The 72,089-nt window shown below is 48.8% G+C and overlaps 1 protein-coding gene and 1 long non-coding RNA gene across 2 annotated transcripts; both read left to right on the top strand.

Annotated features, from left to right (window-relative positions):
- The first annotated feature begins 240 nt into the window (after positions 1-240).
- LOC144729525 (uncharacterized) lies at positions 241-33,476 on the top strand. Its single transcript, XR_013587718.1, has 3 exons — positions 241-619; positions 31,617-31,687; positions 32,853-33,476. It is a non-coding gene; the product is annotated as an uncharacterized LOC144729525 (long non-coding RNA).
- A 22,885-nt stretch (positions 33,477-56,361) lies between these two features.
- LOC144729584 (thrombomodulin-like) lies at positions 56,362-67,892 on the top strand. The gene is made up of 2 exons (XM_078609938.1): positions 56,362-56,432; positions 65,372-67,892. The coding sequence occupies exon 2, from the start codon at positions 65,552-65,554 to the stop codon at positions 67,742-67,744; it is 2,193 nt and encodes a 730-aa protein (XP_078466064.1). The 5' UTR covers positions 56,362-56,432; positions 65,372-65,551; the 3' UTR covers positions 67,745-67,892.
- Positions 67,893-72,089: the final 4,197 nt, after the last annotated feature.

A 72,089-nucleotide genomic window follows, 5' to 3' on the forward strand; every position in this document is an offset into this window, starting at 1 on the left:
TGATAGCTACAGACTTAGCGCAGCCTGGAAGCGTATTATTAAGTAATACACAGTACATATTACAATTCCTCATAGAGGAATCACCTACTAATTAACTGATTACTAATCTATGATATAATTACAATACCCCCCTCACCTCCGCCTCTGATCTCTAAACCTGATGGGGTTCAATGATGACGTCGTCCTGCACTATTTAAGACCGGGAGCAGGTGGATGGCTTCACTATTCTGGCAAATCGCCCCAAGATGCTGTTGTGGATTCACTCTTCAAACACACCGGTGGGCTGAAGAAGTAACTAATCGGCGTTTTGTTAACGTGACACATGTTTTACTGATTGGCCCTGTCGGATGGTGGAGGGTTGTGACACAAAAGCCTTTATTATGAATCACACATCACATCGGCACGGCTCGGCATATGCAGTGGGAAAACAACCTACGCCTCCTGACCCGCACCAGGCTGGATTGGCATGCCTCCAACGCAGCTCAGCTCTGTAGAAAGGGTGCCAATTGTTGACTGCCCATTATAATCCTGCTGTTCTGGAACCCGCTATCATCGCCGTCCCAAGCGACCCTGTTTGTTACCAAGGGATCTTTGCTGATCTTCTGCTCTTTTTACAAAGGTATTTTTTTTTCAAACATTCTGCTTACATTTTAAGGTTTCGTTGTCCAAATATTACGATGTTCTCCAAAGTCGGAAATAATTTAGCATGCTGGTTTTACACGCCAAGTTCAGTCAGCTCTGGTGCCCGTTGCATGCCCCAGGATGGGGAAGAGAAGCGGTAATACTGTGCTAGGTGCTAGCTGTTGAACCTTGTGCTGCATTACGGCTTCCGCTAATGTTGCGGTGGTGCAGGCGTTACTAATAGGGGTTTTCCCGGTTCTTTCGGTAAAGTCACGTAGAAGGGAAGTAATAAAATAATAAAAATAAAACATAATAAAATTATTCTCACGACGTTTCGGCCACAACGTCGTGAGAATAATTTTATTAAGTTTTATTTTTTTATTATTTTATTACTTCCTTTCTACGTGACTTTACCGAAAGAACCAAGAAGATGAATCCCTGCAGTCACGAAAGCTTTAAATCGAAATTTAACCGCCTCTACGGGGAGGGTTTCCACATAACTTTGAGATCCTTTAACAAGCTCCGGGATAAGAAGGCTCATAAATATGCTAAATTCCTCTTGATATGCAAATTCCTTTGTCAAGGCGCCCAGCTTATATATATGCTCCAAGCTCGTGTGCTGTTTCATTCAGACTCTGTCGCCTCGACGGACCTGGTTTTCACCTGAGGACGGCTGCTTGCGTTGTGGCCGAAACGTCGTGAGAATAATTTTATTATGTTTTATTTTTATTATTTTATTACTTCCCTTCTACGTGATTTTACCGAAAGAACCAAGAAGAGGGTTTTTCCCCTTTTTTCTGGCAACAAAACTGACACCTTTTGCAAGGAATCATGCTTACATTAACCACAATACTTGCAGTCAAATGCAAACAAAAAACAATACTCTGATAATTTATGCATTGTCTTTGAAACTGATTGGTCCACAACAGAGACAGCTTTCTTTGGAGCCTAGTCTCATATGGTGTTCGACCAGATGACGCCAAAAGGCGCAAAAGGTGTCAGTTTTGTTGCCAGAAAAAAGGGGAAAAACCCTATTAGTATATTTTGGTACTGGCAAAGGAGGTCCCATTATGGTGCAGGCGTTGTTTACCCCAATGTACACATCTGCAAAGGTGCCAATTTGTGGCCAAGTTCGTTCTCAGTTGGAGGCAACCTTTGGGGGGGGGTTCACAAACACGGTCTCTGCTTATTTTCATTCCCTTTTTATAAAAAAAATTTGCTCTTGAGTGGCTTTGTTATAGATCAGAATTTTATTTTATTACCAACATTTGAATTTTGTCCGAATGGGAACTGAAATCTGCCGCAGGAATTCACAGCTGGTGTTTTTTTTTATTTCTTTCAAAAAGCATGGCCATTGTTAGAGAAGGTGGCCTTGCTACTTGAGTATTTATAGCTGTGCTCTTACTCCAAATGGCATAAATCCTGCCGCTTTTTGATTGAAAATCTATGAATAACTGTGCAAGGACATTTCCTTTGTCCCATGTACAGTCTCCAAAAAGGAACGCGAATGTTCTTGTAGGAATAAATAAATAAAAATTACTTAATACTTTAATGACAAAAGTGACAGCGTCTTGGTACGAGGGCAATTTTCGCGTGCAGTGTGCATCTTGTCTTTCTGACCCCATGATTTCAAATGATGTATAATTACAGTGCGCGAGTCTTTTATCCGTGTAGTAATATCTACCGTGTCAATCAAGCTTCTGTGGTGCAATGGTTCACCCACTGGACTTAATCATCTCGAGGTTGCGGTTTTCATTGTTTTGTCTCCTGCTGCGGTAGATGGCATAATGGTGCAACTTTAGTTTTGAGCTCCCCGGCTCTGCCCACCCAGCCGTACAAGTGGCCACACCACATCTTCTTGGTTATTTCGGTAAAGTCACGAAAAAACCAAGAAGATGAATCCCTGCAGTCACGAAAGCTTTAAATCGAAATTTGGCCACACCACAGTTTGAATGGCGGGTCGAGTGCCGTGAGTCAAAGTGTGGGTACGCCCACCTCTTTCGAGATAGCTAGCCAGCATTGAAGAGTAGGCCAAAGTACCCTGGAGAAGGGCTTCCTTGACCTCCGCCTAGTGCAGTGTTTCTCAAACTCCTTAGGCCCGCAAACCACTCGGCCGATGCAAACATTTCCACGGACCACAGAGCCCCCAAACCCTAGTGACAACACATTCATTTATATCTCTCTAAATACCACCACTCGTACAAAGTGAGTCATATTACCGGAATGTAAAAACATCCTTGTTAACGCAGCTTTAAGGTTTTGATTTCATTACGAGGGGGGGCTTTTAGATCTTAGCTTTAGGGTAGTTCAATCAGGGTAGTTTACCTAAATTCATTGAAAATAAAATATCGTAAAGTGAAATATTAATGAATGTCGTCATTCTTCGTCCGGATCGAGTGGCGTTTGCATCACAGCCGCGCGGACCGCTGACGGTGGCGTGGGGACCGCGCCCTGAGAGCCACTGCTCTGCTGGATGCCTTCTGCCAGCAGTGTCATTAGCAAGATATTGCTGGCCGGCACTTTGGCTTAAAAAAAACTTTTTTAAACCAACAGGAACCTTATGACTAAAATTTGATTCCGGGACATGGCTACCATGAGTGGTAAGGAAGTTTCGATTTAAAGCTTTCGTGACTGCAGGGATTCATCTTCTTGGTTATTTCGGTAAAGTCACGTAGAAGGGAAATAATAACATAATAAAAATAAAACATAATAAAATACAATTCTCACGACGTGTCATTCAGACGCTGTCTTTCCGTACAGACCTGTTCTTCACCTGAGGACGGCTGCTTGCGTTGTGGCCGAAGCGTCGTGAGAATTGTATTTTATTATGTTTTATTTTTATTATTTTATTATTTCCCTTCTACGTGATTTTACCGAAAGAACCAAGAAGATGGTAAGGAAGTATTTTTTTGTTATCAGATCCCAGCCTTACCGCCACACCCTAGGCATTTCCCCAACCCGCACGAACCAGTGGAGTGAAGTATGATCAATGCACCCCCCAGACCGTCATGGCTACGAAATGAACTTGAGTAGAGTTGGGACTCTAGAGGAAACCTAGGGGTAGAACACAAGTTGTACTTTCTATTCCGTTGCCAATTAAGCAGCAGAGGTTTGAGTCCACTATCCACGTCGCCCAAGGCAGTACATGAAGCAGCAGCGCCTTCAGAAGTTGTATTTCTGCTCAAGTAGAGATACATGATGAGCAGCACATTAATCAAGTGTGTGTATTATCGATTTTTTTCCTTTTTCTTGAGCTATCCAACAGCATTAACGTCACTTGATTTTTGACATTTCTGCCTCTCCATCCTGCCGTAACTTTTAATCACTGACGGTGCCACACGACTATACTCCACTGTGATCACTACACCGAACTCCCACAAGTCAAAAGCCATTTCACGAAGACTACGCAATCGTAAATGACAGCGAAATTCCCTGCCGAGTCGATTCGTCAAATCTGCTCCGGACAATTAGCGATGTTTTCAACGCAGACTCGTGCTTTGGAAAGTTTGTGTGAAATTCTGCGCACTAATTCATTTCAGCCGGACCAGTCGGGAACGCCCTGTCCATCACGTCTCGTGCTGCCCTCCTGATAATGCGGTGGTGTATATGTGCAGTGGTTTGGCTGAGACCCATCCGTCAGCAGTGACGTGAAGCAGGGAATTGCAGGGCTGCGCCTTCATCCGTTGTAACTTTTTTTTTTAATCCATGCCCATTGTGGTCTCGACTCACCGTCATGACCCCAGCGACGGAGGTTGAGCTGCGACTTCGTGACCCGGTGCGAGCCGCTTCCTGCGTTGTATCACACCATTGCGAGAGGTGCCCAGCAATTCCGACATCCGCACGCGCTGCCAGACTCGTGCTCGCAGCTGCTCCCAACCCGTTTGGGGGGAGGGGAGGGGAGGGGCGGGGGCCGTCGTGACCTTGCGGCGGCGGCGGTGGCGGTGGTGCGCGCAGCCGGGGTCAGCGAGGAAGGCCGCTGACAAGCCTCTCGTGCGGGGTCCGCGCGGCACCGCCTGAGACCCCCTCTCGCATTCGGGGGGAGTTCTCGTGTCGTTGGAGCGAGCGGGCGCGTCGTTCTGGCGTTGTCGAACTGGGCTCCGGTAAAATGGTTGGACGTGGTTCGCCTACAAATTTGCTCGCTCAAATATGCAGCTCCGACGTTGAGTCGGCCAATCAATACACCGCGTAAAAGTTAAAAGGTGCGGGACCTGCGATGGCTTTTTCACGCCGATGCTGTAGCGAGCTCGAGAGAGTCCCCCTCTAATTGATATTTATAGAGTGCCTCAAATTGCAATTAATTGGAAAAGCAACAAAGGCTGCCGAGCCTGGAGCACGTGGCGTTGGGGGATATTTATCTTTGTGCTTCGGGGACACACGCGGGTGCCCCCGGCGCTGGGACGGATCCTTGAGCTCAGCTCTCTGTTGGAACAGCTGCCGAGCATTGTTGTTTTCCCCCTTGACATTTTTCGATTGTTGCCTCTCGTGTTTTGAAGGTACGGCCGCATCGGTTTGATTTGACCAGAAGGTCCCGTTGCGTGGTTTAAATACGCGCCATAAGCTGTCTGAAAATATTCACTTAGTATAATTGAGCTTGAGATTAAGTATGCCTACCTGTGCAGAGAGGTGAAAGTTTTAGGCGATGTGTTTCGCAATTTTTATTTTATCTCTTAATCTTATGGCAAACACGAAGACAAAATGTGTAGGGACACACATTACATTTTTTTAAAAATATTTTGTTTATTGTAAGTATTTATTCACGTACTTTGTGTAAACACGTCGTTTCTTCTCTGTCTTACTGACCTTTGAGGGAGGGGGGGGGGGGGAGATCCAACTATTAAAGTGCAATTTGCCAATTTCCTTGGCCATTAATTTGCGAGCCACTCATTCGTGACCCACTCATTTGTGAGGCACTGATCTGAGATTGAGGTTGCGATGTCGGAAACCCCTATTATTTAACGCCCAAATAATAAGTGCACAAACTATTGTTTTGTCAATACCGTATTACGGAATCACGACGCTTATGAATAAATATGGATGTACCCAATCAAATGTAAGGACTATATCCCATTCATTTAAAAATATTTAATCTCGTTCAGATTGTTTATCACTTGCAAGAGAGATCCAATATCTTAATAAGAGGATGTCAGGATGTTTTTTAACTTTTAAATATTTTAAATATTTCCCTTCATGAGTTTTCATGTCAACTCGAAGGCAAATGACCCCAGTAAAAAATATCTTCGCTTTTTGTTCGTTGCTCAGCCATTTAAAGTGAAAAAGAAAAACCCGTTGAAAAGGCGTTGGTGGTTTATCGCGAATACAAATAAAATAACGTGCAAACATTTTTTACTTAATTGCACTTATTTTCAAGTCGCAATTTTCCCTCGAATGCTTTGAGGATGAAAGCAATCTGTGAAAATCGCATGCCTTTCCTGGATCTCTGTTGACTTTCGACATGATGAATGGCTTCTGCCCGCAGCATGCTTTGAGCGCAGCCCCCGGCACGGACCGGATTCTCGTCGCTGCTGTGCGCGCGTCCGCGCTTGGGGAACTCGGAGGCACGAAGTAGGAATCCGTTGCACGAGGAGAGACAGATTTTGAAGGTTTTTTTATGCAATTAAGTGATTGTTTTACGATTAGTTACGTCTACGTTTAGAAGTAGAAATAATATGGGTTGGATTGAGGTTAGTTTACAATCATTTTCTTTTAGATGACATATATATTTAGTAACTCAGTGATTTTTCTCTGCGGATGCTGCCCCAGGGGGGTATGGTTCGCTCACCGGAGTTGGAAGCCAGAGGTCGCCAGTTCGATCCCTCGGCGTGGCAGTTAAGGAATAGCGCATGTTTGTTAAATACACGTACATGCAGTATAAAACACACTTTTTACATGCATAGTAAAGTAATTGTATTTTTTCATTTTCTATACAGCCAGAAAATGCGACAAATCGCTAACTTTAAACACGCAGTCGTTCATAAAAGTTGAAGGCAGTAACGTACTATAGTAATAGAGCAAGTGCAGAATCACCGAACCGGAATTCTCCAATCCAATTTTAAGTAAGCATCTTCACTGAACATGGCCTCGGTGATGGTCTGACTCCTCTCCTGGTGTTTATTGTGTTAGTTTATGCTATCTCAGGGTTTTCATAATATCTATATATTAAGGCCTTGGTTAGGTTGACTGCATTGGTATAAATTAATGTTGCTCTTGTTCTTGATTTCCTGTAAAATTTACAATGTGGTTCTCTATGAACTCTGCAAACGGTTTATGTCTGTACAATAAGGAGCGGATGTGTCTGTAAATTTTTCAAATCAGTTTTGTTCCACTGTTTCCCCCTCCCACACAACCTGCACAATTTACAAACAACAATCACTGTGACGATGACCCGAGCCTTGATAGCGAGGCTGCAGGTAGGCGTTGTACATCGTCGACAGCGAACTCGTCATGACTCAGCCCTGGCTGGTACAAATACTGGAAGGGCCTTTGCTATTGATGCCCCCAGGGTCTGGAATGCTGTTGCCAATAAACTGCAACTTGAATCACTACCTGTGAGATCTTCACTCAAAACTGCTCTAGAGGAGTTGTACACCCCTAGCTGCCACTGCTATTCAGTGGCGTAAAATAAAATGTTTCGCTCCGGATGATCGCTGCAAAGTATGATCTGTGTTTTGATTTAGTGCGCTGATCTTAAAGGTGCATTGAAACATGTTGATACTCCGACTGATGCTCCTACTGTTGTGGAGTGACTCATGCAGCCAGCTATGGCTGCAGAGTTTGGTAGTACATGTTGTTGACGTCGTTTATTGTGAAAATTCGGTCACAGTTCCTATGACCACTGTTTCATTGCTTTTATGGCTTTATTTTGGTGATTTTCGATACGTTTTTTGGTTTGGCCATGTTTGTTTGTTGTAGTACAGAGTTAGACTGATGGCCTTAATCTAAGTTGTCTTGTGGTTGTTGTTGTTTGACTTGCATCCCACTGGGATTTTTGCACATTTTTGTGTACGGTGCTTTTGGGTCGCTCGGCTTCTTCCAAAGACGCACGAGTGGCTCAGCCGTGGCCTGGCTCAGCCTCGACTCATGGGAATCCTGAACGTGGCCTGGACCGTCCTCGGAGCCGGCTCAAGTCAAGCACGGCTCTGAGCCGGCTCACTGGAGCCAAAAGCATAAAGCTGTCAGGGGTTATTGTATTGATCGTACACCAATGCCGTGCACACATGCCTGTATTAACCCATGAAAGCAACGAGTTTATATCAATTTCAAGAAATGACAAAGACCCAGTGGAATGCCTCTTTTTTAAGATATGAGAGAGCATGCCCGGTGACAAAAGACATTTTCTTTGGGCCATATAAATGATCAATGGGCCACGTTACCTCTACCGCTTAAGGCCCGGCTCATCCCGTGTCGAGTCACGTGTGCTGCACTCCTGCTACTCTGTCACTCGCAGGAGGGGCAAGACGAGTGTGAGCCCCTCCGCCCTCGGGATGTGAAAGTGAAAGTGGGCAATTTGTCTCCGCGTGCTGCACATCGCCAGCAAGGAGCACTCTGCCACAAACGCTCAAGCACGGCGATGCGCCGTCGTGCCGCCCCCGGGGCCCCCCGGATACGTTCTCCGTGGCCCTGTGAATCTTTGGCTCGTGCGTTTTCTCTCCTCCGTGATTCACGTTCTATACAAATCCTGAAGAGATCCTCGGATAATGGTGGCAATCAAAGATCACTTGGTGCACGCAGATTGCAGGCTTCATATATCGGAAGAGAAAAAAAAATTAAAACTTGAGTTTATTTGCAATGTATGTATACAGCATACGTTTGTGTTGCGTGTGAGGTGAGCCCGTTCAGAGTGCGTTATAAATGGCAACAACACCATCCGCTCATAATGAGCATGATTGTTCGTTATGCGGAATTAACACGGTGGAGTGCGTGTGGTGCCACAGCGACGGGGCCGCTCGGCCGAGCCAGGGAGCCGCCCGGCTCCCACCGCCGCACTGCCCCCCATCACCCCCCCCACATAAACACGCACCCGCACCCACGTAGGGCCTCGTGGTCGGGTCACCTACCCTGAGTTTTCACCCGAGGGCCCCCTAGGGGGGTTACCCCACGGTTTCTCAGGGCCAGGGAATTGGACAGGACCCTTCCCAGGCCAAGTAACACTGCGGCGCCGTGGGCGGATTTGAGATCGCACGACCACGGCGAGCTCAGAGAGCCCCGCAGTTAGAAACGCATACAAACACAAACACGGGTCAGCAAGGCAGATAGCTGGGATCAGGACCCGGGACGACTGATTGGTCGAAAGTTCAAAGGCCGGCGGGATCGCAAAAGAGCGGGAAATCCTAGGCTCAGGATTGGTCGAGAGACCAAGGCGGTCGGGACGGGGGCTCCTAGCCTTTGATGTGAATAGTTTAAAAGAAAACGCAGGGGCAGTAGGGAACTCTCTTCTTCTGGAGTTTGGACACGGGGTCAGCGACGAAGGAGTCATCGGGCGAGCCGCTAGATTGTCTGCAGGACGATCTGAGCGCCGCAAGGTCACCAAGGACTACAGACGGTATCGTGTTGCGCGCCTTACAACACCTCAGAGCGGAGGGTAGGATCCGTAGGAGAGGGTTAGTTCGGGGTAAGGACGAGTAGGAAAGCGGTTTAGCAGAGAGCGCAGCATAGAATAGGGCTACACGGCACCAGAGTGTGGGTTAGAAGCGCCTTGCTATCCCGCACACACACACGGGTGGCTCGGTTGGTTAGCAAGGGCTAATAAAATCTCGAGCGTAGTAACAAAACCGTGTTGTTGGGTGTTTTTGGAACGTGGTATTAGCGTGCACTGCATTCGCGAGTGTGTGGTCGTTGTACGCATAAAGGCCGTGGTCTCTGTACGATTGTGCGGGTACGGAGGTGTGTGCGTTAACGCCCGGGGAGAGCACTTTTGGTGTGCTGGCGTGACTACGCAGCCGTGTGAGAGGAGAATCGTCCTTGTACGATATTTGTGTTGACGTGCACGCGCGAGTGGGGGAGGGGACGAGTCGTCGTGTCGGCGTGTGCCCCGCTTGCGTGCGCTCGTTACTTGCGTAAGCTCTCGGCGTGCGTAATCGGCGTGCCCAAGGTGCGCGATCGTAACGTGGGCGGCCAGCGCGGCGCAGAGCGGCGCAGGAGTGGGTATCGCGTGTGGAGCTGTATGCGTGTGTGCGCGCACGTTCACGACGTGTGTAACACAGGTGCGCGATCCTAACGTGAGTGGTCAGGGTTGGGTGAGTGCCGTGCAGAGCTGTGTGTGGGTGTGCGCGTGCGTGGTTATCCATGCCTGCTACGCGGACCCGCGGTGGAGGGGAATCCTCGGGTGACGGCTCCCACACCCTGGGTGAGGAGCCTAGCGGCGGTTCGCTTAGCAGCGGGGGGGCGATTGATGATGTTAGTCCGGCCGTTAGTATTATCGAGGGAGGGATCTCGGGGGCTAGCGACCCCCACAAATTGGTGTCGGAAGCGGTACGGACCCCCGCGTTACCTCACGCTAAAATAAGACTGATATTTACCGGCCGGGGGGCCCCTTCGTGGAAGGCATTCGCCCGCAATCTCTTAGGGGCCAAGGAAATTAATGGATGGACGGACGCGCAGGCAGTACGTCAACTTAATATGAATCTTGATGGGCGGGCAGCCGATTTTGTAGAAGCGTTACCCGCGAGCGCACAGACACAGCTAGAGGAGCTGATGCGCCGACTCGATCAGCGTTTTGGCACACGGGACGAGGAGGAAGCAAAATCGGCCTTAGAGGCGCGCCGTCGCCAACCTGGCGAAGATCTCCGTGATTACGCCGAGGATGTGCGCGAGTTAACAAAGATCGCACGCCCGGGGTACGCAACTGAGGTTATTGAGGAACTGGCTGCCGAGAAAATCCAGCGGTACCTGTCTCGCACGGCGTGGTGGCAGCCAGACATGAGCTGCCCACGTCTTCCCTTTAACACCCTTGTCGAGCGCGCACGTAAGTGTGAAAGAATTCACAGCGAACGCGCGCAGCTCCGGGGGCTGGGACGAGAGCGCGCCATTGCGAGCCTGCTCTCGGAAGACGAGGAGGAGGAACAGGAGCTCGCGAGGACGGTAAGGGGCCGGGAAAGAGAACCTCCAGTGTCCCGCGAGACAACCCCGGGTTGGGTAGCTGGGTTACAGACCGGCATGGGAGATATAGCCGGCCAGGTAACCCAGGTGCAATCCTCCGTTGAGACCATCCGATCCGAAATGGGGGACCTACGCGCCACGGTGGGAGGGTTATCTGGGAGGGTAGCCCGACTAGAGGCAGAGTCAGGGCAGCGGCGTGCCGGAGGGGGGATAGGAAACGGACGGGGGGGCTCCTACGGGACGGCCCCCCGTGCGTGTTACCTGTGTGACCGGCGAGGGCATCTCGTGAGAGACTGTCCGCAGATCGCCCGCGCTAGAAACGCGCCGGGGTTAAACCCCAACGCCCCCTAGAGAGTGGACCATCTGGGGGTGCATTCGAAGCGGTCCCGATGCAAAAAGACGGTAATAATGGCGAGCGAGTGATCTCCACACAGGTTCCAACAACAACGCCCACGGAAACGGTGACTCCTGGCGACTGGCTACGGGAGCTGGTGGCGGGGATCACGGGGGCCACGTCGCTCGTGGAAGGGGAGGTAAACGGAGTGCGTACCCGAATTCTGCTGGACACGGGGGCGGTGGCCTCGCTCGTGAGCGCAGCGCACTGCAGCGCGATCGGGGTCGACGTGCGTCACCTGCAGGCACCGGACCGCGCGCTGCACACGGCGAGCGGAGCCGGAATGGGGCTGCTGGGGAGAGCCACCCTAGAGGTCCGCATAGGCAGTCAGGTGTGCACCCAGGAGTTCTACGTGTCGAGTGCGTTGTGTCACGAGTGTATCGCAGGTACCGACCTCTTAGAACGGCTGGGACTCAACGTGCAACCCCGCCAGCGATGCGCCACCATGGAGAGCAACGGCGAGCGGATACCGTTCCTGGGACGAGAACCAACGCGCCCCCGCTTCGCACCTGTGGTCGCTATCCTGGCGACGGCAGTCACCATCGACCCACTCACCGAGATGCTGGTGCCGGTGGCAACATCCCCCACCGACCCCGCGCTCCGACCATCAGGAGAGGTAATGCTAACTCCTCACCCGGAGTTGGCAAAACGGTATGGGATAGTGGGATCCGCCACGTTGGTAAACGCAGATGGGGACCGATTGTTTATACGTGTGTTTAACCCACACAGTACCCCGGCAATGATACGACGACGCACCCCGGTAGCCACCGTACACCCCCTGCACGCTCGCCACTCGAACGACTCGGTGTTCGCACTCTGGGCGGAGGACCCTGGCCGCCCCGAGGACAGCCAGGATCTGGCCTGGCGGGTCGGCCCGACCCCCCGAGCCGAGATTGTTCCCCTGCAGGATGCGTTACATGTGCCTTGGGCAGCCTTACCTAAGGGGGAGGCCGATCAGCTGCGCGGGTTATTGCGGGAGTACGCCGACGTGTTCAGTGAGCACGATTCGGACGTGGGCCGGACCGACCTGGTCAAGCACCAAATTGACACAGGTGCAGCCCGACCCATCAAACTCCCCGCATACCGAGTGGGCGCGCCTGAACGGACCCAGATCAAAGAGGCAGTCACGGATATGCTACGCGATAACATAATCCAGCCCTCCGCGAGCCCTTGGTCTGCCCCGGTGGTACTGGTAACGAAAAAGGACGGATCGACTCGGTTCTGCGTTGATTACCGAAAATTGAACGCAGTCACCCTCGGCGACGCTTTTCCCATCCCACGCATCGACGACACCTTCGACAGTCTCGCAGGAGCGCGGTATTTTTCCACCCTCGATCTCGCGTCCGGGTACTGGCAGGTGGAGATGACGGAGGAGGATCGGCCAAAAACAGCATTCACCACCCCGATGGGCCTGTTTGAGTTTCGAGTGTTGCCGTTCGGACTCACTAACGCGCCCGCGACGTTCCAGCGGTTGATGGAGTTGGTGATGCGGGGCTTGCAGTGGGAACAGTGCCTGATTTACTTGGACGATGTGATAGTGTTCAGTAGATCTTTGTCTGAGCATTGGTCCAGGCTTCGAGAGGTGTTCCAGCGACTGCGAGCGGCTCATCTCAAGCTCAAGCCACGTAAGTGTTACATCGCACAACGCGAGGTGGGGTACCTCGGGCATCGCGTCAGCGAGGCAGGCGTGCACACCGATCCGGAGAAGGTACGCGCCGTAGTGGAGTGGCCACGGCCAAGGAATCTGACGGAGATCAGATCATTTTTGGGGCTCGCCACCTATTATCGTCGATTTGTAAAGGGATTCAGTGAGATTGCACGCCCTCTCACCCAACTCACCTCCCCTAAGCACCCCTACCAGTGGACGGGGGCCTGCCAGACGGCCTTCACCACTCTCAAAGATCACCTCACCCACGCCCCCACCCTCGCTTTCCCCGATTTTACCACCGATTTTATTTTGGACACCGACGCCTGCAGCAGCGGGCTGGGCGCGGTGTTGTCACAGGTACAGGATGGGACGGAACGAGTCATCGCGTACGCCAGCCGGACCTTGAGTGGGGCCGAGCTGAACTATTGCGTGACCCGCCAAGAGTTGTACGCCGTAATTTTCGCATGCAAACAGTTCCGGCCGTATTTGTACGGCAGGAGATGTCGCGTACGCACTGACCATTATGCTCTGCAGTTCCTTCTTACATTCAAGGAGCCGCGGGGGCAGATGGCCCGGTGGTTGGCGCAGTTGCAGGAGTACAACCTGCAAATCGAGTATCGGGCTGGCCGGACGCACGCAAACGCGGACGCCTTGTCGAGGCGACCCACGGTGTTCGCCGAGACGAGGGCGGAGGAGGCCTGCCCGTGTTTCACGGGGGGACGCTGCCGGCAGGCAACGGACCCCCGAGAGGCCGCGGCCACTGACCCCCCCCCAGCGAGAGAGAGTGCAGTGTGCGCCACAGAGACCCTTGCAGGTGGCACCGAGGATCCCGTCGACCGCCCGGCAAGCGCGGGACCCGCAGCTCGGGACCCGATCGGACGGATCCAGGAGGACGTCGGCTGCGCCTTCCCGGGCCTGAACGACGAGCAGCTGAGACAGACCCAGCAGCGAGATCCGGATCTGGCGGCGGTGGAGGCGGCACTGCGAGAGAAGGAGGATGCACTACCAGGGCCCTGGAGCGGTTTGTATGCCCGGTTGTGTGTGGAAAACGGGGTGGTGAGGGAACTGGCCGACGCTGGGCAGCCTGGGTGCATCTGCGTTCCCGCCCATGTGCGACCCCAACTACTACGACTGGTACACGACCACCCGCTCGGGGGCCATGATGGGGAACGGCGCACCCGGGAGACTCTGCGTCGCCAGTATCTCTGGCCTAAATTGGCACAAGATGTGGCCGCCTGGGTGCAGGGCTGCCGGGCCTGCCAGCAGTGTGGGCAAAAGCCGGCGAGGTACCAGGTACCCCTGAGGCCGTTCCGAGTCAGTCGGACGAATCAGTTGGTCGGAATCGACTTGCAGGGGCCCTTTCCACGATCCCACCGGGGCAACCGATATATTCTTGTAGCGGTGGAGTACTTCACCCGCTACCCCGTGGCGGTGGCTATCCCGGATAAAACAGCCCTCGTAGTGGCCCGGGCCTTCGTGGAAAACTACGTACTTAAGTGCGGGATCCCCGAACGAGTCATTACCGACCAGGGTAGTGAATTCGAGGCCGAACTATTCCAGGCGCTGTGCCGAGAGTTCGGGATCCAGAAGGACCGAACCACGGCATATCACCCCCAGGCAAACGGGATGGTAGAGAGGATGAACCAGACTCTGGCCGGGAAGCTTAAACGCATGGCGGCCGCGAATCAACAGGACTGGGACGAACACCTCCCCTATGCCCTGTTCGCCTACACCACCGCCGTTCACACATCTACAGGACAGACCCCGTTCCTAATGATGTTTGGTCGCGAGTCTCGCCTGCCCGCAGATCTGCTGTTCGGTGTCCCTCCGCCGCAACGGGAGGAAGGGAGCCACCCCATGGAGGACTTGCTGGAGACCCTGCGAGAGGCCAGGGGCCGAGCCTACCCGCACGGAGAGGCCGCGCACCAGCGGCAAGAGCAGGGCGCCCGACCCCGTATGGAGCCCCCCTTCTACACTGCGGGCTCCGAGGTGTGGCTGTACACTCCCCGCGTCGGTGCCGGACAGGTGGGGAAGCTGACCACCTACTGGCGAGGACCCTGGATTGTGAGACGGCAGATCTCACCATGGACGGTGCTGATTCAGGGAGGAGAGAGGGGCCGGGAGATGGTGGTCAACATCCGCCGACTGAAGCCGTGGTGAGCAGCCCCCGAGGGGGGGAGCCCCGCCGTCCAAGTACCCCGAAACCCCGGGGTCCCCCCACCCCCCGTGCCCGGGGGCCTCGCGCAGTATATGGGCCCCACGGAGCCCCGGGCTCCGAGGGGCCCCGGGCGGGGCCGGGGGCGACGAGGACGGCGACCCTTAAACCCCACCGCCTCTGAGTTTGTTCCCCAGCCCGCAGGTGCCGGAGACCGAGGGGAGCCGTTGGAATGGAGGAGGAGACCACCGCCGGAGCCCCAGGAGACGGAGCCGCCACCCCCGAGGCCAGCCACAAGGGCCGGGCGAATCCCGCGGACCCCGCGGCGATACCTCGTGGGGGCAACCCAGGCGAGGTGCTCCAGTCAACCCGGGACGGGGACTGGCACCCCGGGGGGCTATGTGGTGCCACAGCGACGGGGCCGCTCGGCCGAGCCAGGGAGCCGCCCGGCTCCCACCGCCGCACTGCCCCCCATCACCCCCCCCACATAAACACGCACCCGCACCCACGTAGGGCCTCGTGGTCGGGTCACCTACCCTGAGTTTTCACCCGAGGGCCCCCTAGGGGGGTTACCCCACGGTTTCTCAGGGCCAGGGAATTGGACAGGACCCTTCCCAGGCCAAGTAACACTGCGGCGCCGTGGGCGGATTTGAGATCGCACGACCACGGCGAGCTCAGAGAGCCCCGCAGTTAGAAACGCATACAAACACAAACACGGGTCAGCAAGGCAGATAGCTGGGATCAGGACCCGGGACGACTGATTGGTCGAAAGTTCAAAGGCCGGCGGGATCGCAAAAGAGCGGGAAATCCTAGGCTCAGGATTGGTCGAGAGACCAAGGCGGTCGGGACGGGGGCTCCTAGCCTTTGATGTGAATAGTTTAAAAGAAAACGCAGGGGCAGTAGGGAACTCTCTTCTTCTGGAGTTTGGACACGGGGTCAGCGACGAAGGAGTCATCGGGCGAGCCGCTAGATTGTCTGCAGGACGATCTGAGCGCCGCAAGGTCACCAAGGACTACAGACGGTATCGTGTTGCGCGCCTTACAACACCTCAGAGCGGAGGGTAGGATCCGTAGGAGAGGGTTAGTTCGGGGTAAGGACGAGTAGGTAAGCGGTTTAGCAGAGAGCGCAGCATAGAATAGGGCTACACGGCACCAGAGTGTGGGTTAGAAGCGCCTTGCTGTCCCGCACACACACACGGGTGGCTCGGTTGGTTAGCAAGGGCTAATAAAATCTCGAGCGTAGTAACAAAACCGTGTTGTTGGGTGTTTTTGGAACGTGGTATTAGCGTGCACTGCATTCGCGAGTGTGTGGTCGTTGTACGCATAAAGGCCGTGGTCTCTGTACGATTGTGCGGGTACGGAGGTGTGTGCGTTAACGCCCGGGGAGAGCACTTTTGGTGTGCTGGCGTGACTACGCAGCCGTGTGAGAGGAGAATCGTCCTTGTACGATATTTGTGTTGACGTGCACGCGCGAGTGGGGGAGGGGACGAGTCGTCGTGTCGGCGTGTGCCCCGCTTGCGTGCGCTCGTTACTTGCGTAAGCTCTCGGCGTGCGTAATCGGCGTGCCCAAGGTGCGCGATCGTAACGTGGGCGGCCAGCGCGGCGCAGAGCGGCGCAGGAGTGGGTATCGCGTGTGGAGCTGTATGCGTGTGTGCGCGCACGTTCACGACGTGTGTAACACAGGTGCGCGATCCTAACGTGAGTGGTCAGGGTTGGGTGAGTGCCGTGCAGAGCTGTGTGTGGGTGTGCGCGTGCGTGGTTATCCATGCCTGCTACGCGGACCCGCGGTGGAGGGGAATCCTCGGGTGACGGCTCCCACACCCTGGGTGAGGAGCCTAGCGGCGGTTCGCTTAGCAGCGGGGGGGCGATTGATGATGTTAGTCCGGCCGTTAGTATTATCGAGGGAGGGATCTCGGGGGCTAGCGACCCCCACATGCGTATGTACAGTACGTTGAACTTCTTTCGCACCGTACGTAGCCCACCGCGCTAATCGTCGTGTAACCGAGATTCCACTGTTGGGAATCGCTGGGAAATTCTACGGCTATGGCCACGGAGCTCTGCCGAAGCTCCCTCCCGATGTGGTTGTGAGAAGTGGGTTCTCGTTTGCTGTGAGATGATGGCCTCAGCCCGGTCACGAATGACTGCGCACGAAAGAAAAAACATGGCATTTAAAATGTTGGTTTGTTATTCGAGCAAAATGCTATGAGAATTAAAATGGTGAGTTCCGCGTTATGGCCTAAAGCGTGGCAAAATACGATCTCCGACTAAGAGGATATAACCTCCACTAATTGCATATTCCCAAATTTAACCAACCATCATTCCATCAGAACGGGGTGGGCTTATGGCCAAAAAACGTGTTATGAATCGGATCCATAACATTGATTTCTTCAGACAAATACCTAACCCATATTATTTGGGTCTTTCGGTAAAGTCACGTAGATAGGTTCAAAGAAAATAGCAAAAAATAAAATCGCTTGTGCTGTGATCGAAACGTCGTAGTTTTTTGTAATTTTCTTTGAACCTATCTACGTGACTTTACCGAAAGACCCAAAGAATATGAATTAATGCAGCAACGAAAGCTTGAAGTCAAGAAATACCTAACCCCTTGAGCTATATTTTAGGACTGTATTAAATCAAATCCATCGATTCAAATCAATTACTCGGCTCATGAGGGATGGTTAGCGCACTGGAATTGCAATCCGGAGTTCCCCTTTTCAATCATCCGGCGCGGACTTTTAAACAGTCGCTAAGTTTCTTCAATCCCCTCTACCTCGGTCCACCCAGTAGAATACATGGGTTCAGCACATTTAGTTGATGGGCAGGTCGCGTACGGTGGGTTAAAGTGTGGGTACTGCCACCTCTGACCAGCGTGGAAGAGTTGGGGGGGAGGTGGGAAATCTCCTCTGGGAGGGGCTCACTGCAGCGCTCTCTCGCGTAGATGCCCTGCTGCCGGTAGTCGCGTCAGCAGGACGTTGCAAGGGACACGCCTTTGACAAATATGTCGAAATTTCGATTTAAAGCTTTCGTGACTGCAGGGATTCATCTTCTTGGTTCTTTCGGTAAAGTCACGTAGAATGGAAATAATAAAATAATAAAAATAAAACATAATAAAAGACACTGTCTTTCCTACAGACCTGTTCTTCACCTGAGGACGGCTGCTTGCGTTGTGGCCGAAACGTCGTGAGAATTATTTTATTATGTTTTATTTTTATTATTTTATTATTTCCCTTCTACGTGACTTTACCGAAAGAACCAAGAAGAAAAATACGTCGAAAGTCAATCAATTACGCTTGTACTCTCCCAATAGGCTTGTCGTTAATCTGTCTGGGTAGTGTGAAATGTACGAAGTTAAAGTGGTCACAGCTTGGCGGAGTCTTATTTCATGATAATTTAACTGCAGTTGTTGTAATGCTTTAATCCGTCTTTTAGAAGTTACATAAGACAGTCCCGTATTTTGGAGCATATTTTACCAGAATAATGAGATATTCCACAGATGTGCAACTCATTGCCGCATCAATGGTTAAAGTTAAAATGATGTCGGGGAATTTCATTAAACAGGGGATTCGGCACAATTTCATCAACTCTAAGTGGGAATGATAGATAGACGCATTCGGTAATGTGACTGGGCCTGCCATATACACTCTGGCTTGCACTATACATCAAAATGCCATAACCGTGTGTCAAAACATTGAGTGTATGTTTTGGCATTATGTGCAGTGCATGCAAAGGACAGCAAAGCAATCGTAATGAATATATATAGTAAATATAGTAAAGAGTGCTCCATATCTACTGCTATGAATGTCTTCAAGACCATCACAATATTTTATACAGAATGTAAAAAAAAATGAAATCCATTTATCAAATCTGCTTAATGGTGCTATGCTATACAGTGCACTGAACCGGTACACCTACAATCCTGCAATTGAATCCCAGACTGTCACAGGACGTTGAACTCGATCTTAAGTGTAATAAAGTGATTGTCTCTGCCCGGTCGCCAATGAATACACATCAAAATGATGTCCTGCTTAACATTTGATGTTGATGGATAGGTGGCTCAGAGGTCGAATGGCCGAAGTGGCACTGCTGAGATCCGGGGTTCAGACGGACACAGCCAGGCACGACTAACATCGCATTCTCAAGTGTGGGTGAGTTGTCCCCAATGGCTGCACAAAACCCATCATTAAATGCGGTGTCAAACTTACCCTGGCCAAAGTCAAGCTCGGTTTGACTACGATTTAATGAACAATACCGTCCAGCAGGACATGTGGGAACGTGCTGGTAGTGTGCATCTTCTTATATATATAAAAGGGAAATTTGTGATTATGTGTGTCTGTTCAAAATGTTTAGAATACTTCCCGACATGCAACAAACTTGAAATTTGGCATGTGGGTAGCTTCTAGACTGTACACAATGCAAAACGTATAAACATAGACTTTTGTATATTTGGGGGGGGAGGAGAGTGGGGGGCGCAATAATGGATATATTTTGCACGACAAGTGAGTGGTGTCGTCACATCTGTGATGTCACCCGCATGCGGCAGCGTCACGCAGTGTGCCTGCTGACGTCACGCACCCCCCCCCCCCACCCTTCACGTAGGCCGTGTATAAATCCAAGACAAGAAGCCGGGTAGTAAAGCTAGCAATATATAATTGGAATTCATCTGAGAAGTAGTTACGTGATATCTACTTCTGCAGAACATGTTGTGACATGGGAGTATTGAGTTGAACTGTGAGAGTTTCAAACGGATTCATCCTCTCGTGAGATGATGCCAAGAGCACCATCGGAATAACTTCTGGTTTGTGAAAAAAAGAATCACATTTTGTGGTACCTAGTTTAGCCGAATCTTTTGTAATTTTATTGAAATATGCACAAAGGGAGCCAACTTGATCCACGTTGTGCTGCAAAGTGATTTTGTCTAATTACTCCGATTGGAACGTGATTTGAGCCCAGATTAATGATCACCAAGTGAATTTTGCTAATTCTGTTGAAATGAGAATTGAGCCTAGGTATGCAGCACTGAGTGGATTATGTAGAGACGGTTCATTAGGAAACATGTTCGTAATGTAATTCTTATCAGGCCCTCATAGTATATAAAGTTTGTACGGAATCCAAATTGCTGCCTCTAGCTCCATATCGCTGCTACATCTCTCTGTGCGCTGTGAAGAGAGGATCCATTGCCCAAAATGTCACCTTTAATATTTTTTTAAGGCAGTGTTATTGACAAATCTGAGCTTTTTGTCCCCTATACATCCTTAGATCACCTCTTGCTAGTTAGCCCGTTGCTTATAGAACAATGTCGTGTTGTCCGTCAGCATCTTCAATCTCCACCAGCTGTTTTTTGTTCTAACATTCAGCACACTTTGGAGCCAGTGTCTAGTTTATTTACCTTTTTTGTCTTTTCAAACTCAGCCTGCATCGTCTTCTGTTTTATTTAGTAGCCATCTAAGCGTCTAAATCTCATTCAGTTTAAACAGTGACCCATTAAATAAAGATGATCACTCTCAGATGAGCAGCCCTCTCTGCTCTCGCAATCACCGCCGTTCTGTATCCTTGCCGACACATTTCTTTGTTGCGATTTGTCAACTTTTTTCTCTGAGTTTTCAAGAGCGTCAAACATTTCCGAGCGTGTTTTTTGTTGTTTAAACACAAAAGGCATGTCAAAATTGTCAAACTTTCGATGCGTGGGAGTCTACATCCCCCACTCATTCACGAAGGCAGGTCTCAGTTCGACAACTACTGCGTTATATAACTTACATATCACGCAGAATTAATTAAAAAAAAACATTTCTGGAGAGTCCACTGGCGGAAACTTTACCTAATAATAACGCCACTCATGAGCACTTCGAGTCATCAATTTGCCTCGATGAATGTTTGCATATATGTTGAACTTCTTTCATACCGTACGTAGCCAACCGTGAGTAATGACTGGGGTGCCATTCGGCATCATTTCGTCGGCGCGGCCATTTCACTTTTAAACAGCCAAATTAACGTGAAACCCTACATTTATCTTTTATGTGCACAGCAAAATCCAGATCGCCGACTGTCTGCGCTTGAGAATGTTGTTAATCGTGGGTGGCAGTCTGGATTTGAAGCGAGACTCACAGTGGTGCCAGCTCAGCATTCCAACGTTACTGTCGCCTCCATGGAGCCATCCAACTATTCCCCGAATCGCGCTTTCTTGCCAATGTCCTTTCTACACGTCAAAGCCTGTAGAGTGTGGCCTGGAATCTATTGGAGTCATGATGAGCCAAGTGCATGATGGGGTTCCATACTGTGTTCCTCACCCTCTGCTCGGTGGTTACGTTTGTCCGCACACACGAAGCTGATTTTCATGAATCAACGGCTCGAGCTTAGAGACCTGTAATCAGAGGGGGATTGTGGGTTACAGCGTCAATTTTGGCCGCAGATCATCCCATCCGTCACAAAACAGAAAGACATTAACCATTCATATTATTGGTGTCGTTTGCATCACTTCCATATATGCCCTTTTGTTCACCCGCAAATATGTGAGTTCATGAATAACAGTTTGGATCGGAGGCTGGCTCTACACTGAGGACATGCTCCTGGCAAAGTTTATTCATACGAAGGAGACGTGAACTTCAGTGGCATATCCCATATTCTACCCAAAGTGGATGTTGTCGTCGTGGAAAATTGGTTAGCCTAGTGGACTCTGAATACTTGAGGTCATCGGTTTAATTCTCAGGAGCAGCATTTGAAAGAATGGTGCAATTTTCTTGAATCTCTCTGCTTCATCAAATTGGTAAACCATTGTGAGTTTAGTTGTGGGTTCTCACAGGCAGCGTGGAAGAGTAGGCCAAATACACCCTCTGGTAGGGCTCTCTAGAGCTCCTCTACGGGAGGCCCTTCCCCCAGCAGTGGCTTGAGCAAGCAATTTCAGGGCTGCACCTTGACCCCACCTACCACTTATCTCTCATCGATCTCTCTTCTATATCCAGCGCCTGCATCCATAGGCACAAACTATCCACTTGGTATTGGGCACCAGGCTAGCATCATGAAGCAATGGTTAAGTCTGTCCCTGTACGCGATTATTGCGAGGTTTGAAGGGAACGTGAGGATGTGTGAGCCTGCATTGCTCAAACCACTCTCCGCTGTCCGCTCCAGCACCCATCGAGTAATTGCTAGATATTAAATTCAGAAGAGTAACCAAGTGGGAAACTTTGGATTGTGTCAATGCAAACTAAGTGTGCCGTACGTATTGACACCGGATTACCCGTGAGATGTTGTCAGAAGTTTTTGAAAATGAGCTGCCCGTGACTTCAGCATGCGGTGCTGGTGCAATGGCGAGCACGCCAGAGTTGGAGCCCAGAGGTCGCTGCTTCAATCTGCTGGCAGTTGAAGCGACAGGCAAGTTCCAGCCTCTCCACCCAGCAAGGGCGTCACGGTAGCGAGATGTTAACTACCTCGTCTGGTGTACAGGAGGTCGTCGGTTCCATCCCAAACCCTGACGTCTGTTGTATATTTGGAGTGTGCATGTTCTCCCTGTGGTCGCGTTGATTTTCGTCCGGGTTTTTTCCTCCAGATTTACAGTCAACATGCCTTTACAGTATTTGGCTGCTATAATTTTTCACGTGATTAGCCACGTAATTCGGCTTTCATTGGTGGCCAGGTCGCTTCTGAAAGATAGCTATATAGCTCAGTGGTCTTTACTTTTTAAAATAAAAAAAAACATATAGTTTAGTTTATGGTTTAGTATCAATGGCTACACCACATTTAGTCCATTGGAAGGGATGGGTGTGGTGGGGCAAAGTGTGCGTGCTCCCACGTCTTCAACGATGTCTGGGCAGTGTGCAAGAGTAAGACAAACACCTCTACAGTTGTCTCTCGAAGAGGCCCTTTCACCTGCAGTGGCGTGAGCAAGCAATTGCAGGGCTGCACCTCTACCCTTGCTTTTTTTCATTCACCTTTTCACTATGATAAGGTATCTTGTCTGCAATGTGTTGTAATGGGTTGTAGACAGTACACACTTGAGAGAAATTGGCCTTTGCAGTGTCACAGATGAGATACATTCTGTGCTCAGCCTGTGGCACATTGCTGCCAGGGGCATCTGTGCCAAGTCAGAGAGGCAGATTTGTGTCGTGAGAATTCAGCGTTGGCACGGCGGGTTCCTGCGGTGCGTTTTTATTTATTTAAATTAAATTTCCTAAAACAACATTTGAGGACGTTTACGACGAAGGAAGCATTCGCCCGTCGGTACTGCGCGCCGAGAAGTTGGACGGCACGTGTGTGAATACGGAGCAGTGAAGAGGAATGTTCAGCAAGTGCCAGTCAGCTGCATGCAGAGGCCTCGTGTGGATGTGGGTTAGTGGGGTAGGAGGGTGGGGTGTGCTCTCTGGGTGCTTAACGGCTGCACTCGTCGAGGCCTTTATTGTTTCTTGCACCCGTAAGTTAGGCCTCTTTTAGTTGGCCGCCTTTCAACAATGGAAATGTACAACAATATTATCTTCCCAGATGTGCAGCGCTTGCCATTTTCAATGCAGGTGTAATTAATTAGCTCCGTATAACCCAGCTGCATTGAAGCAGCTCATAAAAGTCGTTACAAGTGAATATCACGCAAATGCAAACGGGCCCCATCAGCACATTTTATTTCGCTCACAAATGGTTCCTAATTCTATTATTTTTCACATCAAATTTCATCCCTACCCAGCCAGGTGGTTCAGCAGGGGAGCGAGGTGGCTCCTAATCGGAAATGTGCGAGTTCACATCCTGGCTGAGGTTTGACTCGGCCAGGATTGTTCTGTTGCGTGTAGTCACTTTAAGATGTTTCTTGTTCATGTTTTTGTTTTGTTGCGGTTGCACCCGAGTCAAGAGCCGCATGGCTCACAGGGTTATACCTAATCAATGAACTGAACTGAATAAATACATGAATTGAATCATCCATTGGGGTCGATAAATTAGTATTCAATTCTGCGGAAGTCGACAAGTGGTTATCCTACAGAGAGACTCACCCCTGCCAGAGCAATATTGAATTTCCATCACTGGGTCAGGGCTGTCAATGGAAGATGACCACAGCCTCAATGCTCATTTGAGCAACAAATCACTGCCTCCCCCCCCCCCTAAACCTCGCGCAAACTCCTCCACTCTGTGTGTGTGACACACACACACGAGGTGAAATCCCTGCCCGTGTGTGTGCGTGACACACACACACGAGGTGAAATCACTGCCCGTGTGTGTGCGTGACACACGCGAGGTGAAACCACTGCTCGCCGATTTACGTGCAAATGCATCCGCAACGATTTTCCCGTGCAAAAAAAAACTATTGGAGCCGCTTCAACCGACACTTGAGAGAGAGACAACGCGAACGAGGGGTGAGCAGTTGTACACGTGCAGTGCTCTGCGGAGGAGAGTCCGACGATTACGTGGGCAAATCGCGGACACGTGCATCGCCCCCCCCCCACTCTTGCAACTGAAACAAGCTGCGCCTGGTTCGGGGAGGGATTGTCGATGCACAAATGGGAACCGAAATGCTCTTCCGCGTGGCATGGGCAGTACGCTCAGCAACGTGGGACTATGAGAAAATAGCAAAGACCGAGTGACGTTGTACACGAGCGAGCGTTTGCAGGATGCATATTGCAGGATTCTCGTTACTATACAAGGTACGTTATCAATGCAGGCAAATACGATGGCGTAATCACTTACAACGGAATCTGCAGTTGCTTCCTCTATATAAGCCACACGCTCTCAGGACGCACGCTGCCTGGCTCAGAACACGATGGGCATCTGCGGCAAAGATCAGACGAAGCTTTGTCTGCTCGTCTGCTCCCAGTGAGGTCTGCTGGAGGAACACAGCTGATGATCCAAATCTCCCGTTATTTGGCATGCGTGGGCCTGTACCCCATGTAGATTTCCTTTGATAAAAGAGGGTTGTATTTTCTTTTAGTTATCGCATTTAATGCTCTCCTGGCTCAACATAAGTGTATTCTTTTTGCACCGCAGATGTGTTTACAGTAATTGAAATTTAGTAATTTTGATTTAATGACTGCAATGCGAAATGTAACCAGCTGATGACCATTAAATACCATTATGAACTATTCATGCACGCTATGCAACTTTTGATTAAATACCGTAAACGGTATAAACAAGAATATGTTAACATTTAAAGTCAAACGTGTTTGGAGGGTTGCCTTTAAGAATGAGAAAGTTTCTAGTGACTCAATACTCAAGGTTTTAAAAGTAAGGGAACATTGTTTAGCATTTTTTTTTCAAATGTCAATGTCAAAGTGACTTCCTGTTGACACTAGCACTGAGACAGCGGCGGAAATTCCTAATTCCCATGGTAGTGGCGAGTTTATCTGTCGGACAACAACTGTGGACTACTCCACGAAGTGGTACCTACTTTATCGACCCTGGAGGGATCATGGGTTGTATGAACAACCAACCAGGATTTAAATGTGCAAATGCCTCATTTATGCACAAGCCAAATTCACAAACACGCGCACGCAATACAGTGCACACACACAAAGACAAAGATCCCCCGTACAGCCTTAACAGACTGTTGTGGCAAGTGCTGTTAGCGAGCACCTATGAAGTTCGGCACGTCACACGAGGGGGGTTGGGTGGCCAGCACCACGACTTTGTCTCCCCAATGGCGATGTTGTGTACACACCGCACCAGGTACTCATTCGAGGCTGAGTCGACCTAAGAGAGTCCCAGGAGCGGTTCAGATAATGGTCACTGGTGTTGGCCGTGAGCGGGAATCGAAGACATCTTCACGCTCACACGCGCGCTGCATGGCGAACATGGGATGCGTTGACGTCACAGCACACAGGCATCCACGCAGTTGCCGGGCAACGAGGGCGCCCCGCCTCTCCATCCCCACCACCCCCGACCACCCCGAACCCCAAAACGCCACACCGGCCCCTCCCCTCCCCTCGTTGCGGCAGCAATCCACGTTTCATCGTCCAAACTCGCGCTCAGTTTCAAGCGGATTGGGGAACTTTTAATTGCTTTTTAGGAGATAAAAGTAAATTTGAAGAAGAAGAAAAAAACACCCCCATAAATGTGTAAATAATTACTCGATCCCTAATGCGATGTTTTCTTTTGTCTTTCTCTCTCAACGAAAACGAACATTGCCAGGATCACCTTCAAGTGCCGCGTTAATTCCCAACACTCTATGTATGTGTGCGATACTCGTGTTGTTGTTGTTGTGCCACCACCGACAACAAACGAATGAAACATTGAAGAGCACCGGTCGCTTCGCGTACTTGGCGTGCTGATTTAGCGAATCGCAGACGGCCCCTACTTGCCTGGCGGTCGCACCAACCTACTCCACCACATCTGTTTCCCATCAGAGCCAGGGTCCGCCTCTGCGCGGCGCGCAGGGCCTCCAACAAACAAATCGAAGAAAGCCCCCTTGTTTTGGTGGACTGTGGCGAGTGTTGTTAAGGTTGGCGGCGGCGGTGGTGGTGGTTGAACAAAGTGAGAAAGGTTGAAGCGAGCATGTGGGGGAAATGGGGCAGGATGGGTCACGGGGAGCGTGGCGAGGAGCTAGATTGTGACAAATGGGGGAGCTAGGGGGAAAAAATTAACCCGTAAAAACAAAGTTTTTCACTATAAATCCTTTATATGCGTGGCATCGGTTTTATTTTATTATTCATTTCTGTTTTCCTTGAGTAAGAGTTTCATTTTTATCACATTGGTATTTTAAATTAAATATGAAAAAAAATTCCTAAAAAGTGTAAAATTTAGGAAAAAAATTTTCACGAAAATAAATTGTCACGCACAACGAGTCTGTGTGCAAAATGTCAGCTCGATTGGATCACGGGAAGTGGGTTAAAAAACGACCGAAAGATTTGCACGGTCGTAAGCGCGCAAGCAAGCAAGCAAGTGAACTTAATATAAAGGATTTAAAAAGAAGACTAAAAGAGGCACAAGGCCACTGCGTAGGAGGTTGCTCACGGTGGCGCTGCATCGATGCCTTTCCTGGGGTCGTGTTACGCGCGGCGATCGGCACCGACGCCTGGCGTTTCGCTCCGCGCGCGTCATTTCCTGAAGTGGCTCCCCCCCGAGCGGAGCGAAACGTCGGACGCCGTGCCGAAAAATACGCGGCGCAGCACTCGGAATCGCGTCGTAGGGTGTCCATGAGCAATTCACAGCCGTGGCTCAGCGAGAGAGTTGCACGGCCCAGCAAAGGCAAAAGCCATCTGACGTCATCCAACCTTGTGCGTTTCACAGTTCAAGCTACAGAATACCGCCACTGCCGGATTCAGCAATCGAGATGCCCAAGCCGGCGAATGCATTTCATGTGAGAAATAGTGAATGCACAACCCGGTGAGCGGCATGCCCCATGGAGTGCACGCTGAAATGCAAATAAATCGCAATCGTCTGATGTAACGCGGGAGGCATTCTGGGTACGCGCGGATGCTGAGAGCCACGCCTGATTACCCACGCTAAGTGGGGTCATGATCATCATAAAGTGGTGCACTGTCGTACTTGCCCGATACAAATCACGTTTTAAACTGTCCGGATTTTCGCTGATGACCTATTGTGTAGTGACGGCACGGAGGGGAGTAACGCTATTACTCTCCGTGCCTGACATCTCCATATCACGATGATGAGGCCCCTTGAACAAAAAAATACGGTACCAATTTATTGATTCCTCTCATCAGCCAGCACCCACGCACCCCCCCTGCACCCCCCCCCCCCAGCATTCATTGCGCCCCTCCCCTACAGCCCCTCCCCCTCCGCACCCCCCAGCACACCCCCACACCCACCAATTAATTGCAAGCTACTTGCTATTCAGAATAGATCCAATTGATAGGCTGCCGGTTATTTAAACCCATTCATCATATACTGTTTTCAAAGCAAAAATTCCATTCAAAAATCGTAAATGTTAGAAAGGTGGCACGTGCCGATTGTAGAATCGGTGTGCGTGGTCAAAAGGGGTTTAAAAATCGGCAGCCTACCATTGGGCGCCACGGTGGCGAGGAGATGTTAACTATCTCGCCTGGTATACAGGAGGTCGTGGGTTCGATCCCAAACTTGGCGTCTGTATATTTGGAGTTTGTGTGTTTCTCCCCGTGATCGCGTTGATTATTTTCTCCGGAACCTCCGGTTTTCCCCTCCACACGCGCGCGTTTCAAGTAATTGGCTGCTATAAATGTCCACATGATAAGCCACTTCGTTGCGCTATCATTTGTGGCCAGGTGGCTTCTGAAAAAGAGCTCTACAGCTCAGTGGACCTTACCTGGTTAAATAAAGAAATCGTTCATAGTTTAAAATCAAGATTTATAGTTTAATTTATAAATCGATAGGGTTGAAAAGTGTGCTGAGATCACAGAGCCCACCACCTCCTTTGCCGACAGCCACCCTCCCTCTTCCCTCTCTACCCTATCCTCTCCCACCTCCCCTCTCCACGCTCCTTTATTTAAAATAAAAATCACGTTTTACAGCTCTTTGAAAATCCACCGTTGGACGAAAGCCTCTCCACTGCGCAGGGGTCGTTTCGCCGTACATTTGACCAATCTGGTGCAAATGCGGCTTTGGTGAAAGAGAGGGCCCACGACCGGTCCCTATGTTGGGTCGCGGGGGTTCACAGAGCCGTGCGCTAACCACGACATCAGCACTCCAGCCCACGGTCTGTTTACCATAACCCTATTCTCTGTTTTGACATCCCTGGCCCTCATCTTCACCCCCCTGCAACCTCTGTCCCCACCTTGTTGCCCCTCTCCCCTTCGACTCGCTTCAGCATCAGCATCATCATCATCCAATGTTCTCTTCTTCTCTCAATTAAACCCGCTTCCTCGTCGTGTTCGAGACGCGTCATGACAACAGTCGGCAGACGATGGGCAGAGAAACGACACGGAGTGGGGAGGCCTGGAGGAGGGAGCGACACGCGGAGGGAAGGGAAATCATCGAGTCCGGAGGCCATGGGCTGGACAGAGGCATCTGAAGGAAGGGGTGGAAGAGAACGTCGCTATTGTTAGCGGGGTAGCTGTCAACCTTATAGAATTCAGTTACAGGGATTCAATTACCCCTAAGAATCGGAACGTAACCTCATCACACGGTGACGTACGTTTGGAAATGATGCTGCAGTGGTCTTTTCCATTGATTTCATGAAAGACGTCATGCTTTGAATAATTCCCCGCACAAATAGCGTGCAATCTCGCTCTGTGACAAGCATGCTCGCAACCACACAAAGCCATAGTCGGGCAGGTGTCAAAATAGGGCCTCATTTTGCTCGTTTCATTATTTTTACAGTAACAATTTCCAGAATGAGCCGACAAACAACGCAGATGTCTGGCTTATAAACTCATCTGATTTTTTTCATGTGTACGTGCTCTTGGGTTTGACGACATTTGTACGGCTGTGTTTATGTGTGTCTACATTCACAATGCATCCTTTGCTGGCACAATGTGGAAAATGTTCTCCTGCAACTGGCGGAAAGATTTGAATTAGCCGAGTCGTACACGTTGACCTGCCTCCTCAGCTTGAATACGTTTTTCATGATAGACTTTTTTAACATCATTATTATTCATTCATTACGAGTGCATCGAGTGTGGTGCTACATTAAGTCCTCGTGTGTTGTTGTTGTTGTTGTTGTCAAGCATGATGTCTGGCACAATCGACACATCGGTGCGTCATACAGCAGCAACACAATAGCCTTGTAAACATGACGGACGCCGAGCCAAGGTCCGATGTTTACTGGGGCTATTATTTATTTATTACTTACATCATTTAGTCTCGTATGTTGTTCAAAACCAAGCTATACCGAGGCCACGCTCGGGAAGAGTTATGACCGTCCACGCTGCTCAATCCACACTGCATATGCCTGTCTCTCTGAATGATTTGCACGTCCACCATAACACCATAACATTGTCTCGCGACTGTCTGTCTCTGGCCTGTAGCACCAACACTCAGTGTGCCCAATGCGCTAAAATCAATCTTGAGAAAACCTCCCCCCCCTCTCCCTCGCACCTTCTTCAAACTCCAGACGTGTATCCCCATTTGTACAGCTGTCTTGAGTTGAGGTGACATTTTAGATGCTTTATGTAAACGGTAAAGCTGCAGCCCTGCTATTGCTTTCTTACGCCACTGTTTATTAACGGCCTACACGAGCGGAAGCTCTACAGTGCACCTGTAGAGGGTATTTGGCCTACTCTTCCCTGCTGGCCAGACGTTGTTTTTCTTGGAAGAGTCTCACACCCTTTGCCCCACCACGCAACCGACCTGCTGATCGACTTCATTATTGTGAAAGAGATTGGAATGTCGATTTCCAGCAGCTGGAACAGCTGCCAAGGAAAATGAGATCTGTCCCACATATGTGTTCACGGTTGTTGAACTTGGACTTATATTCTGGAATATGACAATACTTACGAAGTTATATATCAATTTACGTAACTTAAAACGTAACAAATATTGCACCTTCCAGTCGGGCGATCGCATCACGATCGGACTAGCTTACGCTATCGAAAGTCAGCGTAGTTGCATTGCCGTCAGTTTTGCACGTGACAGTCACTTTCCTTCTACAGGCAGCAAATTCTTGTCGGTCATTACAAGCACACTTTCATACAAAGTTGATGTCAAAGACTCCTTCGTGTTAATTATAAGAGTGTGTCGCTGCGACGTCACAGCTTATTCATAACAACTACGTGGGAGAGGGATGGCACGAGAGCTCGTGCACTGCCCTGCTACGAGCCTGGAAACCCGATGTTGATTCCCAGCCGTGGACAACGTGAGCGCTGAACGATATCTGAATCGGCCCTGGGCGCCCACTTCACCAACCCACACTGACCAGCACGGTGAAGTATGGTCAAACAACCCCCACGACAGACACAGTGTCGGGGAGGCGTTCACACAGTTGTGGATTGGCGAACGGCTCTAAATGATTCTGTCGGTGGCCAAGAAAACAAGACATCTTCTTGGTTCTTTCGGTAAAGTCACGTAGAATGGAAAAAAAAGAAACATAATAAAATAATTCTCATGACGTTTGAGCCACAACGCAAGCAGCCGTCCTCAGGTGGAGAGCAGGTCTGTCGAGTAGACAGTCTTACTCGACAGACCTGCTCTCCACTTGAGGACGGCTGCTTGCGTTGTGGCCGAAACGTCGTGAGAATTTTTTTTTTACTATTTCCATTCTACGTGACTATACCGAAAGAACCAAGAAGATGAATCCCTGCAGTCACGAAAGCTTTAAATCGAAAAACAAGACATGTTTCGGTCACCCTTGCTTGACTACCTTAGGACAATTGCTTAGCAAAGTAAGCATTAGACTTCTACAATATTAAATATGGGATACACGGAGATACATTCCTATGCAGATCTCAATTTTTTGATAACGTCTCAAAGTGCAGTCAAAGAGAGTTTCTGCTCGAATGAGATTCGAGGCGGTGCTCGTCTGCTGCTTGAGACAGCGGTGGAAGTTCCACGTTACTGTGGCATTTGCGAACCTCACCATAGGACAACCGCTTTTGACTTCCACACACACGCGTAAGCAATCGAGTTGTCGATCCCAGAGGGACAATGGGCCATGTCAAAAGCCAAATCGCTGAGCTACCTGGTCATGTTTATAGATGTCTACAGCTGAAATATTTATTTTTTCACATCTACATTCAACAGCTAAAATATATAACTATTTATCCAGCTACCACGTATTATTTTGCAGCAATCTATAGCATTGTGGTTGAGAAAGTGAATGTAAACTGTAACCGACAATTCTTAAATAAATAATCTTGGTCCTGCCCATAGGAAGCTGGCAAAGCCCCAAGTCGTGCAGACGTCGCCGTGGCGGCGGGGTGGAGGGGCCGCTGGCAATGCACGTGAGTGGCAGGTGGTGGCGTTCAAGTGTGCGCGTGTGTATGTGTGTGTGCGTGCGCGTGTGTATGTGTGTGTGTGCGTGTGTGTGTATGTGTGTGTGTGCGTGTGTGCGTGTGTGTGTTTGTGCGCGTGTGTGTGTGTATGTGTGTGCGCGTGTGTGTGTGAGTGCGTGTGCGTGTGTATGTGTGTGCGTGTGTGTGTGCGTGCGTGTGTGTATGTGTGCGTGTGTGTGTGTGCGCGCGTATGTGCGTGTGTATGTGTGTGTGCGTGTGCGTGTGTGCGCGCGTGTGCGTGCACGGAGCCAGGCCGTGGTTGAACGGCACCACGGGAAGAAGGAAGCGACTGGGAGGCCAGAGTCTCCTCGCAAGAGAATGGATGAATCAGCTCTTTGCAGTAAAAGTGCCGTGCAATCAAATTAACGAATTGACCTTTGTCCTCCATCCTCCGTGGTTTGCAGGACGAAGGGTTTTCTCCTTCTTTAGCACAAATCTCAGATTTACATGTGGAGGGTGGCGAAAGGCGCAGCTTCCCTTTGCGTTTATAAATCTATAGATGGTAGTGAGACGCTGTTAAAGAAATGTGCGTTTCGAGTATTTGACTGCTATAAATGTCCACGTGATTATTAAAAGCCACTTCGTTGAACGATCATTTGTGGTGAGGTCGCTTCTGAAAAAAGAGCCGTATAGCTGAGTGCAGCGAACCAATGACCATGCCGATTAGAAGTACTAATGTCTGATATGGCTATTGTTCACAATTGCATCCAATACAAAAAAAAACTGCAAAAATAAAAAATTATTTGGTTCAGTTAAAGATCATAGCTCGTGCTGTTTCTGAAGGACTCTTCAACTGCGGCACATTTGTTCCCGTGTGTGTGGCAGTGCTACAGTGCCAGGATTATTGACAAGTTTTAATGGGCATGCCACCATTAGAGAACGATAGATTGCAGAGCATCAACGCGTTCGGGCACGATGCCACAGAAGTCTTCGTTGAGGAGCTCAGACACACGTGGACAATATCTGCGCCATTGGGGTAAAACCACTGGCTTTGGACGATTGTACCCCGCGGTTAAAACATGGGAACGTGGAGTCTTCCCCGCATGAAGCCGGTTCCGTCCCACAGCTCAGGTTCACTGCCCGTTTCCCCTCTGCGGAAAACATCGCCGCATAGGAATCGGAGACGTTGTGAAGAGTCCCAGTCCACGCGTCCGGTGCTGTGAGAGGTGCCGGTTAGGCCGTACCGCCTTACACCGGCGCACGCTGACCAGCTCTCGTCCCCCGTGGGTACGAGGAGGAAAGGCGACGCCGGCCAACGCTGAATTGCATTGATCCACCTGGTCTCTGCACACGAGATGATTGGATCTCACCCTATCATCATCACGGATGCGCATTCCATTCATCGGCCGTCACTCCATCGTTATCCTTTTGTGACGTCGCTCACCGATTTCGGCGGTGACAGCAAGCAGGCGCACACACGTGTCACGTCACGTGACTGCGTATGTGGTTACCAGAACAGTTAATACCGGGGCCAACCGTTTGAAGACATTTGGAGCAAATGCCATTCTTGTTTCTGAGTTCAAACTGTTAATTTGTATGTTTCCCTCGCACTTAGCAGCTTTTATGCTGTTTAATTTTTCATTGGACATATTTCTAATACATATTTCATACTTGGCAGTTAACATTTGTTAAACACATTTTTCTCTTGCAATTGAGTAGGAATTCGAAAAATGTAACTGCAATGTACGGTATATGTTATATATCAAAACATTAAGGCAATTCTTTTTCAGTTCTGAAATATAATATTATTCTAACCGCCATGTGAAAATTGTTTCTACTGCTATGTATATCTTCGTATTTATTTGCATTCCTGAAATAAATACATACTTGGAGGTAATTATACGCATTTTAACCACGATTCAACTGAGTGAGGTTTAATTAGCTGCATCAGCTCCGCATGATTCCATTCCCATCTTGATTGCGCCCATACACAATACGCCACACTAACTGATTCACAGCAATCCATGCTGATAATGGCTTTTAAATGTATTTTACCGAAACATTGAACAGAAAGGGAAAGAAATTAATCTTTCAATCAAGACTGCTAGTTACAGCGCTGGTCTATGACATTTGGGATGCCGATGTCTATCATGTTTAGCACGCTGGCCTCGCAATCCAGAGGTCACTATTTCGACTCCACCCATGCAGCAGTTGACTCAATAGATACCCCACACAATGAACACCCCCCACAATGGACGTCTCGCCTCTGTCTGTCCACCCAGCAGTATAAATGGGTTCACAGTTAGTCGATCGACAGGTGACGTGTGGTGAGGTAAAGTGTGGGTACTCACAGCTCTACCAAAAATATCTGGCGAGTATTGAATAAAAGGCCAACTACTCTCTTCGAGACCCCTCTAGTTATAGCCCTTCCACTAGCAGTGGCATAAGCAACACATTGCACGGTTGCCCCTTTATGCTAATATTTTATTAATTCTCCCGAGTAGTTTTACTGCTAAGTGAATTTACGTAAGAAGTCATCGGGAAGCACTCTTATAACATGTAATTAAACGGAACAAATGGTCTAACGTTCAAGCATTGACAGCGCTTCGTAAGGAACTCGTATCAGCTTATTTGACAGATGCAGGTTTGGATATAGAGGCGAGGGATGTTCCAATCGCGTGGGGTGGAGTGGTGGCACAGAGGCCCGCGCTTCAGATCGATGCCCGGCCACGACTAACATCAGTGGTGAGTGATGTGTGAACCAGCCAGCCCCCTCCTCCATCTTTTCCCGCCCCCCCCCCCCCGCTTCATCTTTACCAACCGACACTGACCAGCGTGGTGAAGTATGGTCAAACAACCGACATGGAATGTAGAGGCCATCGTCCAGCAGCGCAATAACAACGGGCTGTAGATTATTATAATGATCAAACTTAGTGAGGATCACTCGTTACATGAGCTGAAGTGTGTATAGACTATTACCATTTTTAGAAGTACCAGTAGATTGTTGTGTGTTAACTCGCTGTGAATTATGGAAAATTGGTCGCTGCATAACTCAGAGAGACCTAGATGTTGAAAGCTCAGGGCGCGGCACCGCACTGCGTGGCACTCAAAGTGGGCGAAGTTTGATTTAGCCTTCAGTGTGGAAAATACGTGGCTTTTAATAGTGGAATATAATATGCATGTTTCTGCATCCAAATTTCCACACGGGGGGCCATGTGCTTGTTTTACATTTCACGAGAATTTCACTGCAGACATCTGCAAATCACATGGTATGGCCCACCACCGTTTGTTCCAGACAAACGCCGCACCACTGAACCCTGAAAATGTGACCAAGGAAATATTTTTGTTTAAATAATCAAATTGAACATTTGGAACGTGTAAGTTTTACATGTGTATATACACTTAATTAACTTCAAAAACGTTCTACAATGTCGGCCATTTACCGGTATGCGTGAGAATCGTGTTAGAAATCAGGCAGTCTAGAATTTATTTCACCAGTTGTGTCTGGACAGTTTTTAACCTATGCCTGAGATGAATCCTCGCGTGAAAGGCATGAATCAGTGCCTTTTTATAATCTAGAATCTACACGATCATAAACAAAAAAGACTAAATGTGAACTTTAACCACGTGACCATGTTTGTAGCAACGTTCGTCCGTGCTGTATTTTCTTCCTAACAACGGCCTCCTGAAATACCTCTCCTAAAAACCCCAGCAGCAGCAAGCAGCAACATGAAGTTTAACAGCAGACGCAAAGACTCGAATATACAGTCCACTGTACAGGGCATTCTTCCAGAGGCAGCCCTCCATCTTCTCCAGGCACAGGGCTACGGCTCACAACCACAACACACCCCCAATTCCTCTACCACGACACCCACCAATTCCTCTACCACGACACCCACCAATTCCTCTACCACGACACCCACCAATTCTTCTACCACGACACCCACCAATTCCTCTACCACGACACCCACCAATTCCTCTACCACGACACCCACCAATTCCTCTACCACGACACCCACCAATTCCTCTACCACGACACCCACCAATTCCTCTACCACGACACCCACCAATTCCTCTACCACGACACCCACCAATTCCTCTACCACGACACTCACCAATTCCTCTACCACGACACTCACCAATTCCTCTACCACGACACCCACCAATTCCTCTACCACGACACCCACCAATTCCTCTACCACGACACCCACCAATTCCTCTTCCACGACACACCCCCAATTCCTCTACCACGACACCCACCAATTCCTCTACCACAACACCCACCAATTCCTCTACCACGACACCCACCAATTCCTCTACCACGACACCCACCAATTCCTCTACCACGACACCCACCAATTCCTCTACCACGACACCCACCAATTCCTCTACCACGACACCCACCAATTCCTCTACCACGACACCCACCAATTCCTCTACCACGACACCCACCAATTCCTCTACCACGACACCCACCAATTCCTCTACCACGACACCCACCAATTCCTCTACCACGACACCCACCAATTCCTCTACCACGACACCCACCAATTCCTCTACCACGACACCCACCAATTCCTCAACCACGACACCCACCAATTCCTCAACCACGACACCCACCAATTCCTCTACCACGACACCCACCAATTCCTCTACCACGACACCCACCAATTCCTCTACCACGACACCCACCAATTCCTCTACCACGACACCCACCAATTCCTCTACCACGACACCCACCAATTCCTCTACCACGACACCCACCAATTCCTCTACCACGACACCCACCAATTCCTCTACCACGACACCCACCAATTCCTCTACCACGACACCCACCAATTCCTCTACCACGACACCCACCAATTCCTCTACCACGACACCCACCAATTCCTCTACCACGACACCCACCAATTCCTCTACCACGACACCCACCAATTCCTCTACCACGACACCCACCAATTCCTCTACCACGACACCCACCAATTCCTCTACCACAACACCCACCAATTCCTCTACCACGACACTCAGCAATTCCTCTACCACGACACCCACCAATTCCTCTACCACGACACCCACCAATTCCTCTACCACGACACCCACCAATTCCTCTTCCACGACACACCCCCAATTCCTCTACCACGACACCCACCAATTCCTCTACCACAACACCCACCAATTCCTCTACCACGACACCCACCAATTCCTCTACCACGACACCCACCAATTCCTCTACCACGACACCCAACAATTCCTCTACCACGACACCCACCAATTCCTCTACCACGACACCCACCAATTCCTCTACCACGACACCCACCAATTCCTCTACCACGACACCCACCAATTCCTCTACCACGACACCCACCAATTCCTCTACCACGACACCCACCAATTCCTCTACCACGACACCCACCAATTCCTCTACCACGACACCCACCAATTCCTTTACCACGACACCCACCAATTCCTCTACCACGACACCCACCAATTCCTCTTCCACGACACACCCCCAATTACTCTACCACAACACCCACCAATTCCTTTATCACGACACCCACCAATTCCTCTACCACGACACCCACCAATTCCTTTACCACGACACCCACCAATTCCTCTACCACGACACCCACCAATTCCTCGACCACGACACCCACCAATTCCTCTACCACGACACACCACCAATTCCTCTACCACGACACCCACCAATTCCTCTACCACGACACACCACCAATTCCTCTACCATGAAACCCACCAATTCCTCTACCACGTCACCCACCAATTCCTATACCACGACACTCACCAATTCCTCTACCACGACACCCACCAATTCCTCTACCACGACACCCACCAATTCCTCTATCACGGCACCCACCAATTTCTTTACCACAGCACACACTAATTTCTCTGCCCTCCCGGCCACAGCCCCTTCTCGACAGCTTTAAACTCCCAAGCACAAACTGCCGCCACCCCCCCCCCCCTTTTTTCCTATAGCGGCCCCAATCCTCTGGGGGATAGGGCGGGTCTAGGATTATTGAAAGCAGATTTGGGAGTTCTCTGGAAATTGGCTACAAAGTGGAATGTGTGGAGACTCCGGAGTCTTACGTCCGTGCTCGACTACAGTGGTGTGTGCTAGTTCAGCAGAGTGTAGTGTGGTGCATATAGCTCGATGTTACGTGCACCACACTACACTCTGAGTTGACGACTCAGCTTAGGTCGACTCAGCCTAAAATGAGTACCTTGCGTGGTGTGTTAACATCACCACGAGGGAGACAAAAGTAGTCGGGCGCGGTGCTGGTCACCCATCCCCCGTATGCCATGCCGGCCTTCATAGGTGCTGCTTGCTAACAGCACTTGCCCTAACAGTATGTTAAGGCTATTAGGGGGATCTTTGTCTTTATGCACTACTTAGGTGAGTTGCTGTGACGCAATTGTGATTCGAATTCACAGTCTTTTGCACAGTGCTTTGGAACTCTGTGTTTCTGTACGGGGCGGTCAAAAAGTTACGGAATGATAAACGTTCAAAGAAATCAAACAGCCTGATTTTATACAATACTTGTTTCTGCCTTACGAATCTTAAATACAATACAGTAATTCCCTTAATGACAACTAAGATGCCGTGAAAGTAAGACTGACCAGAATTGTTCTGAGAGTAAGATTGTTGTTAAAGGTGCTGTATTAGTATGGCCAGCAGTAAGCAATCGGCATTGGCCAAACTCTTGATGTGCATTGTTGTGCGTAATTAAGCAGTGTTTGTTATATATATATGAAGCTAAATGAACCGTTTTAGAAAGCCCGACACCAGAAAATGTGGCCCACATATTTTAAGCTTCCATTTATATTCGTAAAACCATATGTCTACAAGTGTATACATTTAGAACGACACATGTAAAACAAATACACGATATACCGCCAACTTGTTTCTAAACAGAAAGTCAGCATTCTGCCTGGGTTTGTGTCCATGTGAAACACTGTACCTCTACACCAGCTGGCAATCTCGCAGGCGTCTTCCTTGTGAGGGCAACACGGTGGCTAGGAGATGTTAACTCCCTCGCCTGGTATACACGAGGTCGTCGCTTCGATCCCAACCCCCATGCTTGTATATTTGGAGTTTGCGTGTCTCTCTCACCGTGGCCGCGTAGATTTTTTTCTGGGTCCTCCGGTTTTTCCCTCCACATTGAGAATCAACGTGCGTTTAAGAGTAATTGCACGTGATCAGCCACTTCGTTGAGCTATCATTTGTGGCCAGGTCGCTTCTGGAAAAGAGCTGTATAGCTCAGTGGGCCTTACCCGATAAAATACAAAATAGGAGTTTTCCGCCTCGTTTATGACCAAAAATAGTCCGTGATTACGAATTCCTGGCTCATCAGCTCCGAATTCAGATGCAAATCTCCCTCCGATGCCCTATATGGGGTAAGATGAGCTACTATAATTAGTAAAACACAATGCAGGTACGCCTAAGAGAGTTGGGCCAAAATACCAAAGGTGCAGGTCTGGACCTTTGCCTTTTATAATACAAGGTAGAGAATGTGTTGGTCATTTGGATGCTGTCGTGTAGATTGCTGGATTCACTCTAAATTGTGAAAATGTATGCTCATGCCAGCACTACTACCAATCAACAATGCAACATAGGTCAGGATGTTTAGAAGTACGAACGGGGTATTGAATGCAACTCAATAATCAGTCGTCTATAAGACAGAGACCCAATTGATGTAGAGTCTTTGTCCATCATTCTAGTTCATTTTGGTGGAACGACTGCCGTTTTTGTGGAAAATCGATCTCTTCCCGTCATTTGTAATTCATCTGGAGTCAATTCCCCCACCGTTGGAGGAACGGGGCCATTCTGTCGCACGACATTCCGTACCGGCAGAATGGCTTGGCATGGGCGGGGTTAGGCCTGGGCTAAGTAATTGGGGAATCTGGTCGATCGATGCGTGGAGGTGTGGCCGTGGTGGGGAGCGCTGAGTGGGTGTGGTGACCCATTCTGACATTCCGTGGGTTTTGACCCCGTGGTCCATAAATTTGGCTGGAAAGTCCGGCCAGATTGAGAGTGTATTTCAGCTCTCAGAATGCGGTCAAATGGGGCAAGAATTTACTTGCGCACACACACACACAAAGAAGAAAAAGATGATGAGAAAGTAAAAAGTGATAACTGTGAAGGTAATGATGATAATACATTTGCTTCTAACGTAGGTGACAAAATCCAGTATTTCTATAGGATGGCCACTCGTGTTCTCTCACAATCTCTCATGACCCGCCAACCCTTGCTGCTTAAAGCGTTGGTCTACTGGTGTCCACCAGTGCTGATGTTCACACACTGCACCAGGTGCTTTTTAAATCCTTCATATTAAGTTCACTTGCTTGCTTGCTTGCGCGCTTACGACCGTGCAAATCTTTCGGTCGTTTTTTAACCCACTTCCCGTGATCCAATCGAGCTGACATTTTGCACACATACTCGTTGTGCGTGACAATTTATTTTCGTGAAAAACATTTTCCATAACTTTACACTTTTTAGGAATTTTTTTTTCATATTTAATTGCCAATTGCTTAATGGTGGCAGGCAATCACCTGACCCATAGGTGGCAGCCATCTCAAGCCAGAGGACGAGAGAACTCTAGCCGCCACGCATATAAAGGATTTATAGTGAAAAACTTTGTTTTTACGGGTTAATTTTGAAGGCTGAGGTGGCCCATGGAAGACCCAGGACAGGTGGAGACACCACTTGCCTCTGATGTTAGCCACAGCTTGGAATTGATCCCCCGTTGTCCAGGTTAATAGCGTAGCACCCTAACCGTTACGGTGATTGCTTAGGTGCGACATAAAACTGTGTCATGGTCTCAACACATCTGTGGGGACAGCAGTCTCGGCCAAAACAAGTACAATCCACTGGTGGACATAAACCTCTCCACACCTCGTCCATGATGATGGGGGTTGAATGACCATACTTCACCATGCTGGTCAGTACAGATTAGTGATGGGGGCAAGTGGTTGTGGGATCTCGGGACCGGTTCGGACAGCACTCACCACTGATATTACACTTAGTTTGGAATCACACTCAGGTCTCTGGGTTCATACCACAATGCCTTAACCACTGTGCCGTCGCTCCACACATACGTATACACAACGTCACTATATAATTTACAGATCATCCAAATCCTAAAATCAGATTTAGCAGAGCCATTGGGGACAGCCAGGGTATGCATATAATGACCAATTACCGTAGGTGTTGCTCTTTTCACCACAGTCATTTATTTCCCCTACCAATATTGCAATATTATCTTGGGATGACACTATTTCAGGTCATCGTCGCTGCAGTGTTTTAAAATGTAACACCTTCCCAGTAAAAAACAAACACATGTCAAGGGAAATGTGCAGCACTGCAATTGCTTGCTCAGACCATGCCACTCCTTCCACTCGAGGGAGCTCCAGAGAGCCCAGCTAATGGGTATTTGGCCTACTCGTCCACGCTGACTAGACATCTCGGAGAAGGTGGGAATACTCACACTTTACTCCAGCACATGTGATGTGCTGACAAACTCCCTGACGTAGCCGAGCAGTTGGTTGGCAAGAGGCTGAACAAGACCATTATTATTCTTAACATTTTTGTATGAAGACCCCATCCATTTGCAGGGCTCAAAGAGGCAACAGCCATTTCAACCCCCCAGACGACTAAATAATAATACAACAAAGGGGAAGGTTTATGTTCATTATTATATTTATCAACACACTTGTTTACCCAGCAAAGCCTCCCTGAAACTCAACAGTGTTGATATCTAGATTAGTCGTGCGCCTTTTTGGCGTCATCTGGTCCAACATCAATGGAGACTAGGCTCTAAGAAAAGCTGTCTCGGGTGTGGACCAATCACCTTCAAGGACAGTGCATATCATTATCATCATCAGAGTTGTTTCTTTGTGTTTGCATTTTGACTACTTGTGTTGTGGTTATTGCAAACATGATGCCTTGTATAAAGGTGTCAGTTTTTTGTGCCAGTTGAAAGGGTAAAACCCTACTACTACAGTGTTGATATCTTTAACTCCTAACGAACAAAACGTCTTTACAAAAAGAAAATCAACTTTCTTCTCATCGGCTTCGTGCCTCTCTGGCCCTCATTTTGTCACCCAGCTCCTTTTTTTTTTTATAATTTTTGTCTTGATACTCTTCTGTGAAAGGTGCCGCATGAGTGCACATTATTTTTGTTATTACTTTGTGCGCTGAATCACAAGTATGAATTCGTGACTGGTTATAACTATGGAAAATGAATGAAATGAAATGCTATTTTCCAGGTCTTTTGCCTTTCATGTCCGTGGAATCTCCACAGGGTGTGAGGCCGACCTCACGGAGTTCCATGACGTTCCATGGAATGTCAATAGAAAGTGATGGAAAGGCATTGACATTCCATAACTTTCGTGGAATATCTACGGAACGTTTTGGTTATAAAGGGGGGTATCTGGATAGGCAAGAGCAGGATTGAGTCTGCAATGCCATTCCTGATGTTCCCAAATGAAGAATCGGCAGGCAGGATCTTTTCACCTAGAAATTGACGGGGTAATGCAATCATCTATATTCTGGGGATGTAGAAGGGATGTTGTGGCGCTGAAGAGGGATTTTGAGTTGCAGACATACTCTAATGTGTGCTCAAATGTCTAACTTGATTTTTTTTAAATACGACACGTGTTGTTATTGTTGCGTTCAGGAGATGCCACGAAGCATTATTTTCCGCTAAAAATAAGACCACGTGTCATTTGCACCAAGTCAACTTCACTATTATTGTTTGGTCAAAATGCAAGCAACATCTGCAAGTGAATTTTTCTCAAAGAAGAATTAGCCGTAGAAAATCAAAGCGTATTCATCAGTGAGTTAGAGTTATGCATTTATTAGACGTAAAAGCAGTTTCAATATCACTGAAATGTACAATGCACAAGCTTTCATTAGAGCGCATTTCGACATATCCTGCGGTGACAATCTTTTCGTTTCGTAGAATAATAACAACGGGATCTTCTGGCGACCAAGGGAAAGGCCCTAAGACCACGTGGTGGAAACGTCGAGGGCACATCGAGGAGGCAGCAAGCTGCTTGTCCATCAGCTGCTGGATCTGGCCGAGGGTTGGAGGCTCTGGCTCGCGTGCAGGTGCCGGGTGCACGATGTCATCGCAGCACCCTGAGCGATGGTGACGGCGTGGGGAGGACTTTGTCCAGCAGTGGACTGACCATGGCCGATGATGACTACAGTATCTATGAATGCCCGAGGCTTAAGAAATGATTCGTTTTATTGAGCGAAGCGTGCACACGTGCGCACACACACACACGCGCGTGGAGGCGGTGTGTGTGTGTGTGTCACTGAGCTCAATGCAGAAATTGCTCACGAGGCATTTTTCACAAAATGTCCTCGCAAAAGCGTTGAGCATGCTTGGCTTTCAGATTGTGTGTTTATAATGTTGCTGTTGGCAATAGTTGTGGGTTTCATGGCGTAAAAACACAGTGAATTACATTTTGCATTGTGTTTTTTCTTCTTAAATCTGTAAGTCACAACGTGCAGCTTCCAAATGGAATGGCAGGTCATCATCACGTCCCACCACCACCACCATGCCCTTCAGATGCCCTTCAGGGGAATCACCAACTAATCTTGAAATTCAGATGTGTGTATATTGAACTTCTTCAACTCTGTACCAACCGTGCTAAGTGGAAGTGCGGGGTAGGACAAAAAACTAAATACAAAAAAGATAAAAAGAAATCATGAACAGGACATCCTCTTGCACCGTTTGTCGCGCTTCAGCTGCGGAGCTCCCCGTTGCGTGTTCAGGTTGTGTGTTCAGGTTTTTTATTCAGGTTGCGTGTTCAGGTTCGTTGTTCAGGTTGTGTGTTCAGGTTTTTTATTCAGGTTGTGTGTTCGGGTCAAGCTGCGTGTTGTTCAACACGGTGTCCGACGTTTCTCTCCATGTGCAGGAACTGAAAAAATTTCAGTTCATCAACTCAATTCAGTTCAGTTTCTGAAGAAGCTTGCAGCACATGCAAATCTGGCTGTGGCCTGATGAAGCTAGTTGTAATTACCGGCGAAACGTCGTACTCAGATTGTAAATGCTGTGGCTTGGCTCTCCAACACACTGGTGTGCTGTACTAGTGACGAATTGGCACGTTCTGTTTACGTGGCAACCCTTACTAGTTGCCTGTGTCGGGTGGTGGCGGGTTTTAACGACACATTTATATACTTACGCGATATAACCCAAAAAAAACTGTATTATGGAGATACAAGATTTTCATTTATTTTTATAAATAACAGAAAACTCTATCCGCACGTTTCCGATTCAATGCAGCGCCGTTCTCTCTGCTGGGATCAAAGCCGTCTCAACACACCGTGGGGCCCTGTGCGCTTGAGGCTTTGGACAACGGGAGAGACTGCCACACACACACACGTGCTCTATTCACCGCTGCGCTAAGGCCTGCTCACAGCGTCACCATCCCTCGCAGTCCTGCGATGCCCCAATCCACCTCGCACTCCCCCACACGTGAGCTGACCTCAGTGATCCACCTGCACGGTGGCTGTCCTCCACGGTGCGCTCCCTCCTTTGGCTGCCATTCCCTCACCAGCCTTGTCCATCTGTTATCATCCCTTCCCGTGTTGTGTCCTGCCCAAAGCCCAATTACCTTTGTGAACAGTAAACATGGCTCTAATTTGTTTTATTCTTCTGATCAGTGCGTTCCACCAGCGTGCATATCTCCATACTCTTCCGTCTGCTTCTCATATAGTTTTATCCCCGATGCTCTATACCAATCCGAATGTCAGTGCGGCGAGTACACGCTGATTACAAATGGGTCACTCACCAATTAAATTCATATTTTTTAATTCTGGATTGACTTCACTAACTGCCCTAGATCATGTCCCCATATTGTGTTTTGCTGATATGTCCCGTAAAATTATGTTTATTTTATTTTTTATCATAGATCTCATTCCGTGCAACATTCGTTGTGTTCGCTTTTAACTTGAGCTCCACTTACACAGACGTATTTGTTAATACCGTATATGAATCTGAGATGGACAAATACTGTTTGTTTGTATGCCTTTATTTCTCCAACGTACCTCCGTTTATCGTGGTTGGCAACGTACGGTGCGAAAGAAGTTCAACATACATACATAGATACATGGCTGCGAAAAGCGTTGGTGAGAGTGTATTTTGTCTAAATTTATATTTCCTTGCTTTCGCTGATCTAGATGTTGATGAAAGGCCGCGATCGCCGTCGTCATTGAGAAGAGACATGGCACAGAGAGAGAGAGGGATCTTCACGGTGTTGGTTTTCAGCATATTTATGTTCAAGACATTTGGTCGGCAATATTTGCATGAGCACATTTGCTAAATATGGCCTTACACAATGGCACATCCTACCCCTTACAATAATAATGTGTGGATTATTGCATTGCATGAGAGACAGCGGTAACTTGGGAAGGCCTTCATCCAGCAGTGGGTAGATCATGGCTGACGATGGTGATTATGATGACGAATCGCGACTATGCTCACTACAGTTCACGTACGATCTTAGTTCATGGCCTCAGGCTTTTCTTAATAAACAAAGCATTTATCAAAAAATGTCAAAGGGGGCGGCTTCCACTAGTCTCCAGACGTACAGGCCTACATCTTGTCTCGTCACGTGATTGCATCAAGTTCTTGTCGCATTACAACCCCTGCTTGGTGGCAGTGTCTTCTGTCTTTACTGCACTCGGACATTGCGACTTGCTGTCACAGCTGTGTGGCAACAAGCTTGCGCTCTTTAATCCGCACGTGTGCATACATTTCAAATTGACAGCAACTACAATGGCCAGACGTTCGAGGAGATGCAGTGTTTGTAGAGCAGACCGACAACGATTCGCTTGATGTTCACATGTAGAAATATCATGCATAAGCGTGCACTGTATGCGCGCGCACGCGCGTGTGTGTGTCTTGAATTCATGTCGGCAAGATATCAACAGCTGCACGCACATATGGAAATAATTTGCAGTTCTCTGCTTATATTGAGGTTTGGTGGTGATGGTGGTGGTGGAGGGTTGGGAGAGAGAGCGAATGGCTGTGTACTGAATGACAAAGCAACGACTAGAAATGATCCCTTGCACAGTTATATATCTCACTCTGCACGCTCTCCTTGACCTACTGATTTGACAGGTACGAGGTGCACAACAGCAAACTGCCGCGGTGTAGAAACGTACAACTTCTGAAAAAAGTTGCACTCTTACAACAATTCCGTTTATGAGTCGGGGAGAGCCCGTTGCGTCTCAGCAGCGTCTCAGCGTCTCGTCCGAGGCGGGCCCGGTGATGCCACCGACATTCATTCTGCGTGTCGGCGGTGTGGCGACGAACTGCGCCGCGGTGTAACGGTCGCGAGCCGCGCACTTGCAACACAACGGTTGGATTCGATCTCTCGACGCAGACGTTGAAACAAGAGGGGGGTGGAGGGTGTGTTGTGGGGGGGGGGTAATTTTGTTGAATCCACTGTGCTCCTGGCCCCCCAGCAGTGTAAATGGGTAGCGCACGGTGAGTCGACCGGCAGGTCACGTGCGGCTGGGGGCAACGCGTGGGTCCTCCCACCTCTCCCAAAGTGTCTGGCCAGCGTGGAAGAGTAGGCCGAGGTACCCTCTTGAGTGTCTCTCTACAGCTCGCTATGTCGGAGGCTCTTCTTCCGGCAGTGGTACTAGCAAGACATTGCAGGGCTGCACCTTTATCTTGATAGTAATTGGTGATTAATTGCCGGCAATATTAATCAACTCCCAGGCAAGGGTGGTATCTGAGCTGAATTTGGGCCCTACCTTCATCAAGCTGTACCGATACACGTGGTATGTAGCATGATTAACACAACAAATCACAATTGACATGGCAGGGGGAAGACATTTATCAAGCAGTGGCTTAACACAGCGCTGACAAAATAATATACGAGCCACTGCTTTAGTACTGAATACAGTACGTCTGTGCCAAAAACAAGCGGTATGGGTAGCTTTGCTTGACTGCCTTCAGACAATGCTCGGCATAGTGAAAATTAAATTCATACAAGCTTTAAATACAGGACACATGGAAACACATTGCTCTGGAGATGTCCGTTTCTGATAATGTCTCGTAGCCCCGATATATCATTGTACAGCAATGCATAGCGGCGGATTTGAGAAGTAAAACATCAGCAGCATAGTTCACACGTGGCAGAGTCTCACAGTGTAATCACTTATGTTCTCATGGACAGAATTCAAAGAAAGGTTATCCGATTCCATGTGCTTCGCTCCCAGTCCCAGAGTCCCAGACCCAGCGAGACCAACCACTTCGCAACACGTGCATTTGTCAGTGTCTCTCACCAGACTATGGGTAACACAGCTAACCACATGTGGTTTATACTAGAAGGCTTATTTTGTTGTTGTTGTTGTTGGGAATACCAACATCTATTATAATAAATGTATATATCTTCTTGGTTTTTCGGTAAAAGGAAAGAACCAAGAAGGTGAATCCCTGCAGTCACGAAAGCTTTAAATCGAAATGTAGATATCACTTAGTAAACAGGAGAGATGCTGGAGCGATCCAATACCTCTACTGCAAGAGAGATCCGGACGTAACGAAAAGAATACACACATTTATTAGGTGAAATTGTGGAATATCGGAATTAGCAATTACAATCCAATTTCACTAATTATCTATCAGATAATTATCTCTAAGATAATTACTGGATGTGCATTTATGTGTATGGGTCCAAGGGATGGATTTTTTTGGCTTTGCGGGAGGTTCCATTGGTGGAAACGTTCCTCGAAGCAAAGTTTTTATGATTCAAGGTTAACGTTTTGGCACCATTCCAAAGTGCAGAATGAGTGGAGTATGTATTCACTGTACCAATGCCAGTCAATCCCCATGTTCTGACTGGGACAAGGCAATTCTGCTACAGTGCCATGACTTCATGCCCTAATCTCTGCTCACAGATGAAGCTAATTTATATCTATTATGTATAACTTATTTCGCACCGTATATAGCCAACCATGCCAATCAGAGGTGTGGGGCAAGGGCACCAAATTAAATATGAAAAGCAATTCTAAAGATACGAGTTTTCATTCTACATTTAAAAGTGCATAACTCCAGTGGCTTCATAATATCGGAAAGAATAACTTTCCAGACGGCCGCAGAAGCGCATCTGAAAACACGCGATGCAGTGACCGTCTTTGTTCCATGGCCAGCCAAAAGCCTCTGCTGGGAGGATGACTGGAACATTGGGCAGGCTCCAGTCCATGCGGTCGAAATCCAGAAGCGATGTCCTCCTGGTCCAGTGGATTGGATGTGGTTGGGGGATTGTGTGCTCCAAACGTGTGAGCCAATCACGGGGGGCGGGGGTCATGATGTCACCGCGCAGTCTCCTATCACAAATGGAACCAACCAATCGCAGAGCGGAGTCGTTCCACATAATCCGTGCGGAATTTCGTGTCATGTATGTGTTCATGGTACATCACAATCTTGACGGAAAATAATCACACTAGGAGTGGACGTTGAGTCTGTGTTTATTTTGTAAGTATATATTTTTAAAAACGTTTTGGGCGTTTAAAACAATGGCAAGTGAAAAATATGGCAGTTAAGACGTTTGATGTTGGAAAAATTGAGGGGGTATTGTATGCCATATTAACTAGATAATCACTGTATATAAGCCATGTGTTAAGTATACACAATCATATTATATATGATCAATCATGTATACAAAGATCCCCCGTGTAGCCTTAACAGGCTGTAGGGGCAAGTGCCATTAGCGAGCACCTATAAAGGCCGACACGGCACACGAGGGGGGTGAGTGGCCAACACCACGCCCGGCCGCCTTTGTCTCTCAAGTGACGATGTTTACACGTCGCACCAGGTACTCATTTGAGGCTGAATCGACCTAGGAGAGGCCCAGGACTGGTTCAGATAATCGTCACTGGTGTTGGCCGTAAGCGGGAATTGAACCCGGGTTGCCAGGTTCATAGCACAGCGGCGCTAACGCTCCCCTACTCATGCATACACAGACAAATATACAATCATAATATCCAAATTAGGACTTGTGTGCTCATCTGCAATATTTATTAGGGTTTTTTTTTCCAATCAATGAAGGATCAGATTCAAATTGATATGTTGATATGACGTCAGTATGTAGTCAGCTATTCGTTATTACAGTACAGCTCTCACGCAAAGTGGCTTTTAAATTAGCTTTCTACTCACTAATTGTCTGAATTCGTCATATATTGCATGGGTGTCTAATAAACTTGCCATAAGCAAAATGTTTGGGAATGGCCAACCTTTCCAGAAAAATGTATTACACTTAAAAAAGACGTTTAAACTGGCTTGGCATCGTAGCAAGCGAATTAAAAAGAGTTCAGACTGCGCCTGAATTAAGAGGGCGGAGTCATGAGTGTAAGTGCAGTGGATTGAGCATGGTTAGTTGGTAGTATATGGTAAGTGGGATGTGATCCATTCTCTTTTAGTGCTACATATTGTACAGAGTGGTCCAGATGTCTCGTGATACACAATTAATTGACCCCTAAAAAATTGTATTCCTTGGCATGATCATTTAATCGTCCTCTCTCACCTGAAGATGATTGCTTGTGTTGCGATCGAAACGTCGTGATATTTGCATTATTTTTATATCTACGTGGCTTTACCGAAGACCCATAGAATATGTATTCCTGCAGTCACGAAAGCTTTAAGTCAAGATGTTAATTTCTGTAAAAAAAAAATGTAAGTTTGAAGGAATTGGAGTCAGATGACATCTGGACCACACTGTACATCCAATTTTCTGTTGGGCTTTGTGTATCTGAATCGCTTCAAAGACTGTGGGGGGGGGGGTGTTTGTGGGGAGTCACAATTGTTCTTACATGGGAACGACTGATAGGAGAGAAAATAGGCCACATCGACCTCGGCCAAAATGTAAGGAAACGGTTGTGTTTATGTGCAGCCCAACGGGCCCAGTTAGTAATGCATAAATGTAATTGTGCATGGAAGAATTATATATATGTGAATCCAGATGGGAGCGCACGCTCATAGTCTTCATCTCGCTCTGTGATCCCTCTCCAGAAATCAGAGGGCTTCTGGTTGCCCGACGTAGGGCTCCGTGTCGCTGTTGAGTGTCCTCCGGGAGGTCTTGGCAGAAGCTGCGTGCGGCACTTTGTTGATCAGAAAGAGCTGGCACGGTGTTTGTTTCGGTGCATCGCGAGGCACTTGAGCCTATGGGCTGCCATGTTGGCTTGGGGAGCGGAGAGTGGCGTCTCGACCGGTGGCTCCACCCCTGAATGTTTACCGCTAAGTGATCGGGTGAGAGGGAGGGATGTGTTGCTTTGCCTCGAGATTTTTCAGTCCTTGCATTGGACTGGGCGTTCGGTCGGGTGGCAGACAGCGGCCTGCGTGGCGCAAATATTGGTGATGTGAAGGTCACCGCCCTTGACTTTGTTGATTATGCTGTGATTTTCATGGGGTCACTATAACTCCTAGAGTTGATATCCTGGACACGCAGAGAGAGCCACCGAGATTGCAGGTGCCCCTGGGTTAAAACTAAGATCCAGGCTTTTCATGGCTCTTTGAGTGGTATTGGGCAGACTGTGTGCATGTCTGTTGAGCATGCCATGATGTGGGTTCATTTATCTTGGTAGGGTTATCCAGAGCAACAGAGGTATGGCGTCAAAGTCTCAAAATTACTGGAACTGGCCTATATTTACTTCATCACGGTGTTTTGGCACTGCTGTTATCAGAAGGATGAAGCTCCATGTTGTCAAAGTTATTGTGCGTCCCTGGCTTTCTCTATGTGGCTGAGACGGAGTTTCTCAAGGCATCATTTTCGGCACGACTTAACCTTTTTTTGCCAGGTCTCTTCACGGAATCTTGGGGTACTGACGAGATGCCTTTGTGTTTAACATGGGCTACTGCAGGAAACTAAGATGAGGCTCGCTGCCTTCACAATGCGGGAATAACCCCTATGCCACTGGCACGTGGCTAATCGGAGGTTCTCAGCGCGAGGACCTCCGATTAGCACGGTGGGCTACGTACGGAGGGGTCGCCCAGAGACTCGGGGCTCCATCACATCGACGGCTACGCTCGAAACGTCGGGGATATGACGGAGGAAGCTCGCCTGGGGCTTTGCCAGGTGGGACCCTAGGGGTAGACGCTGGATCGGGTATGCTGCTACGCGGATGCTCGACTTGACACGATCATTTCATGCCGCTGAAGATTCTACAGATACATTCCACGATAGATTACACATTGCGCGACGACGTGGAGGAGAAAAAAGAGCCACGTTTTAAGAATCAAATTTTTATATTTCACCCACTAATAGAGGAGTGAATCGTTCTGTCCCTCCTGTTCAGTCGCTTTCGTGACATCATTTGACTCACGACGGGTCTCGGCACGACCAGACGCTGAACGAAGGAGTCGCTGGTTGAACAGGAAACGTGAGTCCTTGATACGAGTACCTCCTGTGGAGATGATCTGTCCAGCAGCCATCAGATAATCCTTTCAAGATGCCCCTGTTGGTCTTCCACTGTGCGAGCGGGAAATAATCTCGGCCAAACTCAAACAGCTCAGGGGGTGTTCCGGCGGAGAGCCGATCATTGCCTAAGTAAGTTAATGTTAAGTTGCTCCTGCTAGCAAAACGTGTTCCGTATGTCGATGGCTTGGGTATTGCTGCTCCATATCAGTTCGCAACGAGCAAGGAGGCCACCCGTGACGTCAGCGGGGCTAGGGATTGAGTGGGCGTGGACATGCAGAACTGGGCGGGGCTGCTGGGAGGGAGGGAGAGGCTGGTTGTTTTGTATTTGGTCTCGCTGTCCATCAACCTCTCTGTCTACCTCAACAGCCTGTTCAGGATGTCTGAACGAAGAGAAAGAGTACACATATGCGTAGCACTCGCGATGGGTAAAGTACGTATATTATTCCAGTATTTGAGAAAAAACCCAATAACACACACGTATACACACAAGCATAAAAGCACCAAAATATGCACGTACATACATGCACGAGTATTAACGTTGTGTGTGCGAGCTTCGGATTTCACCTTCTAATTAAAAGTGCTGTCTTTTCATACGTTTTATAGTATAGAGTTAGGAACAAGACGTCAAACAACCACAATAATGTTACAATACATTCAGCGACGTGGCAGTCCAGTCCGACTCGTGCGTTAACCGTGGCAACGATCAACGGCGAATTGTAAAGCGTGACGTCACCGTTTGTTAACTACCTCGCCTGGTATACAGTAGGTCTGGGTTCGATCCCAACCCTGACGCCTGCTCTAAATTTGCAATTTGCGTGTCTCTCTCTCATCATCATCACGATTGCGAGATGTTAACTACCTCGCCTGGTATACAGTAGGTCGTGTTTTCGATCCCAACCCTGACGCCTGCTGTAAATTTGCAATTTGCGTGTCTCTCTCTCATCATCACCACGGTTGCGAGATGTTAACTACTTCGCCTGGTATACAGGAGGTCTGGGTTCCATCTCGACCCTGACGCCTGCTGCTGTATATTTGGAGTTTGCGTGTCTCTCACTTTCACCGTGGTCGCGTGGATCTGTCTCCGGGTCCTCCGTTAGTTTGACGCCACATTTAGACAGATGCGTTTACGAGAATTTGGCTACTGCTCGAAATGTCCACGATGACGATGATCCGCTTCGTTGAGCGATCATTTGTGTCCGGAGAAGAACTTTACAGCTCAGTGGGCCTTACCTGATCAAATAAAAAAAAACTTGTTTAGTTTATCTTCTTGGTTCTTTCCGTAAAGTCACGTAGAAGGGAAATAAAAAAATAATAAAAATAAAACATAATAAAATAATTCTCACGACGTTTCGGCCACAACGCAAGCAGCCGTCTTCAGGCGAAGAACAGGTCTGTCGGGAAGACAGCGTCTGAATGAACACCACCAGGCTTGGCAGCGTATATTTAAGCTGGGTTGGAGGGGGAAGAGCGCCTTGACAAAGGAATTTACATATCAATAGGAATTTCCCATAAATATGCTACATTCCTCTTGATATGCAAATTCCGTTATTATTTTATTATTTCCCTTCTACGTGACTTTACCGAAAGAACCAAGAAGAAGAATCCCTGCAGTCACGAAAGCTTTAAATCGAAATGTTTAGTTTATGTCGGGGGGATGAGTACTGACGGCGGGATTGAAGTGCATGGGGACTGAATCCGACATTAATCCTCCATTTTATTAACATTCTCATCGCCTTACGAGTTCCATCATTCATCTCGTCTGCGCGCGATGACCGCACGCGGCACCAACGCTGCGCATTCCCGCTCTGGCGAAGAGTGAGCGGTGGCATTGATCAAGTTAAAGCGCGGCACTATGGTCGTGAGGAAAACGGTGCACATCTGGCCATGACCAGCATGCATGTGCATACATTTAGACAGTATTTGGGGGGGGGGGCAGCGGCCAATTGGGAGATAGGTGTGTAATTTGATGTGGGACGGCATTTCCCTATATATATTTATTTATATTTATTTTTTAATTTCTAAGACTGCTCTTTCAGTTGTCATCCCGGCGGTGGGGGAGGGGGGGGGGTCATTTATCTCACACCGATTCAGAGATACCGCTGATTGCAAATTTGCTTCGATTAATTCGTGAGGTAAACTGCATGTAGCACCGGGAGCCCGGGAGAGCGTCACGGGGATGGGATCAATTCCCCCGGTGACTTGCTGCTGTTGTCAGTCTGTAAATTAAACTTTCCTTGACGGGTCAAATACCCTCCTCCATTCTCTCCCATTCCTTCCCTTTCACTCAGCTGTTCCTGTTCAGACGTGGCCTTCGACTCTTTAATTTCATCTCAGCCATTTAATCCGCCGTCTTCCTCTGCCTCTTTTGTCTCGTCTCAGTAGCCGTCACGTGTGTGTGTCCCGGTGCGCTCTGAGGTTGGCTACGTACGGTGCAAAAGAAGTTCAACATATATACGTACGAGCGGGCATCATTGGGGGCCACGGAGCCTCCATATTTGGCCTCGCTGGCTCACGGCTCTTTTAGGAGGGCCTAAGCTGTAGATATATTTTAAGAGTTGTGAGGACCCTGCGTCAACAATCGGGTCAGCCGGGCGAGTCCTGCGAGACCGCGTCTGGAGGCCCTTGGGGCACTTTGGATCTGGAGGTATTTTTAAAAATGTGTTTTTTTTGCGGAAGGTCAAAGCAGCCACACGGATTCTGGAAACTTTTGAATGATTTGTCAAACGTGAGCAAAATACTTCAGCGTTCCTATCCCGGCGTTCCTCCAAGAGGATCAGTCGGTAAGTGTGCTCACCTCGGGCAAGCGTCGCTATGCCAGGCTGTCGGGTTCATTGGAGTTGCATTAAAGTGCCTGTGGGAACGTTGCAAGGCTATGCAATGCCCGAGGGATACATGCCGTCGACCGATCGGGCTGGAACAATTTATACTTTGTCGTCGTGGTAGAAGTATTCCAAACATTGTAGAGAGCACGGCGAGATCAATGCGTGCTGCCTACAATGCACCCAGTCTGCTCGTGTTCACCAAGTGACTCGGGAGGGAAACGACTTCCTGGCGCTAGAGAACTTTACGGGCACAACGGGAACTCCCACCGCCCTCCTCCCGACTCAGGCCAACATCGTAGCCATACAGCTCAATTCAGACTCCCCTGTCCAACATGAAGACAAATGTCCCTCGATTAAGGGAGGTTACATCTACATATTTCCATCACCGGTGAGAGAGAGAAAGAGAGAGAGAGAGCTTCCCCTATTTTATAACTGCAACGTGTGATTGGGATTGAAGGGCGCGTGTGAAAAATATAATTCATCAATCGGATTAAACTTCTATTGATTACCGCTCATTAATAAACTCAGGTGCCGGAGGGGACTGACTTTCATTTACTCCCCCCACCCCCCACTGAGATGTTTAATTATTAATTACTCACCCATCATAGCTCCCAGCATCAAAGGCGAGGTGGGAAGTATAGAGATAGAAAGAAACAAACATCTCAGGTTTCACACTGGGAGACTGAACTAAGAGAGAGAAAAAAACCCTTGAACGAAACCAGACAATAACAGAATGTGCTGGTAATGGGCACCGACTGAGCGGGTATCAATAGGGCGTAGCGAAGGCACACCAAGCGTCCGTCCGAGTTATGGCAGGTGACGTCCAAACGTGGCGAGCTGGCATGGAAGGGGGCCTCATCAGGTCTCAGAAGCTAAGCAGGACCCGAGACTGGAAAGTGATTCGATGGGTGACTGCCGTGACAATTTAGGGTGGCGTTGGTGCCATGAAGCTACGCGGTCGGCGGCAGAGGGAACTGCGGTAATATCCGTTGTTGTACCGTACTGTGCTCCCACGTCTATGCTCTCCACCTTCACCAACCCGCACTTCTCAGCTTGGTGAAGTATGGTCAAACAACCCCCACGACGCGCATGGCATGTGGAGACCCCCCGTCCAAAAGTGGATTGACACGAGTGATGTTCGTGTCCACAAATCGTGTTGCATCGTAAAGTTGGGAGTTGTGCCCGTTAAACGATAACATTTCCGTGCCGTACGGACATTGCGAGCTTGTGATGGGCGATGGAGAGAGATGTCCTGGGCTCAGAGATGCGGAGCCCTCGTCCTCGACATCTGCTTGGTCTGACAAAAAAAATCCTTTTCCCCTCGGTATTTTCGCCCCTTCCCCCACTCAACTCCCCTCTCCGTCTGGCCGGAACCCCCAACCCAGTTTCGCGTGGGTCTTGCTAACCATACCCCTACCCCCCCAACGTACCCCACTCCCCCCCCATCTGCCTGCCGAGTCTGGCCGCACCACGGCCCAACCTCAACACCGTCCGGAGGTTGGGCAATCCAGTGCGTGGGTGAGTCGCAACCCTTGACAGTTTTGTGCATCGCTGCATTAAAGCAACGCAATGTGTCTGGTCCACTGTTGATTACTTGTGTGTGTGTGGTTCAAGTGTTGGACATTACTCGCTCAGATCTATTCATTTGCCATATGCCATTCGTATGGAGTACAATACCGCCTGTACAGTAGTTGTATATGCACGCTACGTTGTTCATGTGCTGTAAAGATGGGCTGTTGCCCGTAACGTCGCCTATTATATATATTTTTTCTCATGAAACCACAGTTATTGACGATCGCGTTGGGTTTAAATGTATTGTTGCTTGTGCACCACTGCCAATGCAGCATCGTCAAATATTGTATTAACTTTTTTTTGTAAAAGGGATATTCGCTGTGTTATTGCCCTTTCCGAGCTCTGCATAAAAAAGTGGGGGTTCATGTAGGGGAGTGAGAGGTCGGGCAGGGGAGTTCGTGCAGGCGAGTGGGAGTTCGTGCAGGGGAGTTCGTGCAGGCGAGTGGGAGTTCGTGCAGGGGAGTTCGTGCAGGGGAGTTCGTGCAGGGGAGTTCGTGCAGGGGAGTTTGTGCAGGGGAGTTCGTGCACGAGAGTTCGTGCACGAGAGTTCGTGCAAGATAGTTCATGCAGGGGAGTTCGTGCAGAGGAGTTCGTGCAGGGGAGTTCGTGCAGGGGAGTTCGTGCAGAGGAGTTCGTGCAGGCGAGTGAGAGTTCGTGCGGGGGAGTTCGTGCAGGGGAGTTCGTGCAGGGGAGTGAGAGTTCGTGTAGGGGAGTGGGGGTTCGTTTCTTTTAAAAGTCTGCGACAAAACTCTGCGGGCTGAGCCAATGGGGCCACGGGCGCGCGCCTCGCCTGTGGAGGGCCACGTGACCCACCCCGAGCGCGCCTCTATGTGACGCCGCGTCGAGTCCAGGGCAGCTCAGAGGCGAGTTGGCGTTGAGCGGGGACTGCTTCTCACTGCAACGCGCTGCTGGTCAGTTGATGGCTTTCGCTCATTCGAGCGTGTATGATCTGATATTTTTTAATTGAATTTTTTTCTCTTTTTTATTTTAAAATCGATGATGGGGATGTAATTGTGCGTGGGTATTTCATGGTTTTGTAAATGTTTTTGGGTTGTTTGTGACAGATTAGTGCATGTGATGTTTTTTTGAAAGTTTTCTGTGGAGTTTTTGTTAACTCTCTAGTTGTGGTGAATGCAAGCTGGGGTACGCGTCTCATTGAGAGTGATTGCTTAAAGTTTCCCTGTTAGGGCGAAGCAGAAACTCACCATCATATATATTTGAGTACTTTGCGATGTGAGTTTTTGTTACAAGTGTTTGTGTTAAATGTAAACATGTCATGTAAGACATGTCTTAAATGTTTATTGCTCCAGTGTCTCAATTGACAACAGTGACGGATGGTTGCGGTTTTTATTTACTTTCGCGTTATCCAACCGACGAAATTTCTGGAGGTTTTTTTTTCTTCCAAGAGAGCCGTCGTGGTAATTATTCGCTTTAAAATTTCCTGGCAGGAAAAAAAAACAAAAAACTCCGTAATCAGTGCAGCCTCCACACGTCAGCAGACGTCAGCTATCGACCAGCGAAACTTCTTGGAAGCCTATAAAACTAGATATGAAGTTTTTGTGACTGCAAGGATCCATACTTTTAGTTCTCTTCGGTAAAGTCACGTAGGAAAAAAAACACCTGAATACGGACGCTTGTGTTGTGCCCGAAACGTCGTGATTTAATTTAGTTGGTTTCATTTTAATTTATTTAGTTTTTTACCTACGTGACCTTACCGAAAAAACCTAAAAGTAAAGCTTATAAAACTTATCTTTAAACAAAATGATAATCAGTCTAGATTTGGAGCTTTCCTGGCTGCAGGAATCCATTCTCTTTGGTTCTTTCGGTAAAGTCACGTGGGTAAAAATCAAATAAATCACGACGTTTCGATTGCAACACAAGCAATCATCATCAGCAAAAACAAATTATTGCTGTGGTTTTCCCACCTGATAATTGCTTGTGTTGTAATCGAAACGTCGCGATTTAATTTATTTCATACCTACGTGACTTTACCGAAAGAACCAAAGAGTATTAAATGATAATCATTGACTCCACTTTGGAAGGTTGTATTGTTGCAATCCAGAGCTTTGCTTCACTCGCCCGGTAAGTCCCTTAAAGCAACTGAGAAAGCTTCTAAAAATCCGAATCATCTCTGTCCAACCAGCAGTGTGAATATTTACAACACAGTTCGGCAATTGGCAGATCGCGTGTGGTTGGGTACAGCGTCGGCAACTTTGACCTCTTCCTAGACGTTTAGGCAGGATGGAAGAGTAGGCCAAATACTCTCCAGAGGGGCCTCTCCAGAGCTCTGTGTAGTGGAGACCCTTCTGCCAGCAGTGGCATTGCAGGGCTGCACTCTTACAAATTCTATAGTATATTTCTACAATTTAAATATTGTATTAGTTCCCAAGTAAACCTTTTTGCATCTTGGGGCTCCAGTCAAAAGTCAACGGGCCAGGTTGTCTTCTTGTCGAGTCTTCATTTTTGTACATCCCGTTTTTATTTTTAGCGAAAAATGTTCCACGTCTCCACCACCACCAGCAACAACAACAACAACAATGGGGCAAACCGTCTGGGCAATGTGTTTGGGCTGCTTTCTGTCAAGAATGAGAATCTGGCCGAGCGTTTACATCAGTCCCAATTAGCGTGCACTGGTGCCCGTCCCCTCTGGGTGGTGCTTGTGTCAGGAGGGGCACCTCGGCATTCCTGCGACAGGGGCCTGCCAGATGTTAGCAAGCTCCTGTGAGCTGTGCATCTTTCAATCCAAGTTGACAACTGATTTCTTCAGAACTGCTTTTTGTGTTTAGTTCTTTGGCCTTCGCCCATACCTCCGATGAGCACGGTTGGCTACACACAGCGGCGAAAGAAGTTCAACAAACACACATATAAACATATATGCAAGACAAACACATTTAGCAATCTTAGGACGGATGAGGGTCTTGGTTGCCCATTGACCACAACCTTCCAATCGTGAGTCATGCGCTCTGACAACAGACACACCCAGTTGGCTAAGACTCCAAGTAGTTTCGTGATGGGGAGGGAGGTTTGGAAAACATGTTGTTCTGAGCCTTTTGTCAATCCACTGCTGGATGAATGCCTCCCCACGCCGTCTCAGATGGGGTCCGTTGTTTGGTCAAACTCCACCCGCGCTAGTGTGTGCGGGTCGGCGAAGGGGAGGTCCGTGACCGGTGTAAATATCGCTCACTGATGTTAGCCGTGAGAAGGGATTCTAACAGCGGTCGCAGCGTTGACAGCGCAGTGCGCTAACCCACGGCACCGCTGCTCCACCCTCCTGCATACACGGCAAAGCATTCAAACCCCGCTCACTTTAGGTCAACCTGAACGATTGTTTCATACGTCCAGCCCTCTACCCTGCAGATGGATGTCGCACGCGCACCATTGCCCATTGCAAGACAATGGATTGCTGGCGTGAACCACCACACTTTGGATTTGTTTGAAAAGCCTATGTCTTCCACTCCATCTTTTATTAATAATAATTTATTTATCCCGTTTGGTATTCGTGCCATTCCTATGGTGGCAAGGCTATCAGGAATGTGCTATGAATTCGCAGACCGGTTTATCGTCTGCCAGGAGGTGATCGAGGTAATGTGGGAGTAATATTTCATGTTTGGACGGGCACACATGGCCTACTCTCTTCCGAATTATGTCGCCCGCAGTATTAACCAGGGCGGCCGCTGGGCTCGAACCGGGCACCTCGCCAAACAAGCGGTGAACACACTACCGCTGGGCCGTGTTCACCACCACTGCATGAACTTCACCCTCCCATACAATCGATTGAAATAGTTTCAGTGTGTTTGGTGCTCGCAAATGTACGGACCGGGTGAGGTGGCGAATGTCTGCAAAACAGCGAAACAGCAAAACAGCGCCTTCGAGGCCAGGTTTGGTGGATCACGCCGAGCGAGTTCGTAGTCCAAACTTGATGGAGCCTTCTGAGCAACGACTCTTGCGACTCAGGATGCGGCTGTGTGAACCTTGTGGGTGATGTCCCCTCCTGTGCACCACGCTTTCTGGGGGTGCCCTGTTGCCATCACACAAAATGCAAACAACCATGAATTGGATTATCCAAAAATCCCATTGAATATTTTCTTGAGAACTAAAAGAGTTCTGCTATTATCAGCGCTCCACTCGTCACTCCACTCCTTAGCACTCACCACTCCCTCCCTCACTACCACCACGAAACCACTCACCACTCTCTCCCTCACCACCACCACCACTCACCACTCCTTCCCTCACCACCACCACTCACCACTCCCTCCCTTACCACCACCACTAAACCAGCCCCTCCCTCCTCACCACCAAACCACTCATCACTCACGACTTGATCCATCACCACCACCACCGAACCACTCACCACTCCCTCCCTCCCTCCCTCACCACTACCACATCACTCAACACTCCCTCCCTCACCACCACCACACCACTCACCACTCCCCAAGCAATGCTCACATTCCGCCGCAACCTCAGGCCCGTGTGCATTCGTCACTGACAACACTCAACGCGCAGCGCTCACCAATTCTCTATCACACTCACTGCTCACCAATACTCACCAGAGGTGGGACAAAGTCATTGTTATGCAAGTCCAAGTCGAGTCGCAAGTCATCAAATTCATGACTCGAGTCTGACTCGAGTCCAAGTCACATGACTCGAGTCCACACCTCTGATACTCACACTCACTCCTCACCAATACTCCATCACACTCACTGCTCACCAATACTCTATCACACTCACTGCTCACCAATACTCTATCACACTCACTGCTCACCGCTTCGCGACGACTATTGACTGAACGCAAGGTCGAGAGGTGATCACTGCCAATACCCTTGGCGCTACAGAACCGACGTCTTCAATATTGTGCAGCTGTTGCACATTAGACACCCACCCTCTTCATCACAATCGCCGCTCTTTACGAGTCGCCCTCCCCCCCTTCTCGTCGACTGCAGTGCCCCCCTCGCGTTCTCCCCCCCCCCATCCATCTCGTCGACCGCCGTTTCCCCTCGCCACAGTCCTCCCACGTGAGCTGCCGAGCTGCTTTGCCTGATCCTGCGAATGACTTCCGAGTACCTTCTATATGCACCACCATTCAAAGGCACCCTCTGCATGCACCACTATTCAAAGGCCTCTCCCCTCCAGGACCAGCACCAGAGCGGAGCACGGGTGGGCCCAGCACCACCATTTGGCCCTTTGACCACTCACGATCACTGACTCTGCTGAGCGTGCACCACTGCCATGGTACTTGCCAGAACAGCAGTTACCCCCCACCCCCCCAAATCCGAGAGGAGCTGGGGCCAGGCCTGATCCGCTGGATTTATCAATATTCAGAGTTGCTTTGTTAAAAGTCCAGCTCTCTGGCTCGTGCCAAGAGCACAGACGTAGTTCCTGCCTCAAACATCTAAATTTGACCTCTCTACTCTTCAAATGTGGTTCAAATAACGGGCATCATATTTCCACATTGCATCATACGCATTATGTATATTTTACCTCCCGCGTATAACCATCTAAATTCGTGAAGTACGGCACTAATTTGTAGGCAGTAACTATGCAATCGGCTCGTCGATTACATCCGACCTTTCAAATAAAGCACGTGAAGAATCGATGCTTTTCAATTGATAAATGTTGTCATTGGTCAATGTCGCCCGTTGGTTGCAAGCGTACGGGGTGATGAGCGAGCAGTAATTATTGCTCTTTGACTCAAAAGAAGCGAGAGGTTGGAGCAACATCCATGGCTCGGCAGCATGCGGCTCGGAGTGGCGCGCGGCTCTGCAAGGAGCCGCTTCGTGACGTTGTCCGTTCGAGGCAACCGCCGTCTCGTGTTCACCGCCACAATGCATTGTGGGCTCTTGAAAATTTGAAGGGCTTTTTTTGTTACCGAATTCGAAAGAAAGGCTCCGCTTGTTCTTTTGGTTGCCCACCCCCCGGACCAAATGAATATTCACTCGTTCATTCTCGCTCACTCTCAGCCACTCTCTCTCTAATTCCCCTATCACAACAAAGGCGCGCACCCAACAGCAACAACAACACGCTCAATAGATGGGCAAGGGCCCTTTGTTTGGGCCAATTTCGCCAACGATGCTCCGTTGCATTTCTAATGCAAGCACTGTGAGGAGGATCAGGCGTGTTGACCACAGCACCGGTCTCCACGGCTGTCAACCCGTACGGTTTACCCCGTATTCTTGTGCAGGGAAATTCAGTTTTCAGGTCCATACGGCGTACAGCCGTTTCAATGCGGGCAAAAAAATGTTTTGTCTATTTATTTGTGTTTCTCTCTTGTAATGGGACTTTGTAGGATGAACGTTGAGATTTATAAGGGCACGGGGTGACCAATAAGGTCTGGATTGGTCTGTAATAAGGTAGGGCACTGATAAGGGGTTGATAACTATGACCCCGTGTGGTGACGAGTAACTGCCCAAGCACATTTAATCATCATAATTGTCAGTGGCACTGATACGTTTGTTCAATTACATGCGTACAATTAATCATACAGACCCTTTTCATTTCACGTTTCAATAATCCAAAGACACACACAAAGAAACGACGTCACAGTTGTTCGTGGACTCAGCTTCCCAGATGGCAAGCCGCGAAGTGTTACCAGTGGCCGCAGCTTGGTAAACCTGCCTGGGTTGGCATCACATCGCCCCCCCCCTCATCCCTCCACGGGAGTAAAGTGACGGAAATTTCCATCCCGCCGCTCTGCACAACGACGATAAAATGTCGACTCGTGAGCAAAAGTGAATGAGTTCCGATCCCTACGCCGCCTACTGGCCACTGCCGTGCAAGTGCAGGTGGGGTAAAGGAGCAGCCCCGCAAGTGCTTGCTCACGCCACTGCCGGCGGAACGACCACAGGGCGCTGTGGAGGCGGTGTTCTTCATTGCAAGGCCCGCGGGCCACTTGCGGCCCCTGACGTTGCGGCCCGTGACAATACACAGATGTGAAATTAAACCCATCATCGTGCTGCTGTTGAACCCCAACAATTGTTTCAAACGTGTGGCGGCCCTCACGCTGGTGATGTCTTATTGGCGAAAGTGCCCCGTCCCCCTGAAAATTAGTGAACAACACTGCTGTAGAGCCACGAGATGTTAACTACCTCGCCTGGTGTACAGGAGGTCGTGGGTTCGATCCCAACCCTGACGCCTGCTGCTGTATATTTGGAATTTCCATGTTCTCCCCGTGGTCGCAATGGATTTTTCCCTCCACATTTTTGAAACATGCGTTTACACCATTTGACTGCTATAAATTGCCACGTGATAAGCCACTTCGTCGAGCTATCATTTGTGGCCAGGGTGCGTCTGTAAAATAGCTATATAGCTTAGTGAGCTTTACCTGGTAAAAACAAAAACATAGTTTATAGATGCTTTGAAAGAGTTGGAATTAGCCACACTTTACCCCACCGCACTTTGGCCCATATTGACTGCTTGGTGGACAGAGAGACACTTGGACCATTGTCTGAGCTGCCGCGCCAGGAGGCAGAACCAGCGATCTCTCTAGATTGCAATTCCAGTCTGCTAACTATTACACGACACTCCTGAGACGTTTACACACAGGGTTGTAGCCGCCTTTGGGATGAACAGAAGGCTTGCGGTCGTACGGCTGCAGAGCTGATGACCAGCGTATCACCCTGTTATTCTCCATCTGTAACCTATTTAGAGAACTTAAACGGTTTGTGATAGGTTTCAGGGTTATATTCTTTCTCGTTGGGAATGTTTGCACAACCCACGCCAAGTAGAAAAAAAATCCTTCTCGATTGCAGCGTACAGTATATTGCGAGGAAGTAACTTTCCTTCTGGCGAACTTTACCGAGTATTTTATTTTCTGCTTCCCCATTTCGCGTTCTTAAATCGACACAGCACCTAGGCGAGCGTCTGAAGCATCGCTCCGCAAGACGAGTGCATTTCGAAAATAACAATAATAAAACATAATCTTCCTCATTTGGTTACTCAATGATCGACTTGATTTCCTTACCAGCTTTCAACTTTTAAAACGCTGAATTTGCTTATGCAGTCCATTCATCCTTGTTCAGTTGGTCTTTAGTGATCAAGTGAAGGAAGTGACCGCATCTGCACAGCGTGGGATGAGCTTTCCATGATAGCCAGCCAAGTCTGTGAATGGCCATAGCTCTTGGCAGAAGGTGCACTATTTTGGAAGATACTTGGCATTTTATCCCCGTCAGCTCATATTGGTCTCTCCCCAACGATATGCATCAGGAGTTGAGTTTCCTTGAATTCTAGCCCTTGCTGTGAGGTCATGTTTAAAACGTGGTTCAAATCGTGCGTAAATCATACCACGTGCAAAATAATGGTAATATGAATCCCATTCAAAAGAGTCTCAACATCATCTGGTTACAGGCAGCCAGAGAACCAGCTACTCCAAATCGCATTCCCTTAAGCGGCGTTTGGTCAGTCTGCTCAGCTCTAGTTGGTGGAAGTTTTGGTCATTTCCCAAAAACCCAAGCGATACATCTTGATCATGGGACCTCCTTTGTCAGTGCCAAAATATGAATCTAGTTTTTTCCCCTTTTATCTGGCAACAGGTGTTAAGTTGTTAAAACACCAAACTTAAACCTTTTACAAGGAATCATGTCTGCGTTAACCACAATACTTGCAAACAAAAAACATACTCTGATAATATATGCATTGTCCTTGAAACTGATTGGTCCACACCAGATACCGCTTTCTTTTGAGCCTCGTCTCAAATGGTGTTAGAACAGAGGACGCCTATTGGCCAAACCTATTCTGATACATCTTAAGTTTTGCATAAAAATGTATGACCCGGTTTGACTAATGTAGGCTGGTACGGAAGCGATTTCAGAAATCTGGCTTTCTCAACAGAACAATGACGCTGGAATAGTTGGAATCAGCTTCCTCTATCTCCCACAAATATCCATTATAACTTGTTTCACCCTGTTTTATTTTCCACTTAACCAAGGTAGGCACCTCCAGATGTGGATATGGTCTTATTGGGTTTGGCCGAGTTTCTAAGGTGCATCTCAAGTTCTGCTCCAGTCAATTTTACCAAACTTATATGTGAAGACATCTGGAAATATCTCAAAAAAACTACTCGGCTCTCTACTCTGAGTGGATGAAGGGTTGGGATTCGCTATCAACAACCCTACCATGTTTATTTTGGCACAGAGGGCAGCGTAATGTTTGCCTCTCATTCGCCATCTTCTGTCACGTAAACAAAACGTGCAAATAATTTACTTCAGCAAAATTGGTGTGTTGGAGAGTAATCCCACAACGTGATTAGCCAGAATTGTGAATAAGTCTTCTTAAATACACTCTCCTACTGTTAGCTCTTTCTGCCTTGTCCATTTATCTTAATCTATGTATACTTATTCGCTCTTTCTGCCGTGTCCATTTATCTCAACCCATGTATATTTATGTATTTACATTTCAATTATGATATATGTATGTTTGGATTTGATTGGTGTTGTAAACCCACTATGAATCATTTAGGTTGAATCCAAAGTCATGCAAGTTCTGTATCCGTACAAATTTAACAAAGGCCCTCTCCACCACCACCACCACAACGTCTCGTTTTGCTATCTGAGAGCGGCATGAGACGTTCTACTCAAATTGCTCATGTTCGGCGTTGCAGCTGTATGACCACCGTTGCATTTCCATCGCCTCTCAGTTTCTCCTGGATCATTGAGCAGGTTTCTTTAAACCCATTTCTTAGATCAAATCATGTTGGTAAGTAACATTTACCTCATACGTTAAATGTTATTTAGCCAAAGGTACGGAACAGATTATCATCCCTGCTATGCCGTATTGGTCTAAGTTCTCACTTATTGCATTTTCTGTGAGTCTGTGCCAGCTAATGAAGAATGATTTTGTATCCGTGTGTGTGTGTCAGGCTGCCAGTCAAGGTTTCCAGATCCGGGGAATGTTTCTCAAAGTTCAGAAAATCTTCCGTCTGGACTTCCTTTGAAACATAAGCTCGAAGACGGCAAAAGGACGTGAATTGGAAAATATTTCTAACACAATCGCACCAAATTCCTCCGTGAAAAAGACAACTGGCTGAGTACTCGTAACGATGCGCTCGTGCAGCGAAACGATGCGGTGTAGCGGCACAACTCTGCAACGAAACAACTCGCTCAACAAAACAGGGGCCGGCTTCATAATGCTCGTCGTCATACTATCGCTACTTTCACTTGCATCAGCACAGCAACCCCAAGGCCCACACATCGCTCACTCTCTTTGCTACGGTCAGACCTGCTACTCGCTACACCTGGAAAGGGTCGCGTTCCTCGCAGCGCACAAAGCGTGCCAGGGCCGTGGAGGAATGCTGACGACGATGAAGACAACCGAGGAGACATCTCTTCTGCAGGAGCTGCTCGTCAACTTCCACACGCACCGGGAGGCCGAGCTTGGCGCTGCGCCCGCCAGAAAGCTGTGGATCGGCCTCCGCCGCAACAGGCGTCAGTGCTACGCGCCCAAAAAGCCACTACGGGGATTTTACTGGCTTTACCGGGACGAGGAAACGTCCTACTCCAACTGGGCCAAGGAGCCTGGTGGTCCATGTACCGTTGAGAGGTGCGTAACCGCTGGCTACACCCAGGCCGAGATAACCGACGGCAGCCCCAGCCTCAAGTGGGAAGACGGCAATTGCAACGCCCCGGCCATGTTTGTGTGCAAGTACACGTACAGGGGCATGTGCGAGCCATTCCATCTGCACGCAGGCGCCTCCATCACCTACCAGGTGCCCTTCGGAGTCACGGACCAGGACTTTGGCGTGTACCCGGAGGGCAGCACTGGGTCGGTCGCGTGCGCGGGGAGCGACAAGGTCGTTCAGGTTACGTGCGAGCTCGTGGATCAAGAATTTGGTTGGACCGGAGCGTTCTTGGATCCCCCGTGCGAGCTCGACGCCTCCGAGGATTCTGAGGACGACGACGACGCGGAGGAACTGGTGAGCCTGCCGGTTTCATCAGAGGAGGACGCGGAAGACAAGGCAGGCTGCGATGTAGACAACGGTGGCTGCGAGCACCGGTGCGTCCAGGAGGACGAGGGGGAGGGGGGGGCCCATCGCTGCGAGTGTATCCAGGGCTACCTTCTGGACGACGAGGACGAGCGCAGCTGCGTCGACATCGACGAGTGCGGCGATGGGGAGCAGCCATGCGAGCAGCGGTGCATCAACACGGAGGGCAGCTACCACTGTGCGTGCGAGCGCGGCTTCGAGATGCTGGAGGGCCACACCTGCGCCGACATCGACGAGTGTGAGGGCTTCCCATGCGAGCAGTTCTGCGAGAACACGCCGGGCTCGTACGCGTGCTACTGTGCTGACGGCTTCACCCTGGATGCGAGCAACAAGCGCGACTGCGTGCACTACGACCCGTGCTCGCTCGGCGCAGAGCTGTGCGAGTACGCGTGTAGACTTGCGCAGCGGGGCGAACCGGAGTGCTACTGCGGCCCGGGCTACTCACTGCACGAGAACGGCGCCAACTGCACCGACGTGGACGAGTGCGAGTCGAGCCCGTGCGCCCAGGCCTGCTTCAACGCGCCCGGCACTTTCCAGTGCTCGTGCGAGGAAGGCTTCTCGCTGTTGAAAGATGGCGTCGGTTGTGTTCCGAAGGAAGGTTTCGCCATCTTTGCAGCGACGGCTGTAGAAGACGAGGACGAGGCGGAGTTGGCTGCGACAGAGTACGCCGACTCGAACGAGTTGTCGGAGGACGAGAATGAGACGACGGAGCTCGGCCTTACGGAAATGATGCCCCCGGCCGAGTACCCAGTTAAGCCTACCCACACGACCACGTACCCGGTTAGGCCTACCCACATGGCCACGTACCCGGTTAGGCCTACCCGCAGGTCCGCCTACGCGACTGTGGCTACCGTCACCTCTGAAATTAATGTCGACGAACACACCGCCGGTGGCGAGACGTCGACTTGGCCTGCAGTGACGTACGAGCACGATCGCCGTCCACAGGGGACTGGCTCGGCGCGAGCGACGGAGGAGCGAAACTCGAAGCCCTGGCTTCTCGTGGCCATCATTTTCGCCGGCCTGCTCATCGTCACGGTCACCACGTTCCTGTGCTTCGCGAAGCGTGGCGGCCGTAAGCGTCCCGCTCAGAGTGGCCCGGGTTCGGCGCCTTCCGGCGCTCAAGCCGAGGTCCCACTCACAAAAACTGAAGGACCCGCCGGTGGGCCGCTCGATTCCTCCGCAGATGTGAATGAGACCTCGGCAAACAATGAAGATTTGACAATGCAAACGAGCCTGCATAACGGTTCATAATATGGCCTCAGCCATTCAATAGAGAACTATAACTTGCCGTATGACATTGCAAGGCATGGCCTGCATCCTTTTGTTATTTCAATCCTTTAAACACGTGTAATTTAGGTGTAGCATAATTATGCCATTGGCATTTGCAAATTCACTGAGCTTGAAGTCATTGATTTCTCAACTGCTTGCTAAATAACCGATTACTTTAATTGTGTTCCACGCGAGGTCAAATCTCTGGCTTTATTCTCTAATGAGAATTGGGCCTCGCTTGTCTCCATTGGTAGGCCTAAGCCAGTGAAAAAAAATCTTATTCTAGTAACGAAGGTCAGTGGGGCGACACAGGACAACCACTGTTGACTTTCCACAAAGTGGTATTTATTTTTATCTTCCACGAAAGACTGTGTCTTGAGTCATCCACTGATCTGGAGTCTATCTTGGAACCCTTCTCGTTAAGCACTCGGCGAGAAAGAATTATAACTATAAGCTACTTTAATAAGCTACTTTATTTTAATTCTGTAAAATAAGTCTATAAAAGCTTGTAAAGAACGTCCTCAGTTAATTGGACAATCACGGCGTACATTCACGCAAAATAAGCTGCCATCTGATTAGCTAACACGCTCAATTGATCAATCCTCGTCACAGCTGTCGGATGTGTTTTCGGGTCGTAGCTCGTGTTGCTCGCCATTTTGTCTGACGTTCTTCTCCACGCGCTGGCAGCTTCTTCAAGCACCAATGGAACGACTAAAACAAACATCTCCGCGTAGGGGAATGAGAAGTCGGACATCGTGCTGAGCAAACACGTGGTGTAACCCGAATATACATCGGAAGGTTGAACAGCACCATGGTGGATATATGCACAATAGTTCCCTTTGTACAGCCACTTTTACAAAAGCCAAGCTTTAAAAAGGGGATCTTATATACAAGTTATGGTCAACTTTGTTTCCACAATTCAGAGTAAAGTGCTGACATTAAACGATTAAAATGCCTACAGCTTGCATGGCCAGATGTGCAACATTGTAGTGTATCTAGCCGATAACCGTAGTTTTTTCAGGATTTTTACTGTCGATAAAGCATTTGTATGATCAGCTATTGTTTGTAATACGAGAAGCCTTGGGCCTTGGTTCGGTAGTCAATGGGAACGGAAACAAGTTTTCATAGTTTTTTACCACTCAATATGATGTGAAGTGTTTAAGTGCGTGCTTATACTTTTGTCTGTTTTTGTAAGTTGTGTCTGATACTGATCGCGGACTTGCTTGCCAGCTGTCACGTTCTACTTGGGGTATAGTGAGCAACATTCGCTTCTTGTCGTTGAATAAGAATCGGTCTGAGAAACGATTTGACAACGCCCATCATCATCATGTGGCTCTCAACGCGTTTCTAAGGTGACGACTTAACCTTCTTTCCAAACCTCCAGCAACAAATTACCTCCGCTCAAAACATTTATTTCGCCCCGACTGTGCGAATAAGTGAGCCTACCGCAATCGATTGCAAAGTAATACCGCTTCATCGGGGTAGGCAGAGATGTCAGCCCGTCCGTCTAGGCGAACTAGACGGGTCGCCTAGGGCGCCAAGTTAAGTGGGGTGCGCCAAATTCGAGGAAAAAATACAAATAACGAAGTTGCCATTATTTAAATTCCCGTGCGCGTACTGAAGGAATATGAATTATAATTCATTTCTGAGAACGTGTTGGTCGGACAGACGGACAAACCGAATGATTATGCCTCTGTTTAAAAAAAAATACGCTTAAAAAACATTTAACGGAAAAAGTGAGGACAAATATTTCTCAGTTTACCAAAAAACCTCAGCCTAGAGCCCTAGATCGTGCCCTTGGGGGTTGAGGGGTGGGGTGCCGGTTGCAGGGTTCGCCTTCGAGCGCCAGTTGCTGCAGCGAGTTTGGGGCCGCCCCTGCCACCGTGTTGTAAAATAGGGGCTGTGATATAAGTCCTCGCTCGACATATATCTGCACATTACAGATGTGTCCTTGTGCCAGCGATTCCATCATCACGATTCAAGTGACGAATCAACAATGTTTCGTCTTGCTTGTGCCATCCCTTTCATGTTGTCTGGTGTGTACTTGTTTTTTTCTTTATTTCTATGTTCTATGAAGAGAGGGCCCATTGCCCATAACGTCTACTCGTATATACATATGTTTCCTTTTAAGGCAGTGTCAATGACGAGTGTGCTGACTTTACAGGTATACCGGAATTAATTTGCATAACACGTATGCAATTGATTCCTAACGCTTGGTTTCATTGTACGAATCGGATGTTGTCGTCGATGCATCGTTGCATGCCAAGTGACCTGGTAATGGTTTCGCGGGAACCCTCCCGTGATGTCACACCACGTGACGATTCGTCGTGACGCCACACTGGGTGTGTGTCGGCAAGGGGTTGGGTTATGTTGGATGACGTCAGTGCATTTGGCTTGTCGACGTCAACCGCTCTTATTGTCAACGCTTTGAACGCATGCGTGGACGTTGGGGGTATTACACAACCTGGGGAAGACCCCCACAAACGAATGCACTTACCTGTTGGAGTTAACCCTTCCTTTAGCCCCCCGGGTGTGTGTTCCGGGGTTGTACCCGCGTTGTTGTTGGAGCACGATGTCAGCGCGAAACGTCGGACAAAGGTGCAGGACAACACGTGCGGAGGGTTACAGCGCACAACCGCGAAAACCTTCGAAGTGTTACTGATGCCTTCCTTCAAATGAAAATAAATAAACGCGGTGATAAAACGTGCACACTTAAACTGGAATTTACAGCTCTGTTAGACACTTCGTCTGAACACTTGTGGCCATCATAATTGTACATTCTGTTACTGCGTATAAATTATTGCTTTATTGTGAGCGTCATCATGTTGCATTGGTAAGGGAGGCTGGTACATCGGCGTGGCGTGTGGTCGTTATTCTGTTGTCTGACCGGTTCAAGGTGATGATTCCGTTGGAATATGTAAAATCACGAGCCACATTGCATGTTACACTTTACAGTGAGCACATGCAAATTAAGCTTCCGAATTAGTAATTACAAATAACTGCTTGCTTTATAAGAATGTATGTTTCTCATTTGTGTTTAATATTGTCGACACACAACGTGCTTAATTTTGCCTGGTATAATGTAGTAGAGTTGTTCTATTTTTTGTTGTTGCTCTTAATGAAATTGTGGTTTCAGTCTGGCAGCTCTGAGTATGACAATCAGTGCGACCGCATTGACACCACGTGGGGTGGCTGCGTCGCTGTGCCGCTGGTCACGTGGGAGGAGGGAGGGACGCGTGAGTCGCTCCGCAGAGCCGCAGCGCGATGCTGGATGGAGGTGGCGGTGACGGCAGGAACGTGTGAACGAGGAGAGGATCTTTCCCATGTACTGTCGCTATACTCGAAATAAAACCGACCTTAAAAACCCGACACTTGCGCTGTGGACAGCCATTGCTTACGTGCGTACTTATGGCAGTGATGCCCGTTACAAAAAAAATGAAATTCAATTAAATCCAGATGAAAACGAACGCCCTTTATAAATGCGTATGACTTTAGAAATTGCGAATCTTTGATGAACAAAAAACACTTTGTCCACTGTTTTCTGTGCACTTTGAAATACCAAGCATGTTCACGAAAATTCGAGAGATGTGAGAGAAAGTGAGAGAGCACAATGACATGTGTTCGTTAATGGACAGCGCTTGCAGATCCACATCGCTCATTCGTCAAGCCCTTCAATTGAAGAGGAAAATCGGTGGCACCGTGGTTAGCTTGCTGCGTTCTGAACCTGGCCAAGTGAGTTCGATTCCCAAACTCACCAGCGGAAGGAAAAAGGGCCGAACAAGCCCCATGGCCGGCACGATGCGAGGAGGTGGATTGATTGATTGGATTGACAAAACTGTAAACATCGGTGGGTAATGGAAAACACACTTGCGCTGGGTCACAATGAGGTTACCTTGACCTACAGTCAGTACTTGATGCACCCTGTCCATTATTACAAAACAGCATACAATCTGTTGGGTGCTGTTGATCTAAATTTCCCCTTCGGCGTGCCGTCCGATGGTACTTGAGCCTCAGAGAGTGTTTATGATTACTTAGACAATTCGGAAGAAGTTACACACAGGCTACATATTAAAGTGGTTTGCACTCTGCAATGCTTCACCGGTCATATTATTGCAAAGACATGGTGTCTTTAAGTCGTAGGCTCATTCGTGCAAAGTAGAACATTGCCACGTGGTATTTTGCTTAATCCAGGCACAACGAAAGTGTGAATTACGACATTTTTCCCTCGTTGCTTTAGTCAAGCGTCACACGTGTTTTTGGTGCAGTGTTCACTTCGTGAAATGTTCCATGTTTTGTAAGTACGATGGATGCAATTTTATATTCTATT

The sequence above is a fragment of the Lampetra planeri genome, chromosome 33, assembly GCF_965212315.1.
Source record: "Lampetra planeri chromosome 33, kcLamPlan1.2.h2, whole genome shotgun sequence".
Taxonomy (NCBI): domain Eukaryota; kingdom Metazoa; phylum Chordata; class Hyperoartia; order Petromyzontiformes; family Petromyzontidae; genus Lampetra; species Lampetra planeri.

What these genes read in the sequence shown, in the direction of transcription:
- LOC144729584 (XM_078609938.1), top strand. Translation starts at nt 65,552, where the DNA reads ATGCGCTCGTGCAGCGAAACGATGCGGTGTAGCGGCACAACTCTGCAA.